This window comes from Larus michahellis, chromosome 5, assembly GCF_964199755.1.
Source record: "Larus michahellis chromosome 5, bLarMic1.1, whole genome shotgun sequence".
In the NCBI taxonomy this organism is placed as follows: Eukaryota; Metazoa; Chordata; class Aves; order Charadriiformes; family Laridae; genus Larus; species Larus michahellis.
Window position 1 is genome coordinate 30,127,094 of NC_133900.1, and position 72,089 is coordinate 30,199,182.

At 38.8% G+C, this 72,089-nt stretch overlaps 2 protein-coding genes across 4 annotated transcripts in view; both read right to left on the reverse strand.

Moving 5' to 3' along the window:
* CYP2U1 (cytochrome P450 family 2 subfamily U member 1) overlaps positions 1–1,354 on the reverse strand; it is a 16,241-nt gene extending 14,887 nt beyond the window's left edge. Inside the window, exon 1 of the mRNA XM_074589397.1 lies at positions 664–1,354. Coding sequence (XP_074445498.1) covers positions 664–1,105 — 442 coding nt within the window. The 5' untranslated portion in view covers positions 1,106–1,354. The remainder of the gene's footprint in view (positions 1–663) is intronic.
* A 10,109-nt stretch (positions 1,355–11,463) lies between these two features.
* SGMS2 (sphingomyelin synthase 2) lies at positions 11,464–47,804 on the reverse strand. Of its 3 annotated transcripts, none has more exons than XM_074589401.1 (6): positions 47,709–47,804; positions 19,997–20,654; positions 19,096–19,213; positions 17,053–17,206; positions 14,341–14,507; positions 11,464–13,503 (listed from the first exon to the last, which is right to left on the reverse strand). In XM_074589401.1, the coding sequence occupies exons 2-6, from the start codon at positions 20,449–20,451 to the stop codon at positions 13,300–13,302; spliced, it is 1,098 nt and encodes a 365-aa protein (XP_074445502.1). In that variant the 5' UTR covers positions 20,452–20,654; positions 47,709–47,804; the 3' UTR covers positions 11,464–13,299. The 3 variants fall into 3 exon arrangements, with proteins under 3 accessions (XP_074445502.1, XP_074445500.1, XP_074445499.1); XM_074589399.1 differs by lacking the exon at positions 47,709–47,804 and adding an exon at positions 43,868–44,005; XM_074589398.1 differs by lacking the exon at positions 47,709–47,804 and adding an exon at positions 43,369–44,005.
* Positions 47,805–72,089: the final 24,285 nt, after the last annotated feature.

Here is a 72,089-nt window from a genome sequence, read left to right on the forward strand (position 1 = left end):
CCTAAAGACTAAACGTGAAGAAATTCTAACTGTGGTACAGCCATCACGCGTCTGAACTCCCAAAGCCCTTTTGTTTTTTGTTGAAAGCTAGTAAACTCTCCTCTGACCTATTAAAAACAAACAAACAAAAAAAAACCAAACCAAACTAAAAAAAACCAAAACAAACAGATGTGCTCAGTAAGTTCTGACAAGCAGAATAAGGCACGGGGCAGCGCACAGGTACTTCGTACCGCTGCCGAAGCACTCGAAATTTCTTCTGATACAGCTAAAATCAGAAAGCCCCTCGGTGACAGACCGGCTGTTGCTAAAAATCCCTGCACAAACGCCATTCGCTTTACCGCAAGCGGAGGGAAAGGGACGCGGCATCTCGGCGCCGGCGATGTGGCCCGTGGCACACGCGGCGGGGATGCTGCGAGTCACCCTTTTCTGCCACCAGCAGGGCAAGGGACACGCACCGCTGGCGGAGAAACAAGCAGACGGCCCAGCCCGCCATCCACGGCACTGAACTCATCCATTTCGGCGCGGCGGCCACCAACCCCCCAGTAGCTCCCGCTCGACATCCTCGCCGAGCGCCGCCCGCCCCGGCAGCCCAGGCAGGCCCAGCAGCCCGCCAGCCCCCCGGCAGCCGGGGCGGGCCCGGGCCCGTGGGGAGCCCCCCCTTACCCTTCTTGCGGGTGATCATGAGGACGATGGGGACGGAGGGCCGGTCGCTGAACACCTCCGCCTTCTGCACCAGCGCCTCCCGCACCGCCCCGAAGGTGTTGAGGACGATGAAGGGGCGGCTGCCCACGAAGAGGCGGAAGACGCTGCCGTACATCTTGGTGAGGCCGGTGAGGAAGACGTGAGGGGAGAAGGCGGGGGAGCCCCGGCCGCCGCCCCGCACCTCCACCGCCCACCGCCTCAGCAGCGGCGGCGGCAGCAGGGCGAAGGCGAAGTTGCCCACCAGCGGCCAGGGCGCCGGGCCCGGCGGCAGCCCCGGCAGCGCCCGCCGCCGCCCCCGCAGCAGCCAGTAGCAGCCCAGCCAGCACAGGGCCGCCAGCAGCAGCTCGGTGGCGGTGGGTGCCCGCAGCAGCCACGTCCACCCGCCCGCGTCGGCCGCCGCCATCCCCTCAGGTGGCGCGGCGGCCCCCACCCTCGCCCCCCGCCCGGCGCGTAGCGGCTTAAGATGGCGGGGGCGGGCGGGAGGCGAGGCCTGCCCGAGCCCTGACCCCGCCGGCGGCGGGGCTGTGGGCGGGCGGCGGGTCCGCCCCGGGGCCGGGCTCCGCTCACGGCGGGGAGAAGCGGCCCGGAGCCTGCGGGGAATGGGAAAGACAGGCACTGATGTGCGGAGTGCGGGGGACGGGAGGTTCGCAAAACGCGGTAGAATGCGAAATTACTTCTTGGAGGGGTTGGGTTTGGGGGCTTGTTTTGGTTTTTTTTTTAGTTTGTGGGGTTGTTTTGGTGTTGTGGGGTTTTTTTTATTATTATTTTTATTTTTCTAGGTGGGGGTATCAAAAGCTGACTCTGCACTTTGGCTAAGTTCAAGTTTAAAAGGTTTCATCAAACATAAGCACATATATGTCCATCTAGTCGTATAAAAAAAAAAAAAAGAAGAGGGAGTACTCCTCATAACCTCCTAGGACTTAACTTTTTAATGCCCCTTATGCAAAAATTTATGGGGGCTCATAAGGAAAGGAAATAAGTGATGGATCCTTCTTCCCCTTCTCCAATGCAGAAGCTGGCACTTGCAGGTAACACACCAACAGTTTGTTTCCATCACCAAGGACTAAGCTGGAACAAAGGTTAAATAGCTGCTTGGCAAGTGCAGAACAGCTCGGAGGGGCCTCTCAGAGCTGGACCTACATTTTAGGGGAATGATGGTTTTAGTTCTTATCCTTCCCCATTAAAAAATAAAATAAATAAACCCCCCACCAAAAAAAAAAAACCCAAACAACTAACACCACACCAAAAAACAAACTGGTTTTAAGGGTAAGTTCCCTGTCCCTGTGAAATACACCTTCGTGCACTTTGTCTAGCTGATTTAATTTAATCCCTAGAAAGGTAATTAGATGTTGAAAAATGCCACTGCATGGTCTCCCAAACCCTTTGCTGCAGCATCAGCTGTTTTAGTAAGCGCGCTTGATATGTCCTCACTAAGAGAGGAAAGTCCTGTGGGCAAAACACAACTACACCACCTTTAGATTGACCCTCCAAAAAACTAAAATGCACAGAACAAATGGTGCTTACCCATTAAAAAGGGTGTTGGGTTTTTTTAAGTAGTTGAACATTCAGTAAAGATAGCTCATTCAGTAAAGTGGCTCTTAAAACAGTGGCTGGACTATATTAAAAAGGTTTTATTGCAATTATACATAAGTTACAGGAATTCTAGAAATACATAAAGCTTCAAGGACCATTTTCCTCCAAGCAATTAAGGCAACTGGATGCAATCTCTCTTTAATATAAACAGCAAATGGATATTTTACTAGCCATGGATGAAACAAAGTAGAAAAACCTAAGATCACAGATTTAAGTTGGCAGAACAGAATGCAGCTTTTTTTTGTGTCTATATTTGGCAGAAATTCAGTGGCTAATTACAGTGTACACCAATAAAAATGCATCTATTAGAAAAATACAGAAAAATAACAGGCAAAAATTTATCTGAACCAAAGACATTATAAAATCTGAGCCTCAAGGAAATTTTAAGTTGTGCAGTCTGAAAAGGAGCAGCTAAGCTATTCACTACAGCTGAAACACATTACTGTTTTTGCCCATATTTAAGAGTAATCTAGCCTCACTTCCTTCTCTGTCTAGTTGAGAAGCAGCACTAGATAAAGAAATTCTCTCCTTGCCACCATATGCAGTTGAAAGATTGGCTTCAGCAGCATATGGCCAATTCTAGGTTACCCAGAGAATAACTTTCACATTAATTCTGATAAAAAATGAAGCTATTTTCATAGTTTTAAGTGAATTTACTGATCAAATGTAAACTTTGCTCTGAAATATCATTTCTACTTAAAAATAAGAGAAGCTGTTGCAACATTAAAGTCAGATTTTCCAATTAAAATCATAACCAATAGCCTCTTTTTAAAGCATATAATTAACAGCAAAATATAAACAAGTACTTTACTAATATTCTGCATACCCCAAATAACTCCACATGCAAGTTTTATCACTACAATGCTTTCGTTGGTAATCATTTCTCCTCAGTACTAATACAGTCCCAGTATCAGTGTAATAAAAACCACTGCCATTTAATTCTGCACTTCAGGAAAATCAGTTCCTCAAACTGTTTTGCCCTACATTGAGAAATCAAAGCATTTCGTGACTCTAATTTTAACAGGTAAAAAAATCTCCATGCAATAAGCAAACAAAAAACCCCATCATATTCAAGTCTGTCATTAAAACAAGTGTTTAAAAAAAATAAACAGTCAAATTATTTTTCTTTAAAGATAACCAAGTTACAGAGTTAAGGCCCAAGCAGAAACATTGGGAGTTTAATTAACACAGTAAACTCTCAAAAGCAATATAGTGTTCCTTTCTCAAACTTTATCTTAGCCTTTGAATCTTACTAAGTCCTTACAACTGTTGACCTGTTATCCTCTACAGTTGTTGCGTTAGCACCCATTCTCTTCAAGTATGGGCCGGGTTTTTTTGTTGTATTTAAGCTTGCAGGCAACTTTTAGATTTTTTTTTTTTTTAAATTTCCACTTTATTTACAAAAAAACCCCACTCTCCTTATCAAAAGAATATTGAAAATATTTGAAAGTTCTGAGTTTGACTAGTGTACTGACAAAAACGTTTCTGTAACTCAGAGCAGCTAATGCAAAAAAGCCTGCTCAGTCAAGTGCATGTTGCATGCTTGCAAAATTTTCATTTTTGCAAGGCATTTAAACATGCACCCATTTGTCTCTTAATATTTCTGTAAATATTGCACTTTTTTGGTAAATTAAAAAAGACAACCAGTTTTCTTCAAAGCATCTAGTAATTAAGAGATAGGAAAGTTACATTTCAATGTGGCTTAGAACTGTTACGGATGACTTTGTTCTATCTTTGTCTCTTCCAAGTCTCCTACTGCTAAAGCAAGCGCTGAGAAGTAGGAAGACACAATACAGACTATCATTACTGGACTATCCATCTTCAGTCAACAAAAACACCTAACTTTTACCCTAGATGGTGGGTTTGTTTCCTCTTTAAGTGACATTACTCTAGACCTGGAATATTCTTTGCATCGACACAGAAGTCCTATAAAACAGATCTTAGAGAAGCCTGTTTATTTCTTGAAGTACTAGGTGCAAGTGATTCAAGAGCCATCTTCCAGTATATGAAAGGTGGCGGTTTAGTGACCAAAACCTCAGGGTGCCACGACTTTAGAGCACAGGAAGGGTACTGCAGTGTTGCAGACAGTACACGCACCGGCTCATTTGCCAGTGTGTACTTGGACATGGCACCCATTCCACGTGTTCATGTCTCCCTATCAATTAAGAGCATCATACTTACTTCAGACTTGACTATAGTAGGATTTCCAAATGTGTTATAGGCAGACACCTTTACAACTGCAAGTTTAGAAGCAAGGGGCCTTTAACAAGAACTAAAGGCTTTGGATTCTCCATAGGGAGAAAACGTAGGTACTGCTGCCCAAAGACGCCTCTTGAAGATTTAGAAGTGCATTGTCCTTCATTATATGCAATGTAAAATCATAACCAAAGAGGGGGGGGAAAAAAGCACAACAATATCTTCTGCAACAGAAGGCACAAGATAGTTTTTCATCTTAAGAGAAGGTTGCTAGTGAGGCTCTAAAGCAAAGTTAGAAAATTGCTTTGCTGTTCCACAATCTAAACAATCCTAGTTTAAGGCTCTCCCATGTGTTTTTACAGTGTTCTACAATTAATTGCCTTGATAATTATGTCAAGTTTCACTTCTGTTCTTTAGATATGGTTATGGGGTTGTGTTCCTTCACAAATTTGTTTTTCAGAAGTTTAAGGAAGAGATAGATCTACACTGCATAATGAGTGTTGTCCTCATGCAGTTTTGTCCATTTCACATCCTCTCTTTCTGTCTCCAAGGCTTCAACAATTATGACATCAGAGAATTTTTATTTTATTTTTTTTTTAACTATTAGTCTATGCCTTAATCCTAACCAATACAATTCTTATATTTTAGACCAAGTTTCAGAAGATTAGCTATCCTAAGCACGTATGAAAATTTAATTTTGGACATGTATTCTAGACCCATATACACTCCTAACATTTTTCTGCATTAAAAATACTTACTGTAATATTTTGCTGTTTTTATATAAACAGAAATAGAAAAGGGTCATAGTTATATAAAAAGAATTTGGAACATGCTTAAAATGTAGAGAAATTTTGCTTTATTGAAAAGGTGTCACAACAGCTTTCCTTAATGTTCATGGGTAAGAAGAGAATACCAGCTCTTGCTATTTTTTTAAGAGATCATTAGCACCATAAATGGACATAGGTTTTTGATTTTTAAAGATGTGTATGGTCATATAAGTAGTCCAACAAAGTACTGCATTTGTTAGTACAGAGGCTGACCATAAAAAGTTTCGATTTGTATGTGCTGAGTAAACCACATAGGACAATTTCTTTAACATGTTTTTACCAAATTCATGGTCAACAGTGCAATTGATCACGACAGATAGCACCTTTGGAGATAAAAGCTACAAGATGCTCACATTATTGCTTTTTTTAAAGAAAAAAAAAGTACAGCTAGTGCAATAGGTTTGTTTTTTTTTTTTTTTTTTTTTTTTTTTTACACAGTGAACATAGATTGCAACATCTAAGTAACAACTCTAGTATCTCATGGTATACACCAAACCACAACACTGAGTTGTCATCCACTTAACCAAAATAGCTGACATGCTAGAAAGTGTTATCCCGAAAGTTTCACATCATAAAAGCCAACTTTCGCTAATTATGAACAATTTATGTAAAAATTAGGCCCAGTTTGCAAACATTAGTAGAAACTACAGCACAAAAGGTCTCTAAGTAGTATAATTTGTTATTGTAGCATTATGCTGTACATTGTTTGTAGAACTGGACCCTAAAGCTATATATATATAAAAAAAGGCCACATATTAGCTCCTTATCATGCAAGCACTACAGCATCCCTGTATTAGCATCTACGGTTCCTCAGCAGCCAACGGCTTTTCTTGCCTAGTTTTTCCCAGGTTGGATACATAGCTCCAATTAACGTACAGAGCTACAGATTCAACCTAGGAGAAGTCCTGGAAGAAAAGCTGTCAGCCAGTGAGAATGAAACCATGTTGCAGTTAAAAAAAAAGTGACATCCTGTACTGTTTTTACAGAAGTCTTTGGGAGCTCTCCTCAAAGTCACATGGAAAGCACAAGAACCACAGCCATCAAACCATTATTTCCTCTTTTACTTTCAGGTTCCTTGGCGTGTCCCTGACCTCACAAAACAACCAGAATTTATCTTTTTCACATCTCACACATGCTATCCTGAATCAGGAAGATAAACACAAATTAACATACTAAACATTTAAAGAGCAAGAATTGATTCCTGAGATAAAAAGTATTCCCAAAGATGTTAGGTTTTGTACTTGAAAATAATTTCAAGTTTCAAATTGGGCAAAGATGTGTCTCATGAGAATCCCATTTGGCTTTAGTGTTAATTTTGGAGCCTTCTCAAACGTAAATCCTACTCTTCTGTACTGAGCCATTTAGAAAAGGCAGTTAATAGAAGCAAATAAAGTTAAGACAGGAGCCCAAAACAGCCTAGGCTAAAGCATAAGCAGTATTTTGAGTGGCAACAAACTATGAAAAAAGTGGAATGTAAAAGCAGTTTTTATAGGAGTAGCAAAGTACAGATGACAAGTAACTCAAAATGGAAGAGGGGCTGGAGTTTAGCAGTATTGTATAAGGTCCATATACAAACACTTCACTGGTAGAAGCAGGGAGATAAGTTTCCTCTTGATATGCACAGCACTCCTGCCATCTCTAATTTAAAAAACAAAACAAACACCACAAACCAATAATAATAGCAATAACAATAATTTAAAAAGAAAACAGACCCACTAATTTTAAATGTAACTCACATGCTTGAAGAAACACCAGATAATATACCCCATTGAATTAGAACTCTGATGACTGGTTTTACAGTGGTCTCCCTTTTCAGCCCTTTCATAGTTTTCTAGTTTGTTAGCCATCTTCACTACACTTTTTAGCTATTACCACCTTTGGTACTGGTGCCCTCAGCCTGAAAGGAGCTTCAAAGGATGAGCAGTGATGACTCACAACCTACTATGCAAGTACAATCTAGTTTATCTTCACAGAGAAGCCTCTGTGTACTGCATCCGATACTGCATATGCTGCAGAGACCCCTCTCCACACACATGTCCCTGCACGGTGCCTAGGTCCCCATCTGCTCAAGGTGCCTTTACTTCAGTCTAGTTTCTGATCACTTTTCCTTTTATTAAAAAAATACATAAATAAAAAAAAACAGAAGACACCTTCAGACACATTTCAGCAAAGTTATTTTTGTGAAAATTAATCTTAATTGTCACAAAGGAGATTCTGCTGTAGTAAGTCTTTGCAGTTCCACAAATGCTACCCTCCTAAAGACCTTAATGCAGAGGGCAAATACAAGAGCTGAAGTTAATATTATATAGGCATAGCTTGAAAGAAGCGTATTTCTGCTAGAAGAAACCCACACGTAGAGGCTGTAAAAACACCTTAGCCACTCTATACAATGGATCTACATTTTTTCCATTGACATTTACCAGAACTAAAACCAGTTATGACTAACCATACAGCAAGTAAAGGATAAAAAACACTCACTCCTCATCTAGGGAAAGGACGGGGCCGACCAATACAGAACCATCTGAAAAAGACAGAATGCTAAATATAATGGTATAACACAGCATCTTTTTTCCACAATAGTATGGATAAGACTGCCTGTAGCACACAGGCAATAGCATTTGAATTCAAAAAGGGACAAACTACTTACAGCAAGAGCTGGTTTGCCCTCTCTTCCTCCCTGGGTTGCATCTCTAAGTTAAAGGTTAGCCCACAGCAAACAGCCACAGAAAACAAAGCTTCTCATGGTATTTGCTAAACTCCCAAGTCCTTAGGAATTAAAAATATTTTCACTGAAAACAAGTAAAATCTTCCTGAGTTTTTAAGCGCTAATTTTAACCTGGAGAGAAGATCTCCTCAGCAGCATTTTAAATACACACTAGAGACCCAATATCATTACTTCATCTTAAAATATTAGTCAGGCATTCTAAGGTGTTCTGTTAGGAAAGATTACCCAGTGAAATAAGAGACGAGTTTAGAACAAGAATTTTCTCCTACAATATTAAGGTTACCCATACCTAGCCCAAAATAATTATGTGCTACTTTTTAGGTTAGAAAGATTTAATCAAATGGTTACATCCATGGAAAGTTGAGCTAACCAGAAAAAGCTTCAGTATGTTTTAAGCACTGCAGCACTTTCTTCTTGTTATAGAAACCATTAGTGACAGCTTGGAGGAAGAGCTTTTGACAATTTGCTAATCGTATTTAAATATTTTAAAATCTCCAAGCACCTCTCACTGAGTTGGGGTTTATTTTTAGATTCTAAGTTACAGATGAGAACCAGCACAGCCCACAGCACAAGACATATGTCTGTACTGTAGAGTAAGTTCTTAATACTGCCTGTTTCCTTATAGGTTTTTTGCAGCACTACTACACATAAAAAATTTAATTCTACATTACTCAGAAGTTAGGTATAGCTGTAGCTCAATTTCATGTAAAAAGCAATATATGATCACTATCTACTTCGATGTTTTCATCTTCCTTTTTCTTGTAAATACTAGAACAAAAGCCTTTGTCTCCATTCTCAGTTTCTCGATGCAATTTATTATTTTTTTTTTAGGCACTAGAAACATCATAAAGCATATATGAAGGCCAACATATGCAAAATTACTTCAGTGGCACACTAGGATATTTTTCTCATGTGCACTTAAGCAGCATCACTCATTTGAATGATGTCCAACAGAAGTTATTTATTTTTAAGACCTTTTTTCAGTAACTGAATTTAAGACATTGATTTTACAATGCCTACTATAGACTTAAATTCGGAAGTGTTCAATCTTACAGTATCGCTCTAATTTTGTGTGCCTATAGAAGACTTCTAGGTAAGTCCAAAATACATGTATTGTAAAAACATCAAGATGACAGTGGAGTTTTACAGCTGTTAAGTCTGCCAGTAGGAAAAAATAGTTCCAGTACATCTGATAGATTGGACATGTTTTTAGAATTACCCCATGAATCTTTAAGATCATTTAAGTTAAAAAAAATAGAAGAAAAAAGCAGTGGAAAAGTTAAAGTAAACCGAAAGACTTCACCTTGCACTGAATTTAATGGATCTGGTCTCTAGAACTGTAAATCATACTTCATATCTACTGAAATGCAAAAATGAATTTGGATTAGTACCAAAGAACTAGGATAAATTGTCCAGCCAGATGTTACTGATGGGAGAAAGCCAGAGTTTGAACAGATTCCAATTTAAGATACAGATAAGTGGATTTGCAATAATCTAATTAAGACAATTCTCTCTCATCTCTTAAAATACTTCCCAGTTCTATCTCTGTTACTGAGCTTACTGAGCTTTATTTCTCTATTACATGAAGGTCACGTATCTTAACATAAATACAGTCTTGGTTTGTTTTTTTTTTTCCTTCCTTCTCTCCCCTCTTTTTTTTTTTTTTTGAAGGAGGGAAGCAAATCCAGTACCAGAGTTCATAGTAACATTTAGCACAGCTCTTTTTGCTGCTACCCCAACTGTAGCTATCTTTCCAAGAAAACAGCAGTGAATAATTAACATTTAGTACCATTTATGTCCACATGGGAGTGCTAAGCACCTACCATAAAAACGTCAGTTTACAGTGGTTTCAAGTATATGTTAATAATTTCTGGCATTGGAATAAGCATCTGTAGTACGACCACATAGCAACACATTTCTTTAAATGCTCATGTTAACCTTTTAAATCCAGGCTTAAATTTAGGTTAGGCATTTAAAAAAGCTTGTTTCATAAATGCAAAGCACCCAACAGCATCTAAGTCAAACCAACAGGCAGGTCTACAAGTATAGTGCTTCTAATTTTAAGTGTCAGGGAAGTTCAACACATAAATGCTCTTCAGTAGAGAGAAGGAGCTTTGTTTTTTTTTAAAGTCACAGTACAGGTGCAGCTCATGTGACATCTGTAAGAAAAATTATTTTTGTAACTCCAGGAAAAAAATAATTACAGTGACATACTGCAAACCACTAGGCATCTACAGCCCAAATAACCCTGCAATCAAGTGATCAGTATATTATGTGAAGTTTAAGTTTCTCCCGTTCTTTTTAGCCACTGCAATTCTTTTTCCTCTTAGGATGAAACCATGTTTTCAGCTTCACAGTATTTATATACAATGATCTCTCAGTTCTTAAAATTAATAAGTTTTATGTACCAGCTATGGTTTGTATTGGATAAACTACTATAGCAGTAAGCACTAGCATATACCATTACTTACCCCATTTCATCACCTCACATATAGGCTTATAAAATCTTCAAATACATCTATGTCATTCAAGTTTGCAAAAGCAATTTAAAGCTATTGATATAGTAGAGAAGTAGGGCTTTCTGCTAATTAAACACACACACTATTTTGAGGTCTTTAATACAATGGAGAAGACTTAAGCACTTAAGGAAGGGCCAAGCCAGAACAGGAATCAAGTATTTTGAGCTAGGGCTGCCATTTAAAAACTTTCCTTTTGTATTACAATAGAAGTTTCTATCAAATTCAGCAGTAGAATGACAGCTCACACCGCCCAACAAAAGCATAATGTTGAATTGGTTCTATTTCATCACTTCCATATTTTTTCCTTCCAGAAATAGAAATAAATGTAAAAAAAACCAAACACCTCATCCTGCATGAAGAAATTCTACTTTGCAGATATATTACAGAAATCCCACTGAGATGTGGTGGTGGTTATGCAGACAAATCAGCCACCAGATGAAAACCACTATTTAAGCTCCTTACTGGAACGCTTTTCATTACGTTATTTTCAAGGCATCGTTACCACTAATGAAATTCATCCACAATTTCTAAGAGATAGTGTAATTCTAAGTGACTTGACCTGACTGTATTTAAGATATCACAAAGCTTAGAATTCAGCTTAAAAAAAAATATTATGCTCTATGAAGTAGTATTGATATAACAAGTATCTTGGGAGATTTACAGACTGACATGGAGCAGCTTCGTTTGTATGATACAGAGAAAGGACTTTTGTATAAATGTTTTGATACTGGCTTTTTAGCAGCTCAAGGTCTGCCAGGAGCAAGCAAATGAAAACATAGGTATGCCCATACACACACAACTTCCAGGGGCATGTTATAGGTCTCTAAGAAGCCTATTTTAAATAACAAAAGCAAACATCAGCAGAGTTTCTTTCTTAGCTAAACTTTACCAAGGATGTATTGTAAGGAATGTTGTTTATTGTATTACTTTGATAACGCACAAAAATATTTGAAATGCACATTAATAATATTCTCATGTACAACTCTTAACAACTGATCCCCTTAACTGAAAAAAATTGTATTTGAATACTCTATTGCATTTTATAACTTTAACTGGACTTTTTAAAAAAAGTTGTCATTATTTAAACTGTGTTCACACTTGTCACTCAGTTCAAGACATTCTTAAAATAAGCAGCATTTCCTTTGTGTTAGTATCACTTTAACACTTAATGCAGTTTTGTCTTTGCTATCAGGTTTTACTGAAGATTTGAAAATAAAATGAGTTAACTGCAAAAATTAATACAGAACATGAAGGGTTAAACATGGTAAGCTACTTTTATACTTTACTTTCCCAACAATACAAAACAATGAAAACCAACAAGAAACAGGTAGCTGTTGATCTCTGGTTTTGTTACATGTTTGCCATGGTAATTTCCCCACATTCTCAGCCAACTTTCTTAAATACCCATTTTAATTGGACTGAAACCCTGGAAAAACACAGGAATCTGCATGTGAGTTCTACCATAGGATTGTTTAATATGAAATGGTTTCAGGTAATAGTTGAAGAAATGCTACTGTTGTAGGTATTCACCTTGGCACTTTGGGGTTTGTTTTTTTTGTTTGTTTGTTTTTTGTTTGTTTGTTTTGGTTTGTTTGGTTTTTTTTAAACTAAGTCACAGACACATGGGCCAACAGGTAAAAAAGAAATTCAGTGCAGAACTATGGCTCCCAAGCAAGCTTGCTACATAGTTTCAGCAAGAGATAGCTACTAAAATTAAAAGTTTATTTTAAATATAGCCCCATTTTGGACCTGTCCTTGCATTCCTCAAGCAGGTGAGATCTGTAGGACATTTGCCTGAATTAAGAACTTTATGATCACTCTTTCCAGTAAGTAGTTCTGTGTAGTTAAACGCATACTAAACAGCAGTGTGTGCTTTTGTGTGTATATGCATGTACATACACCGATAGGCACTGTATAGCTATATACACAAGGCCAAACTGCAATTAAAGATTTAGACTTTGAAACTGTGTCCTTTTTTAAAAATAAAATTTTAGGCTCCTTGAGCTCTGATGTTAGCAGCTATTCCTAATTTGCAAAGTCATCAGGTAGCACAACAGTTTAAATATAAAATTACTAATAAAAATGTAAAAATTGGTATATAGTAGAATATATGGGAGATAATGGTGGTAAGTAGTATTTTAGGGTCATAAGATATTAATACCCACAGAGTGTAAAAATTAGTCAAGACTCGCTTCCAGCTGTACCAGTCACACAAAGGCCTTACCTTCATTAGCAAGAATAATGAAACACACCACTTCCCACAATTGTGTTGTTTTGTTTTCTTTTTTATATACCTCAATATGCCAATATCGTGCCTTTACATTTTAGCATGTTTCTGCCCTTATGCACTCCAGAACTCTGAAGATGAGATTTTTGGGTGCTTCTGTGGATGAGTGATAGTTAGTAATGAAAGTGTTAACGTGGTCTTTGGCACCTCTATCTCATTAGTAAAGCAAAGTCCTGCTCCATTTTTTCTTTAATAAAAAAATCCCATCAGCGGTGCATTCCATTAGCACTGAAGAGTAGAATAGGTCTGTACAGCCTGACGATAGAAAAACATATGAAATGGCAATACACGCGTCTACAGTTGTCTTTCCCATCAATTGCACAGAAGCTTGGTCCACTTCTTCAGTTACAGTGTAGTCCTCAAAAACTTTGGTTACAGCATTAATGTTTTGGTAAAAAAAAAAAAAAAAACAAACACACAACCGAAAAACAGAGCAGATGCTTTCCTTCTTCAGGTAGACTTTTCATTGTCCTCTCCTGTCTTCTGAACCCGTGAATACTTTTTGCATGAAGATTTGAAGCAGCTGGGAGGCCAAGATATCGGCCAGGAAAAGCTGCAAGGAACAGAGCCTTGCACATTCTTCTCAAAGAAATAAAATATTGGATACCACCATGCTCGAGAGAGAAAATTTGTCTGCGAAGAAACCTTTAAAGTCTGTATTTGGCACAAGTAGGTAAAGAGAAAAAGGAAACAGACAATCAGTTTAAAGCATTATAATAGATTACACTGAGTCAAGACAACTACAAAAATGAAATATATTTGCACGCATTTCTGCAAAGATGAGGTGCATTTAGCCTAGAAAAAAAAGGAGCATTAAGATAGCGTATACATAACAGTCCAAATGTATACTACAAACTGAGCATCTAACACAAAGGGATGCTTTATTGCTGTATAAAATTTAGGGAGATGAAGCACTGACTTTGAACACGAGTCCTTTCAGGCATGTAATGTTTCCATTGATGACTAGTAGTTGAAAACTAGATTAAAATGGCTTGAGAGCTATGCTCCTACTTGAAAGTGCTCCTGAAACAACTGCACCAGATTCCTTTGAACAATGTACTTTTAGCAACACTTACAAAACTGTCACTAGACTTTTATCATGGTCTAGGTAATTAGGTTGATCGGAAGTTTTATTACTAAGCTACTGTTTAGACATAAGCTTAGACAACCAAGGGCTATTCTATACAGTCACTACAGCAATAAAACTTTGAAGTTCAAAAAAAGGTTTTTAAGTCAAAATATCAGGAATTTCAAAAATAACTTTATAAAAAATAGATTTTGAAATAACTTAGTAACAGGCACAGATCAAAAAATCCATTAATCTATTAAATATTTACTTAAACCACAGTGAAGTGAAACTCCTTGCACAGTTTGTTTAAACTTCAGTATGGAACCTCTATTTTTATTCTGAAATTAAGAACTAATTTTGACCTTTGAGCATTATTAACAAATGCAGGCTATACATTGGTTCTAAAGGTATTTGTCACTCACCTTTTCATTAGCCATTGAGTGGTACCACCAGAAAAGCCGCGTGGTGATATAGTAAGCAATGATGACATCTACGGTATAGTGTTCATGAGCAACAAGGATACAAATTATGCCAGCAGCGCTCATTAGCCAGCAGATTAAGTGATACCACCAGAAATGACGTGGTGAATCTGTAAAATAGGGAGGTGATGGGAAAACACACACAAATGAGACATGTGTTAATACAGCAATCCACAAAAAGAAGGGAGAAAGATAAAAAACATGATTTAATTAAGGCTACTAAATTTTAAAACAACTCATTTATACCACACTAGTATAAAAACCCTGTTTTGACACAGAAAACCCTAAAGAATTACACAAACTTATTGAGGTGTTCTTACTTTGCAAAATGAACCCAAGAAGAGCTTGCAGTTAGACAGCACTGTCACCCATTTTCTAGCCAAATTAATAAGTTTCCCAGTTAAATCACTTCTAGGGTATGGGGTGATGGGGAAGAGACAGAATTGAAACAAGACATACACTTTGATTATTTTACTGGAGTGCATTAATCTCTGTTCTTTTTACAGTCTATGCTCAAGTAAACTTATACTCAAGTAAAATGTCTAGAATTAATATAAACTGAGCAGAGATCACAGATTAAACAGGAAAATAAATGCTTATTTTCATGCCTAGGTTTTAACTACTTTGCATGAAACCTCTGTTCTGTGAAACAGAAAACATTGTACAGGGAAGTACAGTATGTAAATTTATACCCTTTCATTAAAGATTAACAAATGGGAGCAAAGCTATTCTTCAAAACGCATTTAAGCCACTTCAGTGGAAAAGTTCCCCTGCCCTTCTTTCCCCATTGAAAAATGCCTTGGGTGTCACAATGGCCATTCATAACTTGTGACAGGCTAACGGGCTTCATTTCACTCGCGGTGGGAGGTTTTGGCGCCCGTTGCCTTGTGGGGCAATGGTCAGCCAGTACTTTCAACACAATACCAGCAAAAAAGCTACTGATCAATAGGCCTACCCAGTAGTAGTTTGAGAGGCCTGTGCTAAATAGTTACTGTAGGAGGACTTAAGTTGTCAGAACAGTAAACTCTCCCCAAAACATTGCAGACAAATCTGTATCTACTAATTAAAAAAAGGAAGAAAACCCAAGCCTGTAAGGAGCCAACTCATCTCCAGAAGTTGATGAAAACAGCCCCAAGCAAGAACGACACACCAAGGCTAAAAGTGTAAATAACTATTCTGGGCAAAAAAGGCTGGAGTGCAGGGGAATAGGTGAAGCAGCAGCAAAGGATGAAAGGAAGAGAAGAGCAGAGCAAAAAATCCACTAAACCAGAAATAATAACAACCTCAGAATGCATCTTTTGCTGAAAACGTGTCGTCAAAAGAGCAGAAAAGAATGCCATAAGCAACCTCTAATTCAGAGCAATTACAGAGCTTAAGTCCTTGCTCAGATAACATTTTGTAATTATATGGGAGGCAGAAAAAGGAAAGGTATGCATTTCTCATTTATAGAGCACAACTTCACTGAAAAATATGCCTAACAATTAGGCAGCAAAGGGCTTATTACAAGAGTTCGTATGATACAATTCTTCCAACCCCTTATTAAAAGTACATGACTTATACTAGCCTTGAAAATACTGGGTTATCTGCATCTTTCGTGATACTGAAGATATTAAAAAGTATGTGACCAGCATTAAGCTGCAATAACATACACAAAACAAGGCCAAAAAATTATCTATCATTAGGCTATTTTACTAATACCATTCCAGTAATTTTTTATGAGTTACACACGCCATTCCCCCAGTAACATACACTTTACACAAAGGACCTAGGCCTAACAATCAGCAGACTATAAATCAGCGTCTTAAATCACTGTTTGGAGAAGACTGTCTCACATCCACAGATCTGAAGTTTTTCATATTAAACAGGCATTTTTATATTGTGTCTTTTGCTTAAGGCGGATCGTAGCACTGCAGCACTTCCTTCCCTCAACGTTTTAATAAGACGAAGGCATTCAACTGATGCTGACTAGTCTTATTTTTGTTTCAGTGAGAATCACACATTCCCAGGAGCCAAGCTAACATTTGCATAGTTCGGGACACAACAGTAGGAGAGAAGATTCCAATTCCAAACGTGTGAAGTAGAAAGGGAACTCCCCACTATGCATTCATGAGCGGCCAAGTTCCCAGGGTAGAAACATTGCTTACCATGTATCAGATTTAGACGTTGGTGCTCAGTTCTCCAAGGTTTCAATCAATGCTCTGTGGGTGCAGCACAGATAGATTTTGTCCCCATGCCCCATAGCAATGTAATGCAAAGGGGGAAACCATAACCCCAACTATATCTTCTGTGTGCTTGCTAAATTCTTACCAACTTCAACAGGCATAAGGAGGAGACTAGCAGAAGACATCCCAGGAGCATGATTCAATTTCCCATTGTTTGGAGTAACTGATGTACAGCACACTTAAAAGAAATGACATCGCTTCTTGATGTAGTACAAGTGTGCAATGGCACTGTGTTCAAGCCACAAAATATCCTTAACATCTAAGGCATATCAACATACCAACCTGCACAGAGCTAATCTGCATAATTAACTACAGAATGTTTTGCCCAAAATTTGAATAACCTGTCAATGAATAATGAAAAGCTAGCTTGCTTCAATCAACCAGTAAACTCTCTATTTGAACAAGAAAACTGCATTGAAATACCATTACTTACACTCTTTAATGAACAGGTAGATCAGCGTTAATACCACGGTGTGACCACTGAACAGGAAGTCTCCGCATAAGATGTGTGATCCAGTTATGGATAGACCACCACCAGAAATAAGTCGCAGGATCCTCTGAACCTTTGCCTGAGAATCTCCATTCAGCTAGAATATCAGAGAAAATAAAAAACCAACCAAACAAAAAAACCTTTAAGATACACTATAAGTGACTTGAGTAAACTTCTTGCCCAAACATATGCGGATTCAGGGAGACAGGGAGAAAAGGACACAAATTATCTTCATTTTCTTTGGCTTTCTTTCAGATATTCTTAAGCAAATCAGCATGCATATCAAAGTTGACCGGTTCTAAAGATCAGCTTGGTAACACTAGCATTCTGTCCATGCTTTCCCAGGCTATTTTAAAATATGCATTGTATGAGAATGAGGCGTGGAACATACTGGAAAGGTAAACATTAAAAATTTGTAAGGTCAGGTATCTCACAATAGCCCTTGACAAAATGGACAAGATACATTCAAAACCAGTTTAAATACAGGACAACCCTGCATATTGCTTTTGTCATTCTGTTCAGAGCTGAGAAATGTTTCCACAGGACAAAAACCTCAGACTTGCTTCATTTTGAATTTGGTTACAAACTCAGTCAGGACTTACTCAGGTTTAAAGGTTTGTTGTTTTTTGGGTTTTTTTTTTTTTTTTGTTTTTTTTGTTTTTTTTTTTTTTAAAAATCAGCTTTTGATTTCTCATCGATACTAGGCAAACACTCAAGTTTCACCTAGCTGTTTAAAGATTAACTCCGGGGGGAAAAAAAAAAAGCAAACAAGATAAAGGGATAACTGAGTTTTTCATAATCAGAAAAAATACTCACATGGGACAAGAAAAGAAATCTAGAAGAGCTATCAAGTTTATCCAAAGTCCAAGTAATTAATCCTGTTTTAATGCTAATAAAATACACTTTCAGCAGATACATTTAATTTTTCCTTTGCTTACCCCTTCCTACCCCTCAATACACAGTCTACCACACACAAAGTCATTCCTCAAGCTACTAGAACAAAACAGTTGAATCTTTACAATAGTGGTATGTACATAAATAAAACTTACTCAAATAGATACTGATTCATAAGAAAGTAGTTCATCTACTACATTCCTAAGTTGTCCCAATGTGAAAGAATAAAACTGAACAGACATAATACTGTACCTCAAGATCAATGAGATCCGACCCAGGAAGTGAGAAATTTAACCCCCAAGAAAATTGGCAATATTTTCAGGTTTCAAAATGCTTATCTTCTCAGTGCACAACAAAGTGTTTCTTACTCTCTCAAGTGCACAGTTCTTTCTGTGCAGCCAACACAATACAGTTTGTTCCAAGGCAATTATACATCTACAACTTATTAGCAGCCTAAAATGGCAGTCACAGAACTCCTTGGTGTCACCACCTAACTACACTGCTACAAGATTTTTTAAATATTCTTGTAGAAATATTAGCATGTACATGTTTCTATATGTATCTGATCATTTAAATAGCTGAACTTCTTTTAGTCACATTTATAAATATTTTGCAGGCTGGAAGCAGGGACAGGCAGCTGACTTCAGGTATTGCAACAGCTCTTACCAAAATAGCGTGAGAAACAGGACAAAGCGTATAACACTGGTTTTTTGAAAGGATACTGCAACACAAGCTTGTGTATGAGCCTATGAATTACAATATTGACTTTAGGTATCCTACCATGTAAGAAAAAAAATATTGCTGCAGTCTTAAAGTGATGAGCTTGAGCCTCAGAAGCAAGTTTACTGATTTGGTAGCAGCAGTATGTCAACACAGGTACTCTCCTTGAAAGCATCTTACCTGGAGCAATGACCTGAGGCTCTTTCTGTATCACACAACTTTTGATTTATCATTAGCTATGTTTCTGAAGACATCAATTGAAAGTAATTTGTGTTATTAAATAACACCTGGAACATTAACTTCTGTTTACTCTAATGGCTGTAAGGACTCAGGCAGAGACTAAGGCAAGAATTAGGGAGCAAAGCCTCTTACCTTTGGTGCACACTGAAAATGCATTCCAGGCACAGGTAAGGTGGTAACGTACATAGTAATACAGCGGTACAGATATAAAGTTCCTATTATAAAAAAGAACCTCCGTCCCACTATTGATCTGAAAATAAGGGAAGGGGGGAAAAGAGACTGAGTACAAAGTTCACATGAAGGATATACATATAACAGTTATGGAGCTCTAGCTTTACTAAATCCCTAGAATAAAGGGCATCTCCGCCTCCTGCCCTTCACCACACACTTCTCTAAATCAAGTACTAAAAAGTCTTTCTTCAGGTTTTAGTCTTGCTATCTCATAATAGTCCATAACTACCACAAAGCTCCCACCAGAGCTATCTAACCAATTCAATATGGCCTCAGTCTAACTTAGATGTGCAGTCTCACATAGCGTTCCTCTACTCAGTGACCTTCTCTTTTTAATCCTGTATTACAACAGCATACTTGACTTAAATATGTTGAGTTTAAGCAAATGAAGACGAAGGAAAAAGCTTTAGTCTAGCTGTAGAGGAGAGCGGATTCCTCCTCAAATTTGGATGAGATTTTTTTTTACATCATCATTATTTCCTCTGTTTAAACATCGCCATGTCAGCAAAAGACACTTTGAAAAGCCCAATCACAGAATAAATTTGACTAGTACAACGTAGGTGTCAGAAATTCAGATTTAAAAAGCATTATTCAATAATCAGGAGAAACCTGCGTTCTCATATCCAGCATGGACACCAGAATATTTTGTAAAGAAGTCACCTCTCTGTCATTTTCCTGCCAGCCCGATTTTACAATATTGCTACAGACACTACCATAAGATTTCTTCTACCCAAAGTGAACGAGGGAAACCAATATTGTGAAAACATACAGCAGGGAAAAAAAATAAAGTATAGGTACTTACTTGTATCTAAGAAACAACCACTGGAATATCCATAATCCAACTAATATCATTCCATTTATTTCTGATACAGAAAAAGCCCATGTCACACGATCAATGTAATCAAAAAATTTGTCAGGCAAGGGAGGGCTTAGCTCCTTTGGAGGTACTCTCTCATGGACCACAGTGATCATGACAGTTGTTAGAATCAAGTTGAAGAGAGCATAGACAAAGGCAATGCCTGTTTTCCACCATTCCAGAGGAAATTTGTTCCTAGACTCAGCAGGCATAGCAATCTGGATGTAATCAGGATATTTCTTTGTTGTCTTTCGCAAGCCATTAGACAAGCCCTTTGGTTTGCTAGTGCCATTTTTGTTCTCTTCACTGACTGAAAGAGTAGGTCGTGAGTAGCCATTAGAAGTGTCATTGTTTTGACCCTCCATATGCTCTTCAAGCTTTGCTGTCTCAATGGTATTCATTCTCAAGCTGTATGGCCAAAGCAGCTTTATTAGTGACCAATTTCTGGGCTTTCTAAAGTCTGTTATTCCTTGAAGTCCAACGTTCTTGTTCCTAGATGATTTTTTTATTTCTGTAAAACTCTATAAGTGTCCATTGTGCTTTCACTATTCAGATACTGTAAAGCAAGTCGTGAAAACAAATCTTTCTTCTAGAGCTGTATCATCTGCAAAAAAACACACAACAAAAACAGATACTGAGAACCTTCAAAAACAGTAATGAACACTGAACAATACCTTAAAAATGCTTACTCTAAGTTCCATCCAAGTCTACTTACAAATACAGTCAAAAGGCAAACTAGAGAGAGGTGGTTACTGTGAAATAATTCAAGCCAGTTCTTACTCAGTAACTTGATAAATATCTGATCAGTTTTGGAACTAGTAGCAATTTAGGCTTTTTTTTTTTTTTTTAAAGGACAAGATCCACAGACTTCAATGATCGTGACAACACTTGCTTTGTCAATTATCAGAATTAAGCCTAATCCATGTTTGCAGCAATAGTGAACTTTATATATTGAATTTTATTGTTTAGGGGCATGCCATACAAATTATCTCCTTTTTGACCCTTGGGTTGCTACAGATATTAACATGGTTTGTCCATATAGATCAGGTAATCTTGTTAGTCCAAGGTGATAAGACAGAAAACATAAGGGCACTATAGGATCTCTATAGGATTTGGTTTTGTAAGGCATAAAGTAATTTAGATTCATCAAGAGAATCTACTCAGTGGATAGTTCCATTACTTTTTCATGGATCTAAATGAGTATTTCAACCAAAACAGTAAAAAAAAGAAAAAGAGAGAGAAATGTGTCTACATATGTAATGTAGTACCCACTAAACAATGGCTGAAATTTCAGAAAACTGAGAAATATACCTCTGGATTAGATTCTTAGTTATAGTAACCTATGTGTAGAACAAACTACAAATGGATCCGTGTTTAGCCTTTAGTTACTTAAAAATATTTCTAAATAATACCCACAAATCTAGCACACCTTACTGGGCATATTCACCCATTATTTATACACAAAATATTCTCATAATTCTGCCTACCTAATACATAACTCCACCTAGGCTTACATATTCATTAGGATGACCAAATAATCTTTTTGCACATACGTATCAAATTTTGCTGCGTCGACAAAACACTTCTGCGCAAGCGTGAGTGTCTCAGTGGTCGTTTGGATAAGGAGACCCTTCCTCACATTATCCTTTTAAGGTATTGAGTCATCTCAGGACAGTAAAAGTTTGCTGTAAGTTTGCCAACTTCTTGGAGATAATAAGGATGTTCTCTGAAGCAGCCATAACTCTATCCTAATTAGTATAGGAGTACATACTTGATGTATAGAAGAACCTTGAAGTGATTAACTACTTCTGGTTGTCTCCTCATTATCACTATCTGTAACAGCAGTTCAGTGACTAACTATTTTTACACAGTAAGAAAGTCAGTAATTAGCTATTTTCTCACACAGTAACAAGATTAGTAAGAAACAATAATTTAGAAACAAAACAGAGACCTGTCTTCGGTAACAAGGGCATACGTTTTGTAACAACATTTTCTACAAAGAGAAAAGAAGGCAGTTCACCTGTACAGCACTGACATTGCACTAATCAAAACTAAGGCCATTTCCCCTGTCTTTAAAGTTCTGTGAAACCACCTACTTATAGTTGTGATGTACTTATTTTTATTATTCTGTTCAACTCCTACGGCTAAAGTAGTATTATCATATACAAAGTGTTCAATATCTACCAGCAGATCATAATTATCTCTTCTTAATTGTTCTTCTAAGTAAGAGAAGTTCAACTCGATTACCACCTCAAGTCTCTGCATGCCAACACGGGCTGCCAGAGTTTGCTATGCTGTATGTACAATTAAGTCATAGTGATGGGAACTAGAGCTCCGTAACCATACATCACACAACTTGGCTTAAGAGAAAATAACCTGCTTAGGAAAAATCTGTCCAGTAAGTGATCTCCTGATGGAAAGGACAATCTAAAAATCAAAACAGCCTGGAAGGTCAGGTGATTGTATTTTGGTCCCTCCCCAAATAGAGAAGACATTAACATAGCCAACATATAAATCCCACTGATTTCCTGGCTGCTGCTCTTACTGCTGAAAGAGAGAAGGGGTAAAGGTTCAGATCGCAAACACGCAAGATTGATACAACTAATACCGAAAGAGTGAAGAAGCATTTCGAAATTAACCTCTCAGCAGCGTTTCTGAAATCCACTGTCATTAGTTGACCCTCTCTAAATCCCTAATCAACAAGCCTAAGGAAACTGAAACACACATAAGACACCCAAACAACAACTCTCCACCCCCACAAAAAAAACCCCAACACCCAGGAAAACAAGTGGTCATTCCAGATGCTTTTTCTCCCTCTTACTGATCAGATAGCAAACTCTGCTTCTCCAAGAGAACGGGATGTTTAACCCTGCAGCCAGGAAACCACCTCTCTGATGCTTTCTACAACTAAGAATATTCTTTTAGAGCTGCTACAAAAGCAATAGCCTTACTTAAACCTGTAGAACAACGTTCCCATTTTCATAAGCCCTTTTCTTAACACACGCATTCTTCTATTCCCTCCGTCTGATAAAGACAAACATATGACAGAATGCTTAAGTGACAGCTTAAAAATACATCTGAACCCATCTAGTTGCTTAAGTTTTGGAACGTAAGTCCACCTTGCACTCACCTACTAAGTCAAGACCCGTCTTCTTAACACAATGTTACACTTAGCAGTCACTGATGTAGAGATCAGCAATCAAAACCCAATAGATTTTATATCATGCACAGTTGAAACATTTTCAGAATTATGCATTTACTGAAGAACAGAGATGACCACAATAATTAGCAACCTTAGTTACTTCCTTCTCTTCCCCACAAATAACTAATACCACTAGCAGCATACGTAAAAGGAAGATTTTTTTTTCCCCCAGATATTTAATGACATCCAAGTAAACCTTAAAGATCAAAGAGCATCTGAACTACAAGTGAACAATAATCTAACACTCTAAAAGTAGAGTAGCACTAAGGTTTTTATATTAACTTATTAAGCAAAACAATTACACCTACAGCTTTGCAGGAAAAAGTTGTGTTCCTTCCTGGTACTTTTTAAAATGGATTAAAGGCATATTGATCTACCAGTTCTGATGGCTCATCAAGATTATTTCAAGCAGAGTGCTTACTGTGGTCAAACCTTTGTTTACATTGATAGTTCAAGGTGCAGTACATCATCTCATCAGTGATTTGTAAGAACATAAAGCCTTTCCTTTACAGCACCTTTTCAATCTGTTTCTCCCATATTCTAAAAGAAAGCAGAAACTCTGTTGATGAAAAAGACAAAAAACACCCTGCTTGAAGCTTTCAGTCCCTTGCTGCCAATCTCACTGGCCAGAGAAGCGACAGATATAGAGCACCAATAGCCTAATCACACTCTGCTACAGGCTGCAAAAGGAACTCCCTAGAAGTACATAGGTTTTTCTGCCAACTCCCTGTCACCAATTCACATATCCAAGTCCCCATGAGGGGTGTGTTCCTTTTAGCTTCCATGTTGTCCTTATGTTAATTTAGGTAAAATAGCCTACTGCTTCTTTTGTCTAACCTGGAGTGTCCCGCATATCAAAAAGGAGATGCCCATAAACTGCCTAGTAGTAGGCCTTAGACTTCTTCAGTAATCAGGCAGCAATGCTCAGACCTGGCCATCTTGTCAACATCTAGGGTCTGAAAAAATCAAACCCAATTGCTCTAAGCTATGGCACATCCACTGGGGGAGTCTCAAAGACTCACACAAAATTGGCTAAGCAACCCAAAAAGACAAACAAAATTCCTGTAAGGGATATGCACAGGTTTTAGGAACAAGTTTTCTTTTTGGAACTACTTAAATACGCTGTAAAAATAGATACATACCCTCATCAGGGAGCAGAGCTTCTTAACCAGCAATATTAAAGCAGAAGTCGTAATTGTCACAAGGAGTACCATATTTCAAGGAAAATTATAAGAGTGAAAAAGATGCAAAAAGAGCAGGGGTCCTACCTGTTTATCCCGAGCTTCTACTTGCTCCCATGCAAATAGCTCCTTTAGTTTTCTGCACCCCCATTTGACTATCATTCAAAAGAAAATAGTTGACTGGGGCTACAGCTTTGAGACAAGTGTAAGAAAGCACGTCTACATTTGGCTCTTTATGCTGGAACTTAAGAGTAATAAGCAGTTTTATTTAGCTGGTTAGTCATCCGATTTTCACATAAAGGTCATTTTCACATAAAGTTAGCTCACAATCGGTGTTTCTCATCTAGTACATAGAACTTCTGTAACATTTCTTAAAATATTTTAATTTCTAGAATTTATCAAGGACTGAATAGTCACAATTTGCACAGGCCTTCCAAATAAGTAGTTCTTAACCTGTTGTTTCAAACATGAACAATACTATTAGAACAAGAGCATCCAAAACAGCAAGACCGATCTATACTGACATTAAGGAAAGCAACACACTCATATACAAGATGGGAAAGGTTTCTGGGCAGTAGTATTTTTAAACCTCATTCACTTTTGTTAAGGTTGGCTCAAACATTTGATACAGCTGCAACATATTCTTGTACTAGTAGATGCAGAAAAAGGGTCTGTTAATAAAAGTACTGCAGAAAAAGAGTTACACTATCAGAGACAACATGAGAAAGAAAGTCATAGTATCATATTATTATCTATATCACAATTAGCAAGAAACAACTGTTAGGTGGTTTGTATTTTCTTCAGTCAAATTTTTAGGACTACCTATGGGACCAGAACTAAAAAAGAAGCTAGGTAGCTGCTGCTACCTTGACAGCAATGAGTAAAAACCGGCTTTTGGGGGTTTTTCTTTTTATCTTTTATTTTCAAAATCATTCCAGGTCTCAGTTTGTTTTTATAGTATTCCTTCTTCCATGCCATATGTATGCCTCACAGCATGTAAACCACTGGGGGGGGGAAAAAAAAAATAAATCACAAACCAAAACAACAAAAAAACCTGCTAAACCAAATCAGAGTAAAAGTATGTTTAGGTATGCAGAAACAGGACTGAGTTTAATAGGTTTGCTTATCATTTCTGTTTCCCTACAGTAAAAATATTTTCAGTGCTGTGTTTATGCTCACAATATATAAGTATATGCACGAAGTGAACTGCATTTTTCTAAAAGTTACAAGTTTATCTACATTCTCTAATCGGTTGCAAACACATTTCTTGCTCATGTGATGCTAAAGTGCAAGTATGCTAAAGCTGTATTACAGAAGTACTGTTCATTCGAATGCTCTCAGATCAGAACAGAGATTACCATCATATTGTCACTTGCAGTAAGTTTCAACTTCTGTAAAAAGCATTAACTACTTACCATGTACAAAATTCTTTTCAGTAGTAGAAATAGAGCAGATATTCCCTCTACCTCTTGAGAGAGGGATTTTGCAATTCTCTCATTTAGAATTACTAATGTACCAACAGAAGCTGTCTTTTAAGGGCTAAATCCCTGCACTTATCCAGATAGAAGGGAAAAGTTTCAAGGTTACTTGTTATCTATTTGTACAATACAAATTTTACCTGTTCTGTGGAATTCTGCTTCTTCACGCCTCTTAATAGTAAGAAGGATATTAGTTTCCATTATACTGGCACTTAGTATTCAGTGTGTTCCACAGCAGTGCAGGCTTCCGAAACAGTACGCCCCAAAAACCACAAAAAATATTCCTACCCACATATGTGTAAATATGTAGATTATAAATAAAATATATGTAATTTTTTCCTTAAGAGCACCCACTAGGACTACCTAAGCAAGATCAAAAAAAAAAAGTAAGTATCTTGGATCTCTTATCATTCTGAACACTACTGAGTAGGTTTGCCTTAATCGTGTAAAGGCATCTTCAAACTCTTCAGCTGTTTGGTCCTCACACTCCAGATGCATTCGGTAATTAAGAGTCTGAAGTCCTTTAAAGGTACTTTGCATCCTGACACCATGACAGGCTTAGATTTTCCTCCTGGTTATTTACCCTTACCTTTTAAGGTCCAAGGTCACAGTATCTGTTAAATGGCAATTATTTGTTATCTTTTAGTGCTAGAGTAACTCATTCTGGCAGTAATCCACAGGTATATAGTATAAACAAAGAGTTTCATTTACAGGTTAACAGTCTTTCCTAAAACAAAAGTTTTGAGAATGGCCAGAGTAGTATCTGTAGAATCAGAAGCGTTAACAGAATAATTCGGGTTAGGAGAAACCTCAGCCTCTGAGGATCAGCTATGACATCAGATTAGGTCACTCAGTGCTTCATCAAGCTGTACCTTTAACACTACCAAAGATGCACAACCTTTCCAGGCAGCCTGGTCCACTGCATGGTTGTTTTCACAGTGAAAGTTTTTCGTTGTGTTTTTCTTTTTAATCTACTTTTTTTTGTACCTACTTCTTATTACAACGCATCCTCCCACCACCGTGAAGAGCCAGGCCCTGGTGTTCCTGATGACCTCCTTGTAGGTATGAAGGGACTGCTGTTAGGTGCCTGTGACTCTTCTTTTTTCAGGCTGAAGCAACCCAGCTCCCCCAGCCTCCTGACCACCCTGATGGCCCCTCCACTGGGCTTGCTTCCAGTTCATGTTTTTTCTGAATCAGAGATCCACAGTCAGGCATATTATTCTAGATACAGCTAAGTAGTACTGAGCAGAGAGGAATAATCACTTCCCCATAAATACTGGCTATGATCCTATTAAATACAGCTCAGTATAGCGTTGGCTGCCTTCACTGCCAATGCACATTGCTAAATCCCTTTTCAACAGAGTCAAAAGAAATATTGACCTTTTTCCAACAGGCTCCTTCACAACATCTTCACTCCAGAAAAATGAGATTAAGTCTTCTTCCTACTTAATCCATCCTCTCTAAAATGAGCCTGTTTCAGTATTTCAGATCTGGACAGAAGAGTCCGCTAATCTGAACTGATACTTAAGCTCTGAATCAACTCCTTTTTTTGTTACACTGCAAAGAAATGTTGGGCTTACATCCTTTTTTCCATTAATTAAAGATTACTATTATAAACACTCTACAAACAGTGGAAGTTACTGTACCACCTCAGCCTTATCAGGCAAAATAACTCCAAAAGAGTGCCAAAAGAAACCTCTGGATCATCAACCTTTTATGCAGTTCGTTGTCTGAGCATATCAGGCTTCTCACTGATAATTGCTTTCAATCTGCTACAGCTTTGCAGACACTGTTGAAGAACCATTCAAGATTCTTCTCAAAAAGACAGCAAGGTTTAAACGTTTAAGAGCCGAGCAGCACATCTGATGCCCCACATCCTTTCTAGCTCACACAAGAGCTGCTGATTACTGACTGCGGGGGGGCGGGGGGGTGGTGCTGCGGCAGGCACAGAAGGCAGGAATGTTTTAAACTGTTTTGTGAAATTCTCCACCTAGTTACCGAGGGTAAAGGTTGCGCTTCATAATGGAAAGTCAGACCCAGAGATTAGTCACCACTTTCGGTACAGGGCGGTGAGGAATCACAGTGACTAATGTGTGCTTTAAAGTGACGCTGCAACAGCTTATCAGCCATCAGGCAGCTAGAAGAGGAAGTCACATGCTTAGAGTAAATTTATCAGTGATACACCCTAAAAATATTCGGGCAATTATTAAGAGGATCGTGCTTGTCAAATTTTTCCCCTGTGCTACTCCCAAAACCCAGCAGCATCTACTCCAAAATAAGAGGTCACATTTATGAGAACATTCTCAAATATTTCCTGCACCAATAAGAACCCCCTTCCTAAAAGTTTTAAGTGAGAGGACAATAATTGCTTAGATCTGCAGAACCTTTTACAACATTAGCAGGTAATAAGTAAGGAATACATGCACAAGTTATACAACCCAGACAAAAGCTATTTTAGCACTGAAGTATATGCAGAGGTTCATACCTCATAATTCACATTTAACAAAAGTCTAATACAGACATTAGTCCTTGCAAGGCATATGACATTAAAAAGACAACCATTAACTGTAAACCTCATCCAGTGAAAGCAGACACCACATGAATACTTAGGACAGGACGTATTTAAAACTGATTAGTATCACACTATAACCTAGTTTCACATATCCCTCAGTTTGATTGGCACATTACAAATGATGGATCTCTATGGAACGGCAACACTTGCTGTGTGAAGAGGCTCAAGCAACTAAACATCCCTTTTCATAAACACTACTATCTCCTCCCCCCCGCTCCCCCATCTTAGGGTATCCTGCATATGTATCCTGATCAATGTTTTACATCAATGTTTTACCCTCTGTGCCAACACTAAAAATCTAACATGCTACACAGTCAAACAAGTCAGGAAAGAGTCACCAAATACCTTCTCCCCTCTCCCCCCTAAAAACTTTCAGATAGTTTTCAGCTTGCTCAACTCTGAGATAGGTGCCTGGGAATACTAGTTAAGAGGGATGACAGAGACACAACACATCCTCTATGACTGACTGTAAACACACAGATTGGCTGAAACTGATCATGAAACATGATCTGCTCCACTATTTTGGTCTCCCCCGCTACCTCCTTGCCACAACTACCAGTTCCTTCCTAACCTCACACACCACCAACCAACAGCAGCATAAGGCCCTCACATCACAACCAACACCCCCAGTAAAATGGAGATGGGAATGCTCAGTCCTCTTTTCAAGCTGTTTGTTCACAAGCTCAGATACCCAAATCTACATACAGCTCACACACTGAATATTTATTTCCCTCTCACTTCCTCTCCCCCCCCCCCACCTTCCCCCAGCTTTTCATGCCACAGTTTCAGAACTAAAACCAGGGAAGTTTAATTCTAACACCAAGTTAAGACTACCAAGTAACTGCAGTGAGTACTATGATCAACCCACACAGATGTTTATGTAGGGAATTAGAACAGAACAGGATTCTTTCATAATACATTATTTGAGTTTCCAGTTTGCAATAACCAAAAATCAAGTCTGTAGAAAACTAGATCTTTAAGGTTCCTTCCAACCCAAACCATTCTATGATTCTACGTAACTGGGTTTTTCACTGAAATTCTACCCATCAAGTTTAAGCACTACACAGTTAAACCTGTTAAAAAAAGTCATCACACCCCAAGCTTCCAATGAAGTCCCATGGTCTTCCTTAAGCTTGTTCAAGTGTTCCATTAGCTCAAGATTTTCTATTAATAGAAGAAAATACTTTCCACATTATGCTGACAAGTAAAAACATTTACTTTTTATATTATTTAATTAGTCAGGGGAGAAGACACTGTTTAGCTTTAAATACTAAACACTTAAGTACTATGCACTTCAACACTTCCTTCTTCATTTTTGTTTCTGCCAGACTGACGAACAGAACACACATTTCCTTAGAATTCTCTCTTCTGCCTGGCACACTATCTCCCCACAACACTGGGTATCATTGTTAAATAAAGTTTCAAAAGGATGGTAACAGTGGGACAGCAGTAGAAAATAATTACAAATATCACCCAAATTCTTTCTGTAGCACTCTTCAGACATTTTGCTATCACCACTTAAGCCTCACCCTACAGATCAGAATAGAAGTCCAAGAATATTATTAATGTGTTTTTACTGCCCCTCACATAGCTACTATTTACCTCAGTATCTAAACATCTCCAAAATAATTCAAACTGCTCTTCATTATTCCCCACTAAATCGCACCCTTTGGCAAGAAATATTTTCTATCCTCTAGCATTTAACAACCCTGCATTGAACATCACCACAATAACAGAATCTGTTTATGCCAAGCCTCTCATGAGGCTCAGCATAGAGGCTTTTACCATTCACCACAATCCTTTCATTTATTTTCCTTCACCTTCTCACCTAATAGTCCAAGAATTTTATTGCTTTTTTAAGCTTTTAAAAGGGATTTAAAGAACTAAGTTAGTGATGCTCATCCCAAATTCCTATTTACCAAAACTGCAAGATTAAAACTATTCCTGCAAGAAAACAGACAAGTAACGTCTTCATCACTGCTCCTAGAAAAGCCATCATTAGATTTTCTCCTTGTACAGAATCATAGAATAGTTTGGATTGGAGGGACCTTTAAAGGTCATCTAATCCACCCCCCCTGCAATAAGCAGGGACATCTTCAACTAGGTCAGGTTGCTCAGTGCCCCGTCCAACCTGACCTGGAATGTTTCCAGGGATGGGGCATCTACCACCTCTCTGGGCAACCTGTGTCTGTGTTTCACCACCCTCACAGTAAAAAAATTCTTCCTTAAACTAAGAAAGTCAAAGTCTTTCCTTTCTTAGTTTAAAGCCATTACCCCTTGTCTTATCACAGCAGGCCCTGATGAACAGTCCCTCCCCATCTTCCCTGTAGGCCCCCTTTAAGTACTGGAAGGCTTCAATAAGGTCTCCCCAGAGCCTTCTCTTCTCCAGGCTGAACAACCCCAACCCTCAGCCTGTCCTTGTAGGGGAGGTGCTCCAGCCCTCTGATTATCTTTGTGGCCCTCCTCTGGACCCGCTTAAACAGGTCCATGTCCTTCCTGTGCTGAGGATTCCAGAGCTGGATACAGTACTCCAGGGTGGGGTCTCACCAGAGCAGAGTAGAGGGGCAGAATCACCTCCCTTGACCTGCTGGCCACCCTTCTTTTGATGCAGCCCAGGATGCAGTTGCCCTTCTGGGCTGCGAGTGCACATTGCCAGCTCATGTCCAGCTTTTCATCCACCAGTACACCAAATTCCTTCTCAGCAGGGCTGCTCTCAATCCCTTCATCGCCTAGCCTGTATTGATACCAGGGGTTGTGCTGACCCAGGTGCAGGACCCTGCACTTGGCCTCACTGAACCTCATGAGGCTCACACAGGCCCACCTCTCAAGCCTGTTCAGGTCCCTCTGGATGGCAACCTGTCCCTCGGGCACGTCAACTGCACCATTCAACTTGGTGTCACCTGCAAATCTGCTGAGGATGCACTCGATCCCACTGTCTATGTCATTGATTAACTGATTCCCTGAGCAGCACCACTTGCCACCGATCTCCACCTGGACACAGACAACTGCTTTGTAGCATGTATATCTTTTCCATGCACATACAGCATGACTGAAAAGGTACAAAGGAAATTAATAATCAACTCACTGGAGTTACACTGATCTTATCCTACCAATTGGTAAAATTGGTGTGAAAGTACTGAGGTTACTCTGAATCTACATAGAATGCTTTTATAATACACTGTACCATGTACCTCAGGTAGCAACTTCTCCTCCATAAGCTACCTGTTATGCCCAAGGGAGGCTTCTAGTCATCATTGAACCTGTTATCTTTAGAAATATAGCAAAGTAAATGATCACTCAAACTAATCAAGCATGAATGTGAGGTGAAGTACAAGCTGGACAATCAAACTGTCTAAATGCCATTTCTATCAGTTGCACAGTGTGCTGCAGCTGAGTATTGTTTATTTTCCATTTCTTTGTTTAAAGACTTGAACAGTAACACTACTGTCACTTTGTATTTTGCGTCAAGATCCTATTTCCACAGTAAAAGAAATAAGCTGGAACCCAAGTCCAGTTCTGACATTTGTCTTAATGTCCATGAGAAATCAGAGGCAGGGGGGGAAGACAGACATGGACATGGGATGGGGAACAGGAAAACACAGAAAAGATATTTCAGAAAGGACATTTGGAAAAAATTATTTCCAAATACATTTAATAGCTCTTGGTCACATTTCTACTTGAGGTCCTAGAGCTCTAACGCTTCTTTTTAAACAGAAAGCATTTTAAGACGTTCTTATCCCATGTCCAGCCAGACATCTCTATATGCACCGATTTGGGAGAGGAAAGGGAGGACACAGAGGCATCAGATAGAATAGCTGAAGTGTTGAAAGACTGTAACTACAAGGTGACAAACAGATTCTATAATCTGTTCCCCCAAAACACACTACAGCAGCCAGAACTGCAGCTGACAAAACTGTTTAAGAGAATAAAGTCTCATGTCTAGACCCCCCAAGACCAGTGATATTCTGGATGTGTGCTAAGTAACCACACCACACAGTAAACAAGTGGTGAATCAACTAATTACACATGATCAGTTACAGAAGTCTACAGAAAGAACTAAGTGTTCAACTGGAAACAGTGTAATCAGTTTTAAAAGAAGAGAATACAGAACTCAGCAAAATCAGGGCACAGTAAAAACAATTATTCTGGTCTACCAGAATAATTCTCATGAAGGACATCTGATTACATATTGCTATTACTGCTGTGCTCCTGCATGAATCTTCCTCCAAAATATCAATTATGCCAAAAGAGACGTGCATATATCAGCAAGAACAGTTCACGTACTGGCTTTAGAAGTAACCTTCTGACTTTAAGGCAAATTGACATAATATGAGAGAATTACTGTCTAGAGCAGAACTTGAAAGCGAGACACTATAGTAGCTTGGATTTCAAGAGCTTTCATCTACATAGTACTACAGCAATCCAGGCCGCTTGTTAAGGTACCTACCTAGCTAAACACAGGCCAGCACAAGGGCTTGCAGAATCTAGCCTCTGCTAAAATCAGCTGTTCCAGGAACTACTGCTGCATGGCCATTTCACAGCAAGAGCCATTGCACATGCCTCTGCTCTTAACTACTCTCCTCAGGGAGAGTATCATCTTGCCAGGAGTAGGACAGTGCATCCAAGTATCAGTGGCACCAGTACTACCCTAAGAACTCACATCTATTCTAGAGACAGCAGAGGGCATGAAGGGAAGTCTCACAGGGATTTAATCTAGAAGGTCAACCATGCCAATTTCACTTGATAGTCAGTACTTTAAAATTAGGTAACTTCACAATTTCATAGCTACATAACTGAAGCACAGAAGATAACACTTTACCTCACAACATGACAAGGACAATATTAAACATGTGGATACCACGCCTTGCATGACAGACATTGTATAATAACAAACGCCTCCACAGTAGCGATTACAGGACTGCAAAGAAGAGAGGCAAAAGCCCTCTTGACTAATGCAGACCAATTAGGAAGAAAACAAACGACACATGTACATTAGGCTACAACCCTAACATTTGAGTCTTGCTAAGATGTTAATGACAGCTGTGGCAGCCCAAGAAGATGGCCTGAAACATTCTACACTAATCCCAGCCCATGCAATCTCTTAAAACTGCTTTATCAAGACAAGATACAAAGACGGGGCTAGTTCAGGGCTTGCCATATAAGCTGCCACACAGAAGGTCGTCTTTTATTTAGCTGTAAGCAGAAATCAAGCTGGGATACTAGTAAATTCCACCCCCTGTTAAGCTGTTCCACTCCCCTCCATGCAGCAGCAATAATTAGAGTTAGTTCATGCAAACCGACTAGGCCATGCAATTTTATTTAATTCATATTACAGGTCAATGTTAATTTTATTTAACTGCATGAAGTACAGTTATCTCTATTGTATTTCTGTATAAACAAAGCTAGTGGATCACAAATTACCTGTGTGGTTTTGTTGTTTTGTTTTTTTTTTTTAAAAAAGAATGGAAGAAATTTATCTAAAGTCCCAGAACCAATCTATTCCCCCCCCCAATACTTTGACTTTTAAGAAGTCTTTCTGTTGGATTTTTTTTTTTAATAACCAGAAGCTCTTTTAATAGTATGCATGTATGAAAAATGTTGAGAGAAACTGTTGAAAAAGTCTTTACACGACAAGGAATGCAAAATGCTGCTCAGGCATAAGACACAAACTGAGTTAGAATTTTGTAGTGTAAGTCCTTCAGAAAGCAAGATCTATGCCCTAAAGCACATATATTGTCCCTTCCTAAAACTTCACAGACGAGTTCCCATCATTCAGTGTCTCACTCAAGACAACGAACACACAAGAAATAGGTTTTCTACATAGAAGTGTCAGTATTCCAGCAAAGACTGGGAAACACATCAGCCTGAAAGTCATGTCCAGCCTTTGAGCAAATGCGATTTCCCTTTATTTAAGATAATGCACATTGTGATCTGCCTTAAGCGTTGAATATTCAGATGTGCGGGTCGTAAGCAGAAAAGGAGTGTCACATCTTTTGAGTAAAGACATGTATTGTCCAAAGCCAAAAATGTTTCTTCCTATGTTCTAGGATCACTATGCTAAAGCACACACTCAAAAAAAGTTGTATCATCTTCAACTCTGAAATAGTTACATTTCAACAGAGTAACTAACTATCTTAGTCTAAAAAGGTCTATTCAGAGAAAGCTCTCAGCTTCCCAAAGTTTCCTTATGTCTGACAGAAAGATTTATGAAACAGATTTGGAGAGAACTGAGACCTATTAAACTCTGCTTCTGTGGGGCAACAGCACAAGCCCTGCGATGGCATAAGCTGTGATCTCTTATTCCACAAGGAATCAGTCAGAGCAGTCACCTGAAGCGTCCAGGATGAGAATTCACAGTACAATTTCTTAAGCACATTCAGGCCCCAGAACACTGAACACTCAGACATACATACTGACATACTTTCCAGCAAGAACTCCAGTTTCCACTAACCCTCAACGTTTGATCTGGAGTGGAGACTTGACAGCAGACAATTCAAAACAAACAAAGAGTAGAGAACAAGTTACTATTCAGTTTAACTACACAAACCATTTCCATCACACATACAGGAGGCAGAATAACACAAGACAAGAGTGTTCACACACCTACATACTTTCTCTAAAGTAGAAACTACATTCTAAACTGTTAGGTAAGAACCTACATGTGTTTGAGATGTACCAACATGAAGGTCTATTTGAAATATAGCTTGATCATCCGCAAACGTACTTCATGGGCAATCACTCTGTAGGTGCTGCCTGCCTAAGAGGTAAACAAAGATAAAAAGGTCCTCTCCAGCAAGGCTAGACTTAAGTTACATCAGGCTGTACATTAAACCTTAGGCCAAAACTGATTAACCATTTTTGATGCCTTGATCTCCTCAGGAAGAAGGTCCTGTTGAGCTAAGGTACAGGACAATTCATCAGTACATCTGGTCTACATGCCTTCAACTCCCCGAACAGACTTCTTCAGGTGAAGCATTTCAGTCTGTTCCCTCAGACTAAGTCTGACATTTTGATCATAATGAGTTTGTGTCAAAGACGGCAAGATTTCGCAGAGAAGCAACCAGCAGCCACTTCAAACAATGACCAAGAAATTCTAAACTAAGAAAGTGCAGAGGTTTTCTAGATGCATGCGTACTTCCAATTCACATATTTGGAATTATGAAGTGACGCAGCACTTAACAAAAAAAAAAAAGCAAAGGCAGCCTCTGCTTCCCTTTGCTCTTTAACTTGATCTACAAACTGTCCCAGGCTTATAGGACTCATAAAAAGAGGAGACGAGATGTGGAAAAAGAGTGTTTTAAGACAGCCATAATAGAGGCAAGACAAAAAAAAATCCTAAATAACAATAAATTTTCTGTCCTCTAAGACTGTCTTTTATTCCACTGAATCACGCTATTACAAATATACAACAACAAAAATACTGTGTCCTGCAGCTTACAAGCCTTTTGATGAAAGGCAAAAGGCTTCTAACCTTATTCTAATTGAAAACACTATAGAATATTGCTATAAATGCAAGTGTAAGTAGATTTCACATGTTCCATTTTCAGCAATGTGTAACCAAATCATAAACTACGTAATATCAGTCTAATGTTGGCCGAGTAATACAAATGATTAAAACCAAAGTAAGCATTTTCATAATACTAAGCATTACAGAGGATTAATCAAGATAGTAGTTCTGTGACCAAATTATGTGAGGCCTAAGAACAACACTCCTCTTGTAGCCCTCCTTATAATTAAAATACAGACTTTGATAACCAAAAACCTTTTCTGCGTATACATGCATCACAGTCAAATTTTGACTCAACTGTGTTGCCTTAAACAGGGTTGTTCTAGAAAGGCTGGCAGTGCTAAAAAGCTTTGTCTCTGATTTCACTACAACAGGCTGCAGGGGGAGAACAGGAAGAAAGCGCACATGCATGCACGCTCAAAAAAAGCTGTGGAACATAGTTCTAGTGTTTGCCCCTGATGTAGCAAAACAGAAGAGAGAGCTCCTGCTTTTCTGCAACTCTGCACTCCAGGCCTTTGAGGGGGAATAGTGTCCCATTTTAACTTCAGTCATTCAGTACTGAGCTCCTCAAATGTAAGAGTGCTAAAGAGTTTAGTCCAAACCCTATGATGTTTAAGAGTTTAAAATAAACTTTCTCAAAGCCGAAATTAAGAAAAAAACCCAGGAACTATTTATGGGAACACTCATACTGCAGAGTAAAACAAAGCCAGGCGGCTACTTACCTTCTTCAGATTGTCCAATAACTAGAAAGCAGTGTATGCAGGAAAGCATACACTGCCTGCAATCTGCAGAATTACATTTTTAAGAAAAGAAACACTACATATCAGTGAAAAACACTTTTAGAGCAAGTGATCTTTTGACAGGCATTGTGCATTGTCCCATGGCTGGTCAGATGAGATGTATTCCATCCATCTTTCTAACTTTTAAAGCCAGTGCAAGTTACTGATTTTTACCATAGACATAGACGAGTTGTTCTACACAGAAGAAATGACTACTTATCATAATACTTACACCTGCTCGTGTGTATGAAAATAGCTTAGCCAATATATAATTTTTTTTTTTTTTAAAAGAACTACATAGAGGAAGCTAACAACCATGGTTACCAGAAAAAAAAAGCTAGTCTCAGTGAAGAGAGCTTGCCATTCAACTATATAGCACATGCAGTATTCAGTTTCATGGTGGTAAATACTGCTAAGATGATGAATCTGCAAATTCAGGATACAATCACTGCAGCAGACAGAAGTTTAAACCCCTAAAACTCAAATCTTCAGTAAGTTGTCTTCATATTAACTTTCAAGTTCACTATGGCATCTTAGAAGGGGCAATGCCTTTAATACTCTTGCTTCAGAGCCAAGCAGGATGCCACAGCCCTTCGTCTCAAGACTGAAGTCCATCATGAAAGTTAACTTATTTATAGGAAAACAACTGAAAAGATTGTTTTTCTATTTTAGTGCATGAACACTTTTAATAGTCAATAGAGGATTCAAACCATTTCAGTCAACCCTCCTTCCCACAGGATGGAAAGAAACACAACTTCACTTTGGAGGACCACCTTTAGCTTTCTGGCACATTTTCCACGTCAAGTAGAGTTCTTAATTTGTTGGGTTTTTTTGTTTGGTTTTGGGGTTTTTTATGTTGCTGTTGTTTTGGGGTTTTTTTCCAAAATCATTCCCTATAGCTGCATGCAAAGTGTACATATGCAGTGAAACAGAACAATCCTGTCAAAACACAGCAGACTGAGCATCTGCACTTCTTCAATAACTGCAGATGAAGAAGTGTCTTACATTGGCCTTGTTATTTAAGTAGAATGAAATTTTGTGCTCATAATGAGCCTCTACAAGAGGAAGATGGTAGGCCAGAAGACAGGAATGAACTCTTGTCAAGCAACACACTGAAAATGGTATACAAAATCAGAGTGAAATTAAATGAAGACAAAGGTCAGGCTTCTGAGAATGGCACTGTGAAGAACTCTTACATAGCATCCTTACAGATTAGTACAGTACTATGAAAATAGGAAAAAACATAAAGCTTTGGTAGGAATTTTGTCAGGCTCCTAATACACAGCAACTAAACATAACATGAGTTAACTTCAAGTTACAACATATTGATAGTTTCTACACACTCATGAAATAGGTATGTTACGAGAAAAGCTAGTAAGTATGAACTAATACAAAGTAGATCCATAGCAATTGATTTCTCTCAGCTTTAAACAACAACAAAAATTACTTTCAGAATTTCAATTTAAATGCTTTTGGTTTTATATTGAAATTGTAATACCTAAATTCCAACCAACTGTCCAGCACTAGAGTGAACACAAGCAGGAACTTGGGTGTGTGCAAAAGTAAACATTTTGTCAGTGTTATGTACATTTAACACAACTGAAACTAATTATGAGAAGTCATTCAGCACTCACCACACAATAATGTAAGATCTTAGGAGGCTAAGCAGAATAAAAGCTCTAAAAAGAGAAAAATTAAGAAATGCAAACATATTTCAACAGGAAAAAAATAAAACAGTGAGAGCCAGGTGACTTCTTAAAGGACTTTTATAAGAACAAGATGCAAATGTTCTATTAAATATATATTGGGGGGGGGGGGTAACATGTGCCAAAACACTTGTAATAACACTTCAGTAAAGGAAAACCATTACCTTTTGCTTAGGGCTTTAAGGGTCTTACAAGACCCTTGCTTTTAGGGCCTTAAAAGATCCAGGTTCTAGACAGGCTCTGCCAGAGGCTGCTTCTTTGAGGCTGAACAGATTCCTGCACTCTGATAGGGTTACAAACTCCCACTTATTTTACAGTTAACCAAGATTTTAAAGAGAAAAACAAACAAATCAAACAAATTTAAGTTTACTATCAGAGGCCTGAACACTAGAGATCTGCAATCAAACAAAACAAGAAAACCCTCTCATAAGTTACACTCCACAAATGCAGACTCCCGTAAGTTTTGCTAGTTCACAGTGACACTTTGCTATCAGAACTTGCATAAAAACTAAAACTGAAGTAGTGTACTAGTATGATTTAACCCATATCAGTACTTAAAACTTCATTCTTGGAACATTTGAGCTTACAATATAGTAGCAAGATGGACCTAGGCCTAAGATGTCAATAGAGACCCTGGGCAAAAAGATCTTCTCTCCCAAATGAGTAAAGGTTACTACATGGGACATACTGGTTTATAACAAGTAACACACCCTGCCTCTGAAACATCCTATTTCACAAAGAACATTACCTGGGGAGTTTCCGAAAACTGGTGATTAAAAGCTGCTGTAGGCAGTTTCTAAATTATCAGATGGGGATTAGAATGAACAGCTTAAATATGTTTAGCTTCCTGATTTTGTTTTGCTCACTTTGTTTGATTTCTTTCTTGATGTCCATCCCTTTCACCATCAAAGTATCATTACTGTAATTGAAGATACATACTTAGGCATTATTTGTACTCCAAAATTCTCTATTGTGTTTCAGCCATGATATGCTTATGTCTTGAATTCAACTCTACACACTCCATATTTAAGATTCTAGATTACTGATAAATCAAAAGTAATCCTGAATGAATTTAAATTTAGCCATTCTTAAGCAAAAGTGTCCATAAGTGCTTTGCATCAGTTCATTTTAAATCACCCAAGTTAGCTGATGCAACTTTCCAAAACATTCAGTGTGCTGCACCCAAGAGGCTCACCATCTTTTCCTCAAGGAAGAACAGGTGTACAACCCCAGTCCACTTTGCATCAGTAACTGCAGACACATAAAAACACTGTAAAGCTTAGTGTGAAGTTTACTGCATTGCACAGGATTCTACTAAGATTCAGCCTAAAGAAATCTGAATATACAGAGAAAAGGAAACAGAAGACTACAGAATGGAGTAGCAAGAAAATAAATCTAAAAGCCAGGAACAGTAAGACATTGCTTTGTGTGGCAGCAAAGCTCACCCTTTGGAAGCCTCACAGTCCACTGATAGCTGCAACTTAGTTTTTCTTTATGAAGTTTATAAAGAGTAAGTAGGATGCTGCTGAAACTTAAACATGGCAGTTGCAAGTCAGCCTACGTAAACTAGGGAAGGTAAGTGAAAGAAAGACACCTGCTTTTTGTTCAGGTACCTTCAAGTGAACAGGATGTTTTGTAGTTAAACATCTGAGAAGAGGTATTTTATTTAGAAAAGTAAGCAGTTAAATATTGAATACATGCTTCTTTTGCAATAAAACTGTCTTGTCAGAGTGAATGCAATGAAGTTTTCCTGAGTAATCATGCTCAAGAATTGTTTTCTTTGAGGATTTAGACCTGAATGCTGTTTTACTGAGAATCATTCTATTTGCAATGATTAACTCAACAGCTTCAGATACTCTGAGAAACTATTTTAATTTCTTCATCCATACAACAGACTAGACTTTGGTATTTTTAATGCCATCAGACTGCAAACAAGAAGAGGACTCACACTTGACGCTGAATATTTTGAAAGGGACTTAACACACAGTAAGGCGGGAAGTTTCACTCAGCCACCACAAGCACGACCTCAAGGCACAGTAGTCCCCTTGTATTACAGATACTACATACATGCTACCTAGAGGGTAAGTAACAGGTTTTCCTGAAGCCGATTTAGTTTTATTATATAGTTTAGTCCTATTAAAACTCATATCAACAGCTGTAAGTGAGGCTTGCAAAACCAACTATATTGGCAAGAAGTACTTTATTCTTTGTATTACACACATGTCCATGCAAAAGCTATTCTGGGGAAGAGAAATAGTGATAACATAAGCAAGCGTCCTCATATAGGAGACACTTGTGGTTATTAAAGTTCTGGAGCCTCACTAAAACAGTCAGGTTCAGTATAGTTAAGAAACATCTTCCAAACAGGTGCAGAATAGACAAGACAGAGCTAGTTGTGTTACATAAAACTGTCCCATCAGCAGCTCTTAAGGTCTTCAGCATCTGCTGGGACACTGGTGCCTGGATGCCTGACATTCTTAGTGTCCGCAGCATCTTCGGAGACAGTGGTGTCCATGGTACAAACAATTCTCCCAGCAAACACAGATCTCTGAAGACAGTGGACTTAGTGTTACATTAATCTTCCCAGCATCTGTTCAGACTACTGCAATACCATATCCATACTAAATAAAATGTCACAGCATCTGTATTGTCCACTCCCCACCAATAGTATCAAAGAACGTTGTAGGCCAACAGCCCGTCAAAATTAAAAGAAAATCCGAACAGAAGATGCATGCAGTTTTGTTACAAATACCTGCATCATCAAAATCCATTTCCACACTAGGAGACGTAACTGTAATGAGCCATTTCTTGAGAAAACTTCTTTTATGTCCCCTGGTCCTTAAGAAAAACTACTCAATTTTTAAATCTATCACTTGTTTCAATTTTTTTTTTATTTATTTTGCTAACCCTTAAAAAAAAAAATCAGTACAGTACCTTCTAGTCTTCATGCTTCTATTTTGCATACTAATACACTGTAAGTAAAGACTTCTCTGTTTTTCAGAATGAAAAATACTTGAGATGAAGTCTCTTATTAAGCTGTCCCAGAGACAGGGAGGTATGGGGTGGTGGGGAGTGTTTCTTTGTTGTTTGAGTTTTATTTGTTTGTTGTTTTGGGTTGTTTTTTTTAAATCAGTAAGGAAATACAATTATTATTTTTTTTAACAATGCAGCATCTATGATATAATACTTCTGATGTCTACTTGGAACATTAAGTTTTGAATTCAAAAGAAAACTAATTTATGAAAACAGGATTGTTAAGCCCTATCATTTTTGTGTTTTACAACAGTAAAATTGCCAGACATTTTTTATGATCTAAAAAAATAGATGCTCATCAACATGCCAACCATGGCTCAATATTTAAAATTTAGGGGTGCATGAAGTCATTCTAGATTCAGATTACCAATCTAAGAGTAGGGAAAAAAAAAATCTACCCTTGCTCTCTTCAAGTTCTCATTTCTCCATTGTATAAGTTCATTTCAAGGACAGTACAGAAATCAATCTCATTACGAGCCTTTATTTACATACTATTGTCATCACCTTACAATTTCACCTCAGGTTTCCCCCCATCACCACTTAGATTCGTCCAAATACCCCTTGTGGCTGCACATACTACAAAAGGTATACTTGAAGAATATTTTTGTGAAGAACAGAGACACAGGTATATGTTTCTCTAAAATCAGACATGGATTATAAATTTTTACTGAAAAGCAATGTAAATCATATCCAAAAGGAAAAAAAAATATGGAAGCAAGCACATTGACCTTTCTAGTAAATTAAACTCTAGATCATTTAAGTTAGGTTAAAATAAAGAATAAGTTCCTGGTTTATAGAGAGGAAGTATCTAAGTCTATACAGTCTCCAAAAACCTGTCCTGTCAAATAATAGTAGACCTAAGTAACTACACTAAATATAATTTTAAAAGTAGTTTGTTTTTTTAGGCAAATCATTTAATAAATGCAACTTAAAGTGAAGCTTGCCAAAACTCCTGTAAGGCCTACTGCCTCAAAAAATATCATGGACCTGCTCAGTTTATGCTAATATCTTTACGGAACCATTCACCTATATAATTACCCGAGTATGAATTAATAGCTGTTATTAGTAATAGTTTGAGGCTAGATAGATATTTGATTTTCTAAGGTCTTAAAAAAAAATAATCAATTTATTAGAAGTGGATCAAACTGAACAACAGCTAGTCTATGTTGTATTCTAGGAGTTTTATTATATTCCCAGAAGGTCATGCATTAACTACTTTTCACAAGGATTTTGAGCTAAATTTAAGCCAGAAACCATGCAGTGTTAATAGAAATATAGTCTGCCACTACATCGAGAAGTTTAGTTTAGCTGCACTTCAGGAAGTTTAAGAGTGGCTTCAGCAGAGCAGACACACCGCAACAAAACACTAATCAAAACCTACAGCAATGCACTTTCACAACACCATTATGATCCTTACAATAATCCTTTATCTTCCTGAGCTGAAACCAAGCATTTTGCAGTCCCCTCCTGTTCAACCAGGTACACGGTACTGCTCTAAGTGGTATGCACACATTGCCCACATCAAGAACATACAATTTTACTAGCAGATACTTAGTTTGCTCCATGTTATACCCCATGTTGCCAGCAAATACTTAGCTTGTTCCATGCATTACATATTTTCAAGAGAAACCAAAACACCAAGCGCCTTCCCTAATTAGAGGGGCGTCTTCAAGAGACAAATTAAGACTATCCGACAGGTAAAACATACATACTCTAGAAATGGAAGAGCCCACAAGTACAGGACTGCTCTTCTCAGTCTCTGTCCAGTTCACACGGAGAGGTCTTCTGCGAAAGAGGTTCCTTAAGTGCCTATCTGTGGTACGCCACCCTTTTAATCCACCTGTGCCGTTCCCAACTTACCTACTCAGCTGTATATGCAAAAGCTCGCACTGCTGGCAGTTCCTCCTCTAAAGGCAGCTGGAAGTCTTTTTTGAAGCCTCAGGGCTCCCAGGCGTGGGCTGTGCAGTTCCTAATGGCCAGACACTCCCACCGCTGAGGTGGCCACACGCAGAAGCAGCTAGAAAGTTTGCCACAATCTCTACCTTCCCCTGCAATTTGCTCCTCTGGCGGCCTCAGACTCTTCTCCTTCCTGGCGAAAGGGACTGACTGGCTTTAAGGGCGTCAGCGGAGGCGACACTTCTCGCAGAGGTTTCCTGCCCTCAGCGGCGGGGCGGCGCAGAGCGCTCCCCCGCTGGAGGGCGGCTGCGGGGCGGGAGGCGCCGGGGGCAGCGCTGGCTGGGGGCTGCCGCCGTGTTTACCGCCAGCCTCATGCCGGCCGCCGGAGCCGCCGGCCGCCCTGACATCATTCATTCTCTTACACACACACACCCGCCCACTCCATCGCCAAACAGTGACTCACCCCGCCGCCGCCACCGCTGCTGCTATTCGGAGGCAGGGCTAGAAAAACCGGCAGGACCTTCTCTGCGTAGCCCCCGCCCGCCGATGAAGGTGCCGCCGCCGCCGCCCTGCCCGCTCCTCCTGTCACCCCCCCCGCCCCAACCCGCGCCTCTGCGCGCGCGCGCTGCCCGCCGCACACCGCTCCCCCCCCCCCAGCTCCTGCCGGCGCTGCCTGAACCGTGGCGGGGACGGCACCCCCCGCGGGTCTTGGCAGATGCAGAGATGCCGGTGCCCTTCCACGGCTCACACACCTCTCCGGGCCCGGCCTCCCCGCCCGGATCCCATCTCGCCATGCCCGCAGCTGCCTTCTGCTCAAACCACCACCTACGCCTCGCCCCCCCCCGCCACGGGGAAAGGTTAATCAGCTCGCAGAGCGGGGCGCCGACACCTACACTGCGCCCGCAAAACCCTAGCTAAGAGACAAGCGCTGCCCTCCCCCGGGGGCAGCCCCGGCCAGAGCCGAGCGGGGAAGGGCTTCCGGGTTTTGCCGGGGGATTTAATTCCCAAACTCTGTTATCAAATGAAGGATGGCTGTCGCTGAAACCCCCTGCCTCTCCTGTGTTTCACCCTGGTCTTCGGACTTGGCTTTACTGGGTGGTTTGGTGGGGGTTTTTTGGGTTTTGGTTTTTGGTTTTTTTTTTTTTGGGGGGGGGGGGGGGGGGGGGCGGGGGTAGGGATTTTCCCCTCCCTATTTTGTTTTCAAAAGAGTTCCCCATCATTATGTAGCAACCAGATTTTGTTGGCAGTCTTCCAGCGCAACAACCATGTGATCGGCGGGGGGGGAGCGGAGCGGGGAGCGGGGGGAAGGTGCCAGCTCATCCGCACCGAAACCGGCCGTGCTGCAGATACACCTGTCCTGCCTTGAAGGCGGGCGGCTTCGGCCACCAGTGCAGTCACATGAAGGAAAGGAGACCTGCTTCCCAACCCGGGATCCAAGGAAGGCACCTGACCTGTATTTGTTACGCCCCCGGAATGCCCCTTCACCCGGCTGTTGGCTATTCTGCTTGGGTTGCTCACACTTTGTTTTTTTCCACAAAAGCTTGGGGGAAGGGAAGGGGGAATCTGCTTTATTCCAGCACAGGGTGGAAACATTTTCTGCACTCTCAGAGTTTGTGGGACAGGGAAACTCTACCCCGATCTAACAGCGACAGCCAGGCTGCTGGTATAGACGGGATGCCAGGATTGTAAGTTTTCCCTCCTGCGGGCTTAACACGAATGGTGCATTTTAACCAGATAAACAATTTTGCTACACCAGTGCTGTTCCTGTTGCTGTGTGAATGAACACACGCACCTGCAGCGCGGAATCAAAGAACTCTGAACCTCACAGCATTCTTCACTGCCAGCTGATTTCCTCCCCCTTCCTATAACCAGGTAACAAAACAAGTCTGAAAAAATTACAGAGGTACCACAGGCGAGGCAGGGCATTTGCTTTAACTAGTTACAAAGACTTATATATATATATATATATGCCTAATTGCATGCAAGCCTTTGCAGAATTGGGGTTTACCTGAAGGTGTCATACAAAGACAATAATCACTGATGGGGTAACGGTTCAAGACTAGAGGTAATGAGAATTTAAAAAAAAAAGTATCTACAGGCAAATATACATATAGATACAGCAAATGCTAGACAGAGGTCTCCCTCTTTTTTTTTTTTCCAAATTAAAAAAAGCCATTTAAGGAAGGAAGGTTAAAAGGAAAGAAGGGAAAGAGTACGAAATTTTTCTAAATTATTTAGATACAATAGTAATCCAAAACACTATCTTTACTTTTAAATATTATTCTTTGAAGCACTGCATTTGAAAAAGCAAAAAGTACGTTAACTCACTCTGTTCAAGGCTACACTTCACATCCAACCCTACAAGCCCATCCTCACAAGTGACCTGCTGAAGAAGCATAGAACTTGGTCACAGAGCTCCTGTTGAGCTCAGAGGTACATCTATGAAGAGCAGTTTGCAGGAGATGGTCCGTAACTAATTTGGGAACTACTGTTGGCAAGTCCTGCATATCAACAAACTTTTGAGAGCAAGTGGCATATTTGTGAAGTCACAGAATTTGGCAGAGGAATTAGCAGCACATCTCTTGATCATTACTTTAAACTAGATAAACTTCGCAAGGTCCTTTTCAGACAGGAGTTATGAGGGAGAGAATTTAAGACTTGCAGAATGATGACTTATTTTATAAGGAAAAAGAAACCTCTCACACATAAAAAACTCCATGGGGAGACCAAGATACAAGTCACATTCCCTCTCACCTCCCAGGGAGGTGGATAGAAGGGAGGGAGGAGAGAAGAAGAGTTTTGAAGAAAAAAAAATTACTGTTCTTTTCAGCTGGAACGAACCCAGCATCTTTTTCATTACTGTTTATTTTTTTCCCCTTTCATGAGACCAGCAGGGATATTATTGGAAACAGTAATTCTATAAATGAACACAGACAGCCTGTGCATTAAAATTCTGACTATTTCCAAAGAGACACCCAGGCAGTTTTCAACAGCAGCTACCACCAGAATCAGCTTAGTTCTGCCATGGGACAGAACTAAAGCTGCAAGATGGAGTTTGTGTGGAGAGAAGCAAGAACCATATAGGAATTTCTAGTTCAAGCTGACTTCACAGTTTATAGACAGAGTAAACAGCAGTACAAAAAAATAGCCTACTTGCGTGGCCAAGCCATAGCAGACAACAATGCAGGAATTCGATAGGGAAGAACTATGTATCTGTGCTCAGCCTAAGTAGGTTCAGAACTAGTGAACTGTGTAAGAACATGTGCTCTAAGGAGCTCATACGTATTTGTAGCCTTTGTTACAGCTGTGTTAAGGGCAGATGAAAAATACATAGAAATTTTACACTGAAGTATCCCGTACCCCCCCATAAGTATAGTCTCTCATAATTCTTCCTTGTTTTTTTTCTTCAAGTAGCATATAAATCAGGGTAATCCTGCAAACTACTTCTATACAGGCCTAACATTATGTTCTGTACCCTGGTTCTCACAGCAGCTCTATTATATCTATCAAGGTGCTAGCTGATACTCCTACTTCAAAACAGATGAAGTAACTCCAGAATGATTTACTATTTCCATCCAATTATGGAAGAATAAAATACACTACAGCCACACATATGCAGAATATCAATTCATCAAGAGATTCTTCATCAGCATACACTTGCTAAATACTTAACGACACCTAACAAAAAATAAGCTTCACAATCCGAGAACTAGATTCATTTCAGCAATGACATGAATTTTATGTCTCCAGCTAATTATTTTAATCAATTTGCTAGCTCTTTTTCATCAAGGGCTTTAGAACAAGAAAAGCTTACCTTATAGGTTCACCATTAATGTCACTATTTTTTGGTAACTGAACAAGCAGATGAAAAGATAATCCACAAAAGAAATTGCAAAACAAGTTTTTCCATTCCTACTTCATAAGCATCATAGTTCAAAAGTACACAGTACTGCCCTACTGTTGTAAGAGCTAGAGCCTTAAGAAACACATTTATAAATTAGCACAACCACAAGTGCAGCTGCTTAGATAGCAAGCCCACCTTAGCAAGTCAGTAGAAGCTGAACCCAAATAAATACGCAAAGAAAAAGAATACAACCTATTATAAAGCACTAAGCTGTCAAGACAAGCACTGCTACGCTAAGCGTAGAAACTTAGAAGGCTCCGACGAACGCTACCACTTCGCAAGAAGACCCGTCAGCAAAGAAACCCCGGTGAAGTTCACTCAAGTCAATAGAACGTGCCTTCACTCCTCATGAGCAAGAGCTCTGCCTGAAGAAAGCCGCCCCTGAGTGCCCGCGGATTACCTGCGGCCTCCTGCTCCGGCCCGGCGCTCCGTCCCGTCCCGGCCGTCCCGTCCCGTCCCCGCTGCCGAGGCGCCGCTGCCGCCGCCCGCCCTTCTCAAGCGTTCAAAGGAGGCGGGCAGCAGCGGCAGGCCAATGGCGGACGGCGGCAGGGAGGGTTCCCGGCTGCGGCGGGGGTGGCGGGGGCTGCCCGTAGCCCGGAGGGCTACGGGCAGCCCCCGCCACCCCCGCCGCAGCCGGGCTGGTGTGCGGGATCAGCCTGTCAAGCCTGGGGCTGCCCGAAGCATCCCTGAAGGGCAGCGCCTTCCTTGCAGCTACGCTCTTCCGATGTCCGAGGCTTACAAAACCTGTGGATGTTGTATCCTGTTTGTCTAACCTTAGTACCTTATACAGTTTACGTTCCTCAAAAATCGCTATACTAGCTGTTTTCATAACCAGAAGCTGAGTTGAGATACTACGTTTTCCAAACTATTTTTTTCCAAAGGCTTACATGTCATTGAGAACATCCTTGGATAATTTCAAGAAAAAAATGCTGAAGCTTTGTGGAATTTATACTCCTTGCTAAAGCTCATGGGAAAGAGAAAAACTGATTTAGACTACAGTGATTTTTTTTTTTTTTTAAACAAAGCAATAACTGAAAACAAACTTTGCACTTTCTCCTCAGTATTTCTATTACATAAGCAGAAAAAGCTGTGTCGCCAAGTCACCCTATTTTTTCCTTTGGGTACTACTGTGGGGTGGGGTGGGGCTGTTTGCTTGGGGTTTTTTGGTAATTCTTTTAGCATTCAAACTACCTGAAATCAGACATGCTTTAGAAGCTGTGAAATAAGAGAACTGGTTCAGTTTCTTTAAACCAGTTTCCCTTACAACTGAAGCCAAAAATTGATTTTTCTGTCTAAAAATATACGCCTCCAAAATCACTGATTCCTGCTTCAGAGCTTTTTCTATACACAACAGCAGCATTTGAGGAAATGCTTTTCTTGTATGAAACAAGGCTTTGGAATAAATAGTAGGAGTGCAGGTACTTACCTGATAGAGGCTGTAGGGGGGAAACAGGAGATCAGGGAACAATAAAAATAAATTCTAGTTTGTCATCTCTATCTGCGAGTTTGAAGGTGATTCTAGGAAACCGCATCAAGCAGAGCATGGGAAATATTTTCAACCTCTTTAGGAAAAGAGGTAACATTTTTGGAAACAACTAGTAGATCAGAAGAATGATGCCAGGCAGCTGAAAAGGCTTATTAAGACTGTTCTGTAACATCACAAGAATTTCTGGATATGACATTAAATGCATGAAAATTATGAGAAGACTGCTTAGCTGTAACAATTATCACAAAGTCAACTGACAGTTGAATTGGCCCATTTTCTTTGCTACTCAGCCTCATCTACCTATTCTTCCCTTCATGCTCCTCAACAGTTTTCCTCTCTAACTTCTCTGATCCCATCTTTCCCATGTAGCTTCCTTTTCATTGCTCAGCCTCAGGATTTTTTGCAGCAGGCCCATCTGAAGCAGAAGAGTTGTGCCAAAGCTGTGACTACTAGCAACCATCCTCTTCATCAAGAAGTTTATAGGGCTTTTCCCCAGTAATGCAAAACAAAAAGCCCCTAAATTGTAATACAAACTAACGGTAGCCAAACAGGAGTTGCTAGGTGATCTCTTTTGGTCTCTGTGTGTTTGTGCTTTTTTTATGAAGGAGAATTTTATGTTATTCAGCTGTGAAAGGAGAAAAAAACAGAGGAAAAGGGAAGTAAGACTGGAATGTGAGTGAGCAATCTAAAACTGCTAAGATTTACCCCTCCCCATTGAAGTTTATGAGCAATATAATTTTTATCTCATTATCTTACATTTAAGGATTCTATTAGTATGAAGACTTTTTTTTTAGCAAAAATTATTTTTAAACCTAAGCAGCTGACACAGTTGCATGAGGGACAGGTGGCCTACTTAAAAAAAAAAAGTGACTGCTGTTATCATCTGAATGTAAATTCAGTATGAAACATATGGAGAAATCTATCATACGAGGGTAACCTCCTGTCTATCCTGCTGTCCTGGCTTTGGTAGCAGGCAATGCAAGAAGCCCCAGAAGAGGCACAACGGCAGCACTGAAAAAAGCTGGGAAAAGGACAGAAAGGAGTAAACAATCTTTCTATTCTACATGCTTATCTACTTACCTTTCCAAAGTACTCGCTTTTTGTTTTCTTTCTGGCTAGCATAACAGGAGATGCTTTTTCTCCTTTTAAAGAAAAGGACCAGCAACCAACAAGTAGGGGTTAATGAAGATATGCCCTGAACACCAACCAACAGATTGCTTCTTTTAGTGCATTTTTTTTTGGTGTTGGGTGTGATGCTCCTCAAATATGTAAGATCTTAATACAATCCCATGCCTGTTTCTCCAAGAGTTTAAAAAGGTTCGAGGAAAAATCTGGAAGGTACACAAAATACTCTCAAATGAAATTACGCTATTACTTTGTGCCAGACTGTAGAATAAAGTCTGACTGTGAAATAACGACTAAAGACATTCTGACAGATACCCTTCAAGTAAGTGAATGAGTCACGAACCTCAGAGATATGAAGAAGAAAAAGACAGAGCTGACTCATATATCAGTTCTGAATTTCAAATATGACATGCTTCTTTTGATATTCTGTGTATTAGCGGGGCTTTAACATGTCTTCTTTTTCAGAGGACTCAAAAGATAAATGAGTTTGGTGAATAGACCAAATAGATCTTTTGGCATATAGACCTTTGTTCCACTGTATTTGAAATGTATGCAGAAGTAATTCTGGGTTTATTCTTACATGGAAGCAAAATTCCCTGGTTCTACTTATGGAAAGTCATGGCCAAGAAATTTGGCATAAAGGCCCCAGTTGAGAAAATGTTGATTAATGGATGATTTTTTAGACTGAAAAGCACTTTCTGTGAGTCTTTATGCCAGTTTGTATGTATCATCACACAGATGTGACTAGATGGCTTCTACTAGATGGCTTCTGATGGCATGAAGCCAAAGTAAAGGCATCCAGGTAGTGTTATGTCCTGCCAAAGGTACATTTACTGTCATAAAACCGTGTTCTAAGGTGTCTTTTCCTTTTATTAATATTTTTTAATTGATTCGGAGGAGCATGCAGAAAGGATAAGTCATAATAGAGGGAGAAGGGTTCTTCCTATAATCTGATGAGAAAAAAGATGAAGAATCATCTCAAGTCTATCTTGAGAAGAAGGGCAAATCTCAGAAGAGATGAGGAGACCGACAGTTTTCCATGAAATGTCTCAATGGAAAACACCATAGCATAATCTTGACTTTAGGTACTACAATTTTATGTGTAGGCAGAACTTCGAGATGTCTTCATTGTTAGGAGTGAAGATTCTTGTTCTGCTCTTATAAATAAATCACGAGGAGTTGTAAATATAGATGTCTCCAAGGTTGCACACACTAGAAAAGGCAATAGAAAGATGGCAATGGAAGAGTATCCTGCAATCTGAAGCTGATGGGAATCTTATATGTACTATGAATATAATCGATACTGATTAATTATGCGCTGAGCTGAATTGGCATTGTGCCAGTTCAGGGATAGGCATAAAAAGCATGAAAGTATGAAAGATCTACAGGGTGATGGGCTTTGAAGAAGGAACTATACTGGAACCAGAAATATGAGGATCCTTATCTTCCTTTCAGTGTATGAAGAAAGGCAAAGCATATTATGCTCTAACTGGAAAGCAGTCCTCCTTTCCGACTCAGGTATAACTGAATGACTTGTGGAAACACTGCTCATCATGTAACTGCTATGAGAAAGTTAGTAACTCCCTAGTGAGTTACTGATCAAATGTAATTAATGAAAAGAAGCTTTTTAACATGTTTCCCTGAACCAAAAGCAGCCTTTGTCAATCACCTCATAGAAATAACTCCATGCAAGCATTTTTATGGTCCATCTGAAAAACTTGCAGTGCCCGTGGTCTTTTCTAAGGCAAAAAAGACCTCCACCGTAAATATCCAGTATGCACTCCCACTCAAATCTCTTATTTCCACTCTGCTCAATAATTGTATTTTCTAAACGTTATAACTTTGTTAATTTCTTCACAAAAATGTTGAGGAAAAGGCTAATGAGAATAACAGAAAAAATATTGCAACAACAAACTATGCCATAGTAGGCAGTCATGCTAAACTGGATATTGTGGCACCTGGGAGTTAGTTAATTAGGACCTCCTTTTTGCTGGGGCCTGGGACAGATGCAGGCTGGGGATGGCACAATCCACAATACAGTGGAAAACTATTTTCATGTCACCTAAGAGCCATTAAGTGGAGGCTACATAATGATCCCTAGACTTCATGCTGCAGTGATTATACAAGTTAGTGAAACATTGTATTTAGAGGTACTGTGACTTTTTTAAATCTCTTTTTAAAACATATTGTTACTTAATTCAAAATGCCTTTCTTTACTTCTTAAGGAATTGTTATTTTGGTGGCATATGGAGACAAGAGAAGGACAAAGCAGAGACAGTCCCTAGTACACATGTCCTTGTTTGTGCTTCTGACTCCTATTACAGACAGAAAGAGGGGTAAAACAGATTTTTAGAGTAGGCACCAGGACACCTCCTACAGCAAAAAATATCTGAAATACAAAATCTAGGACATAAGGTGGAATACATGGCTGGAATCATTTGGGGATTAACTGCCTTTGAACCAGAGAGCCTAAAGAGTTCATGATCTAGCTTACTCTGGGCATCCCGAGAACAGAAGAAGAACTAGAACCCACTAGTGGCCAGTATTAATCACTTCCATTCCATTCTTCTCCTATACATCACTACAGATCACTACAGTTCACATGCTGATGCTAACAAGTTTATGATCCATTTATGCAGACATCAACTCCTGGGATAATTTTTTCTTCCTGTATATTTCTCTTAAACAGTTGCAATACTTAAAGGTCACTAGTACAATTACATTTTAGTCCTTATAAGGGATTTGTGGAAATGACTTTCTCACATGGTGAAGATTTTATGCCACTATCTTTTCAAAAATGCCAGGCACACTAGGGCATAAATGGGATGCACGCAAATACTGCTGACTCTGATTGCCCAAAGAGGCTTAGAAGAAAACTGTAGCGTGTTCATTGATTTTCACTTCAGTTACTGGGAGCAAAGTGGGCTGCAGTTTGCCTGCATTTGTTCTACTTAGCTAAATTTTCCTTGAGAGTATCAGAGTTACATTTTGCTTTCTGTCCTAAACTCTTAAGCAGTGCTGCATGCTGCCCATTAAAGACTTGTCACATTCAGTGCCAGGGTTAGCTACAAATCAAATCAGAGACTTAATCAGGCAGGAACAGACCTCTGGGCGTCACCTAGTGCAACCGTCTCCTTGAAGCCAGGTCAACACTGAATTCAGGCCAGACTGCCCAGAGCTTTGTTCAGTTGGATCTTGAAAACCTTGGTGACCTCACAGTCTCTCTGGGAAACCCGCTCCAATGCTTAAATATTATCATACTGAAATATGTTTTCGTTATATCTAGCTGGAACTGGCTTTCTCAGTTTCTGATTGCTGTCTCTCATTCTGTTTTCCTGTCCTCTGTAGTGAGCCTGGCATCAGACTCTTGGTTGGTAACTTTCTCTTAAGTGGCACTGGAAGGCTACTGCTAGGTCCTCACTAAGGGTTCTCTTCTGAAAAATTTATTCTCTGCTCTAACTGACCATCTGCTAGATCTGTAAAGTGTTTAGGGAGGTACTGGATTAAAAGTTTTGGTATTAATGTAAATCCATGAAGTTCTGCAGGTCACCAATAAAACCCTAGAAATTCCACTAAATTTCTGAATGATAAAATATTCAGAAATATTTTTGTGGACTTCAGATTTTTATGAGAAATCCAGAAACAATTTTATTTCAGTCCTTAGCACCCAAGTAGGTGATGGGTCATAATCACCAGCTCTTTCTTTACATTGATCTAGGGGGGAGTTTCCAAAATAAAATGGAAGAAAGCCCTATATCCATTTTTTCTGTAATTTGGGGTAACATGAAAAAGGTTGAGAACAACAATTTCTGTTCTGTAAGATTTAAAATTGCTACTTAAATTTTCTTTACCAAGAATAGAAGCTGTAGTATGAGAATAATATATTTGTCAAGATTAGGTATAGTTATAAATATTTCATTTTCACAGTGACTATTCAGTTGTAAAAAATTTTAATTCTTACTGATGGTAGAATCCTAGCCAGTCATGAATTACCAAACTCAAAGTCTTGAGGCATATACACTATGACTGCTTCTCTTCTGCCTACGTTTACTGTAACTTTCCCTGTTCATTATTATTTTCTTCATCTTCCCCTGCCACTCCTTCCCTGTGTCCTGCAAATTTTCTGATGGCTGCAGTGCTTTCTGTATATTCTCACTTTCATTCAAGGCTTTTATGACCTGCCTTCTTTTCTTTATATGATTCTCATGGTGACGAAAAGTTAAGACTTTGTTGAAGAATAGTAAGTTAAACACTTAAGTCAATAAGAAAACAAAGATATGGTTATTTTTTACACACTGTAAGGGTGTTTTCTTTAAGTGTTAACTTTAGTTTTACCTAATTTCAATGTTTTCAGTCCTCCTTGAAAGATTAATATGAAATGGATATTCAGTTGATTTTTCTAAGTATTTATTATTAGTAATGTAATATTCAGTATTTTTTATCCATTTAGGAGGATTTTTTAGAAAGGAACGTGTGTACAATTTTCCCAATTATCAGATAAAAATAAGATTGTACCGTACTGGCTTCTCCAATGTTCAGCTGCACATTAGAAACAGTATGAACATTCCTGACTTCATCTCACTGATCTATATACCGTAAGACAACATCACACTATTTTCTATTGGTGGGAAATCTAGTGTGTCTAGAATAAATAAATCCTGTAAATTTGAAATAAGCCCAGAATTCAAACATATTAGTAATAGGGGAGGTGGCTGTGTGTGTGCTTGCACAGACGTGAGTTTCTGGTACACAAAATATGAGAATGAACTTCAGAATCAGAAAGTGCTGGAAAAATCCTTTTAACATGACTGTATTGTAGCATTGTTCCAAGAATGCTACAGAGGGAAAGAAGGCCACATAAAGCCACAGTGTTATGCTAAACTTTGTTAGCCTGCCAAAAAAATAATCCCAAACTGTATAGAACATAAGGAACACTGTAAATCCAGTGTTTATCTTATGATTTTTAAATAGAAGACTGGAATTCTATTTCCAGCTCTGCATTGTGATGTTGGGCAAGTTGTTTCTAATTATATTTTATGAATGTTCACTGTTTTTTGACAGCCCAGTTACAAGGGACCTATGAACAGCCTCCTCTACCAAAGATTTTGATGGGTTGGGACTGTATTTTGAAACCCTCAAATAAGTTTATACATACATTTTTGGGGAAAAAGCCCCTAATTTTTCTCCCCATTTATCAGTCCATTTTTAAAAATACTTCTGAGATCCTCACCTAAAAGTGAAAACCTGGAAAACTGACTCTATGTCTGCACTTGTATTACCAAGTATGGGTGAAAAGTTAAGTTTGTCTGTATTATATATTTATTGACTTCCCAGGGTTTTACATGATTATATACTAAATAGGTTGCCTTTTTTTTTTTTTAATACAAGTATATTGCTTGTATTGTTTAAGTACTGCTAATGTTAGCTCAGCTAAGATGTGGGCCACAGCATCCTAAGCCCTAATGGATGTACACTGGTATTAGCTACAACCATTTCAGCTTTTAGAAAACCCTTTCTTAATCTACAGAAATTAGCTGTGTAAGAGAAACTGCAGGGACCTCTCTATCTTTCAATAATATATCCCATAGAGTTTCTGAAAAAAGAAATAAAAATCTTGACATCCCTCATACCAAATACAAATAACATCAATAACAGTAATGGGAAAAATGTGGAACTAGAATATTGTTTTTTTAACTATTTGAAAATGTCATATGTTTCCATCTGAAAGCTTGTATTGTACAGCAGTTGTATGTATTTCCTAAAATTATATTGACAGAAGCACTGAAAAAACAGAGATTCACCTTGCTAATGACCTCTGGTTTTGGCAAGATAGTAAGTATGATGAAAAGAGAAGATCTGTTCTTACCATAAACAGGAAAAGAGGCTTTATAACGGCAGCATTTGCTAGCACCTCTAAAATTAACTCTGGGTCAAGCTTTCCATGATAAATGCCTTTTTTAGAGTTAATACAGAGCAGCTCAGCCTATAAACACATTAAAAAATATATTTCAAACAAGTCAGTCTGGAAACTAAGTTTTAAAATAGTACAAGTGGAAACAAAAACATAATTTTATACTGAGTATCCATTTTCTATTATAAATTGTCTGGTCTACAGTATTTCCATCTTTTCCTGTGATTGAAACATGAAGTAATTGAGGGCACAGACAGTTGACTGTAAATTATAGCAGAGGCCAGGTTAGAAGGCACATCTGGAGGTCAGGCAGTCCAACGCTTTTTCAAAAAGGGCTAAATGTAAAGCTCTATCAGGTTGCTTAGACTGTCCAGTCAAGTTTTGAATATCTCCAAGGATGTAGATTCCACAGGGTTTTGGTCAAAAAATTCCAGTGCGTAACCTCTTTATGAGGTCATTTTTCTCCTATCTTTTTGGTGTTCCCCTCTTCTACTTCTAACAGTCCCCATTTGTAATCATCACCAGACAATTACAGTGTGAAGGAAAAATTATTTTACATCGGCTTCCATAGTATTTTATGCAAACACGTTTTACTAAACATTGCAGCAAGCCAGGAATGCATGTTTGCTGAGTAAGCAGTAGCCCCACAGACCACACTAACCATCTGATAGTAACTGTCTGATCAAAATGTTAATCACTTTTGATTACAAATTTATTTGTGTTAGACGATATATAAATATTGTCAGGTAGTTAAAGCTGAGAAAAGAGTTTGATAGACAATTTTGACATGTAATAAATTATATACTTTCTATTAAAATTGAAAATACTTGTTTGGATTCTAAGTTTTCCTGAAGTGGCATACACCAAACAGCAGGAGAAAATGTTAATGCACGGAAAAAAAAGAAACGGAAATCACAGCGAACTGTGTGCACTTTGTGTATACTTTGCGTAACAGATCGAGTGCACATAACAGATAGTACAGGTAGAGAAAGGTGATTTAACTTTTTAAATTGTTCAGTTTTAACAGTAATTGTTACCTTACATATGTGACCAATAAGGAAGTTTGCTGTGCTTTGTCAATCGCTGAAAACATTCTCACCTCTAAAAACTGGATGCAAGGTTTTTCCCCTTAAAAATGCTTTTAGTCTGAAGAACTAGCATGTTATACCATTAGCTAAATTTGATGTTACAATTTCCTTGAATGGCAAAGCCAATTGAAGAGGTTCTTGCTACCCTCCACCCCCAAACCCCTCCTCCCCTGGTACTCATTCCTACCCAAGTGCTACAATTTAATGCTTCCTTTGGTATGAGAGACAAAAAAACTATTTGTGTCTGTGCTTTAAATCAGCTCAGTGAAATGGGCCAAGTTAAAAAACCCTTTTAAACTGGATTAAAGTCTTAGGAAAAACCCTAACAGTAGGGTGTGTGAACATTATATTCATGTTGTGTTCTCTTTGTGTGAGAGTGATTGATAACAATGGGTAAAAATCAGGCAAGGAAGAAGACTCCTTTCTTTAATAAATTGAGACTACTTTTTGTGCTGTCCAAGCTAAATTCACAGAAAGAACATTCTTATTTTCAGAGAACAAGCAACACTACTAATGCCGATGTCTGTTTGCCCCAGGACCAATTTGCCCCAGGACTGTGGAAACCCTCCTTGAACGCATTGATTTTGGCCAGCATATGGCAAATGACATGTTGACCTCTTCTGTCCACCTGATCCTCACAAGTAGTGATCAGGTGCTTTTGTGCTGGCAGAAACACTGCCACAAATGTACATCCATTACGGTTTAGGGTGCTATAGCCCACTTCTGAAGCTGAGCTACCACTAGCATTGCATTTTGAAGTACATGAAAGTAAGCTAAGTATTAGAGACTTGTTGTGCCACAGTGCCTAAAAAGGGGGGTTCCTGATGCAAATCTGCATACATTGATATAGAAACGGAAAGCATAGTATGTTAGAACAAAATGAGGCAATAATTTTTAAATAAGGACAAGCATGGAAAGGAAATCAACTATGAAGATTAAAATACCTAAATATTTTACCTAAATACCTAATTTTTTACCTAAAAATAACAACAGAACAGACACAGCAGAATCCAACTTCAAGACAACTAGAAGACGTATTAGCAGGCTGTGCAAGAATTGTCCATTTGCCTAATAATGATTAAAACATCTTCCTATATTTCTTTCATGTACCAGTGCAGTTAAAAAATGTAGGAAATTGTTTATCCCTGATATTCAAGAAACAATACTCAACAAACTTACATGCATTGAATTTAACAAACCTAGTAGAAGGTGGTTTAGCACACTGCAGCAATAGAGATATTGAATACATTTTATCATAGCTTAAGTAAAATGTAAGGAACTTTTTGAAGGTCTACCAGACTATCACAGTGTAAATTCAAGACTTTTCTAGTCTTATCATATGTAGTATTTAAAAATATTTATAGTCTTTTTTGTAGAAAAAAGATGTAGCTTGCTTTATTTTGGTGTGGCACACCAAAAGTCATGCTTTCTGCTCTGTCCTTAGAACAGGAGTTTCCAGTGGGAATCTGTGTGGTATGTGCATTGCTCTTCGGCAGTGAGTGATTTCAAAATGACGCGGAATCTAACACAGGGACACAAGAGCTGCCACTGCTAGTAGTGGCCTGCTATCACTGCAGCTGTTGCTATAGCTGCTGGTGTCTCTGAACACCTAACACTGAAAAGGAAGTTAAATAATACTATCCAAAGCGATGCAATTGTCTGCTGACATTGCAAATGAAACTAAACTATTCCAAGCAAAGAGAAGTGAGGTTGTGCTTTTTAAAATTTTCCCTCCACTATAGGAATGGGGAGAGGTAAAATTGACAAATGATTCTGAGGGATATTTTTAAGTTTTAAAGGAAAGTACAAGTTAGACACATCACTAGATCCTAACAGTAGCTGCCTAGGTTGTAAGACCCTGCACGGGGAGTGCTGAGTCATTCCAGTATTATACAGAAGAACATCCCCCATAAGGGCGGCTGGGTAACATTAGTTTTAATCCAGAATACAAAATGCACTAGAGAATCTCTCATGAGCAGAGGCAGTAGAGCAATATGGTTTAAAACACTAACAGCAGCCAAGGTCAAATGAAAGTGTAGGTGCATATTACTTTGTTATTTAAATTTAAACAATAATGGCCAGACCTGGGGAAGGGTAAGTTTGTATTATACACCACATAGTCACATATTCAACATTATACAAACTGTTCCCCCAAGGGTAAATCCTGTGTTCGTTCATCACTGAAACCTGAAGGCAAGAACTAGTAAAACCTGTCAGGCTTGGGAGTTCGGCAAAATTTATGTTTTGATTATAAACTAGAGTGTAACTTATAAATATTTATTTTCTCCAAATTTAAAGAAGTTTAAAAAAATATAAATTTTATGCTATTTTTGGAACCAGGCAAACCTTGATTATGATGTTATCTTGTATTGGTGGGTGTTAAACTCTGCATAAATGTATTCTAGAAAAAAATGTTGAGGTTTCACAGTAAAAAACATGAATTCTGGATGTGTAGTAAATGTAATCTATCTTAAGATGTTGCTGTTTACAGCAGCTAACCACTTACACTGGTTTCTGTCCACTTTTTAAGAATAACCAACTAGATTCCAGTTTGGTATTAATGTCAATTAAATTTTCATGTTATATGCTACGGCACCACTGTATTCTAGGTTCTCCTGAATTCTGTTTATGTGAATTGCTTCAGTTACAAAACCGGCATCTCAAATGTAGAACTTTCAAAACAGATCCAAATCATTCTAGTCGGAGCCAGCTATCATTCACATCCATGTTAATTTTCAAAGCCTAATTATAACAGTATAAATAGTGATCTGTGTACTTTGCAGAACTTAGATGTTCATGGACAAAGGCATTTCTATGCATTTTTCTGCCTATTTTAACCATAGAGTCAAATAAATATAGGCCACCTAAATAACTGCATTTCCTGATGTCCAATTTTCTTTTGTGCCTAAGTACATAAAAGCATAAATATGACAAAATATGTATCAAACACCTTGCTACCCCCATTGTGGAACCACAGGTTCTGGCTGTTAGCATATGTACACAGATTTGAAATAGAAATAAACCCTGAGAAACGAAGAGCCATTATTTTTCCCTAAGCTGAGCACTGAAAAGCAACCTTTTTTCGATTGGTATCTGATTTTGTAATTAGAAGGAAGAGAAAAGATCTAAAAATCACTATTAGTTACTGAAATAACGGATAGCTTGTATGATTTAAAGAAAATAATCTGTATTGAATTGGTGCATATGTTTGCAGTTTGTTTTGCGAAAAGAACAGCGTAGCATTTTGCAATAGCTGGCATATACAGTAGTGGGTATGTTTTATATCCGTATTGATCCTTTGTGCTGTCTCGTAAAAGAAGCCTGTAAATTATTCATGTCTAAACCAAATTAGATTCTAGAAAAAAACCTTTACTGAAATCCATTTTAAGGGCAGCAGAATGGTAAAGTCAGCTGGCTTAGCTATAGTGATTTCTAACAATCATTCGGTTGCTAATAATACCTCAATCACCATGTAAAAACCACCTTCAGACACTGAAAATAAAAGCAGTGGCGCAAAGTTTAGATAACAGACCTCAGAAGGCACCTTAATGGGATATCTCTTTGCCCCAGAAGTGCTAGCCTGCTTATGTTGTTTCAGGGCAGGAAACAAACCCATGTGGATATTAAATGATCAGTCCTAGAGGCTTGAGGCTGGCTAACTTCAACATATTGAATAGCGTCTTACTACATGTATATTCCCCTGTGTAGGGGCTGCACTATAAAACAACTTAGTGAGATGATCCACGTTTGCAATTTTCAAGAAGAATAGAATCAGGCCTTCAGTGGGCACCCTGAAACAGTACTGGACAAAGTCACCAGTCTCCTTGGACTCTTCAGTTTAACAGTGCAGAAACAAAAATAAGTTTGTAAAGCGATCATCTGAATAATGTAAACACATTGTTTATAGAAAACATATACATACAAGAACTGGTGGTATTCATTGGATACACTGATAATTATTATCACTTCCTCTGTAATGTGGGATACTTGAGTACTGGGGAGGGAAAAGATACTGACAGCTCAAGACTAGGAATAAGCATCTGTTACACTCTAACATTTTTGACTAAGAGATTAATACACAGATACTCATAAAGAACTGGTATAGTTTTTCATTTCTTTTTCTTTTTCATTTCATGAGTGCTTCCAAGCCTGTTGTGCAAGGCATTGAGCAGCCAACAGGTACAGCTAAACTGTCGTCTTAGGCTGAGGTCATCCTGAGCAGCATATAAAATAGCTAAGTAGTGTAACTGTTGTAGCACAAGAACTCTGTGCCAGCAAGTTGTCCAAATATTTACTTACCTTTACAGGCAGATTTTACAGCTGACACTGAACTGCTTGCTGCCATGGCTACGCTGTTTCCAGTAGCTGAGCTAGTTCGTTTGAATCTAGCTTGAGTTTCTCTTCAAAAACACTGCAGACATAACTCTAAAGCTCTACAATGTATATTACTTCAGTTACTAATGTATAAATTTTTCTGTTCACTTTCTATAGCATTTAAGACATTGGAGGATTAGGTCAAGTATATCAATGAGAAAAAAATCTTACATAAAAAGCACAATTACTCCATGACGACTGTAAAGGGATTACGTGCTAAAGCACGTAAAACCAGCTAGGTTTAAAGGTGTTTCTCAAGCTACCTTAACACCATTAACTTCTCAGGAAACAATCAAGGCATTCCAGGATTTTAATTTGTGCTATGGGAAGTCTTTTGGAGTTTAGAGTCTGCAAGTAAAACCTGTATTATTCTTTTTTCCCCCTCTACTTTCTTGTTATGTATTGCTCCAGATCTAGCATAGCCTTTCCTACTGCTTTAATGTATTACAAATCATGTTACTATAATTAATGCTGTACTGCTGAATTGGTAAATGGACTAGATGCTGAAAAATGGAGTTCAGCTTAGACTGTTTGATTTCAGTTTAATATTCTGTACCAAATCGAGATGTTTTTACTCACCTTCCATTGTAATGAAGCATGTCTGGAAAGACCTGTAAAGAGGGAGGGGACCAATAAAATATATGTTAATAATTACAATATAAAGCCCACTATTTTTCAGTTGCCCCATAAACTCCCATGTAACTTGCCTTTAGATAGATCACATTTATAAAGATAAAAATAGATCAACCTTATCCAAATGGTTGCGGTTTATCATTTGACTTAAATGTCCTGTTGTGACCTTCCCTGTGATTGTCTGATTCCACCTATTCTTCACTATAACCTGCTAAATATTTACATATTAAATATTTATTAATAGATATTTATTTATATACACACACACACACATTTGTGCAGCTAACTCTTGAAGGATTAAAGCTGTACTCCAAAATTGTTAATCTTTATATGAAAGAGATGCAGCTGAGTTGCAGACTTTGAAATTAATCTTGTCTGGTTTGGCATTCTAAAACTTTGGTATTTGCTCAAAGTCATGTAGGCTTTCTTTAGCCAATGTAAAAAGACAGAAATTAACACACCCCATTCAAAACCAGCTTGGATAAATAATTTCTCTTCCCTTTCTTATAACTATGGAAACAGAGCAGGCAACTAGCTCAATTCTGATACATACCCAGCTAAGATGAATCTTACCCTATCAGACAGACCTGCGTTCTCCGAAGAACATGTTAAAGGTAGTTTATTTTCTGTGTCCTGAACGAGGCAATGAGGTACAGCTTCAAATTAAAGTAATCTGACATTGAACTTAGTGAACAGTAATGAAGAATCTCTCATTTAAAATTTAGTCTTATTTTTTTTCCCTCACAGTCTGTAGTACCCACTCAGTTTTTGGTATTGGGAGGGGAATCTTATGATCTGGATTGCTGTCAGTGGTGTTTTTCAAAGAACCAACACAAACCATTTCTCTTGACTGTTCTAAAAGTGGTGCAGCCTGCACATATACACCACATAATGTTTTGGCTGCACTGATGATTGAGTCAAAAAGCTTTTAGGCAGGATTGGTGTTTGGGGGAGTATTACATCTCAAAAAACTACCTTCTTCAGCTATCTTAACAAGGAACATTAAAAGATATAAGGACAATATTGTTCCTGAAGTCTTTCTTTCCACTTCATGGAAGGTCATCTTAGTTTCACCTTCATTGCTACAGTTATAAAAGTTCAAATATTCCTCAATAATTTTAGGCAGTGAACTGACATGTAGTATTAGTAGCATGCCATAATTCCATTAAGCCAGGGTTAATGTAATACATGGTATACAGAAACCAATACTATTGGAAAATTCTACTCTGTTCCTTGGAAGAAACTGAGACCTCAGGTGAGAACTCCTTGTGGGTATGATAAATCCCATGGCACATTCACAAGTATCTGCATTTATGATCTTGAGTAATCTCAGTAAATTACTTGAGTAATTTCAGTTGGCTTAGTGGTTTTAACTGGTTTACTCCCTTCTTGTCTAAAATTACAGGAGAGAGAAATTGTATGCCCTTTGCTAGCTGCAACTTTCCACTGCAGAAACACTAAATTTCAGGTTAGCTTGCCTATAAGTAGCTCCTTTTAAAAAAAGGTTGTAGCATGTTCACAAAACTTACACTTTACAACTTCAGCTATCTCATGGTGTATGGGGATGCCTGGAGCACATATCTGTCAACGGTACGCACATAGCACTAGGATTTGAATAATTTTTAGATGCATAATACGAATTTTAGATGCACAGGCAATTGTCAGAACTGTTTAAAATGAGGCAACGTAGCTTCTATTAATATTAGGAAGAACTTATTATATAGTACTGTACAGTTATTTGCACTGAGAATCCTATCCAATGCATAGTACCCATCTGATGGATACAGTTGGAATTTACTGTTAATGCATTTCTGTAGACACAATGGTTCAAACAGGCATCACAGACTCAGTATGGTTTCTCCTGTAATTAAAAATATTTTCATTTAATAGAAAAATATTTTTGTTCTTGTTCCAAGAACACACCACTGCAATCCAGTGTTTAAACCAAATATTTCCTTTTAGCTTTCCTCAAATCCTTTGCAGCCAAACTACACATGACTTCAGTGGATTCTACTCAAGCTTTCCCATGTAAACCAAATGGCTTCCTTATAAATGTAGCAAAGAAGAGAAGCTACATTACATGGTTAATATCAAGTCCACTCCTACTGGAAAAGTTTACCATTTGTTCCTGAGAAATAAGCATCCTGATCCTTCAGCCAGCACCTGGCGGAGATAATTCAGATCCATTTAGGTGTTACCATAAACTAAACTATGTTACCAGTAGACCAAACTATACAAGAAGAGATCTGAGATTTAATTCATACTAAATATGCTGATACTGCTTTAAGCTGAAATCACAATGTAAGATGTCTATCTGAAGGAAGAGTGCAATTTTGCTTAGGTTGGGAACATCACAGAGAACTGCAAAGGAGATACACCTTGGAAAAAACAGATTAAACCACAAAGCAGGCAGTGCAACCTGACAAATTCCTAACACAAAAAAATAAAAATAAAAATCTGGTCTTCAAATATGATTCTATCAACTGCAATAATAGAATATGGTTTTGGAAGGCATGAGGCACTATAATCCAGATGACAGAGAATTTAAATAGGGAAAGGAAATCTTCCTAATCCTCAGTATTGCCTTAATACATCACTTGGTTAAATTAGATCATCTGTACCAACTGCTGCCTTCAACGTGCTCCCAAATGAGCACAAATACTACTACTAATCTGTCTTTTTGTGGTTTGTTTTGTTTATTTAATGGGATCCAAGGTAAGAATTATTTTTTAAGAAGTTTCTTGCTAGAATCATAGGAAAAACATTTAGTTGGAGGAAAATAACTAAGAAGCAAATAGATGTATCAGATCAAAGGCTTCCTATGCCCACCCAACAAAAGAGACTAAAAGCAGATCTTGATTTTATCATGCAAGTACAAGTCAAAGATACATTGTTAGCATAAATTTGCTTTCATTTAATGTTTTTGTAGAACAAATAACTTGAAAATACAACTCCCCTTAATATTATGTTTTTCTATATAGCAAACAAATGGGTTTAAAAACTTGGTGAGGGAGTGGTAGGTGGCTAAATAAATACATAGAAACCCTAGTGTTTTGTCATACAACAAACTATAATAGCACTTCAAAGTTTTGGAAAGACTTCCATATATTATTGGTTTAGGGTGTAGCTGTGTGGAAAATTGTAAATGTTGTCTTTCGGTATTTACTTTACAACCCTTTGTAATCTTCAGCTATATTTATAGCTTAAAGTGGGAAGAAATTAAAGAGGCCTGTTTGAACATCCTTTGTAATCAAACGCTTTTCCCATTTCTCCTTAAAATAAAAGCACAGCCTGAATGTTTGGCTGCCAGAGGAGGCCACCCGAAGCGTTTACAAGTCACGACCTTAGAGTGAAATGTCTTTGTGGAAAAGCATAAGTTGCAGCAATGCACAGAGAGGAGTCATGGATAAACTTGCTGAATTTTGTGGGGAGAAGGGGGCTGCTTTGTTTTAAAGAATTTTTTGTTTTGTTTTCAGGAAGAAATTTTTCACTCTGAGGGTGGTGAGGCGGTGGAACAGGTTGCCCAGGGAAGCTGTGGATGCCCCATCCCTGGAAGTGTTCAAGGCCAGGCTGGATGGGGCTTTGAGCAACCTGGTCTAGTGGGAGGTGTCCCTGCCCATGGCAGGGAGGTTGGAACTAGATGATCTTTAAGGTCCCTTCCAACCCGAACCATTCTATCATTCTATGATTCTATGAATTAGAGGGGTTCATTAGAAATAAGAGGGAAAGGGTGAGGTTTTCCTGTCTGGGGGCAACACAGGAGTTCTTCCCGAGGTGCCGGGATTGCCACTCACTAGTTGACTAGCGTTCCGGAGCCGTCCATCCCTGCGGCCCACTCCCGGCCAGACTCAGGCGGAGGTCGCAGGCCCCTGGACAGGCCGTGGCGGCCCCAGGGCCCTCAGCCCCGGCCGCTGCGCTCCGCCCGGGCTGACACACAACGGCCAAGGCCAACGGCCACAGCAGTGCCCTCTGCTGTCCCCCGCGCGCCGCACAACGGCCGCCAGAGCCTGCGATTGGGGGGTCCCACGGTGTCCACTCGCCGCAGGGCGACGTTGCCCCCGTTAGCCGTGCCTCAGGACTACCTCTGAGGCCTCCCGCACTTGCCCGGGCGCAGGGGCCAGCGACAAGCGGCGTTTGGCCTGGAGCGGGGGCGAGGCCTGGCTGACAGGAAGGACACGGCGGGAGGCCCCAGGAACCCCCAGGGGAGAGCTGCCCCCTCAGGGCCGCCTGAGGCAGGTACCGGTCCAAATTGATGAAAGCAAAGCCAATAAGGTGTCGCTAAGGAAGAAAAGACCGTGGGCAACCAAAAGGAACCAATGTGTTGTATCAGCCGGTAGATAGCAAAAAGACACAAGGAACCCAACTCAGGAAAACTGGGGCATTCCCTTAGAACTGGAGGTCAGTGGTTGTTACAAAGTGTTGAAAATAAAAAGTATGTGACCTTTAGGTGAACTTAGCTCATTATGATGTGAAAACCACGCTTACAAATCTTAAGCGATATGCCTCCTAGATAAGACCCCTAATCACTGACTGAGCACGTGTAGTAATTTACTAATGTACTATGCCTTTAATTTGAAGGGAGAATACAAGTAGCTGATAGGAGCTTACTATGAAATCATGAGACACCAATGATAAGTATGGTATGCCAATTAGTCCATTTTTGTAAAATACAAAAACTTACAAAGTAAAAGCCAAGTTGTGCTAGCTTTGTGGAGTTTCCACTCAGCATCCATCTCTGTGCTTGCACACTGGGTTAAAAGAACACAGATTTGGGACAAAAAATGAGTCCCAAATGTGTACCCTGGGATCACCTGTGCTGGAGAGACTGGAGAAAAGACTGTCCAAGGGGAGATTGCTCCGATGAGGGCATGCTATTGCAAGGGAATGAATCCAGTTACCAGCAGTGATGGAGGCAGTGCAACTGTGTCAGTCGGTTATAACCAGAGACGAGCACCCAGCCAAACAAGGGCACCAAAATGCAGAACCCAAGATGAGGGCGTGTGTGAAAAATTTGCTATCAGTTATTTTATTTAGACTTTTGAAAATTCTTTCCATCGTAAATAAGGTGGTCCAAGAACTGCCTTTAGGTTTTGACTTTCCCCTGTTGTTTATAAGATGCTCAAGGCAAGGTTTATAAAAAGCATTGTTTTTTATTGGATTAACTGCTCTTTTTGGCAAAAGCAGATAAGCTTTAGGTCAAACAAAATATTCAGGCTTGTGCAGCTGTAGAAAGGTGTCATAGGTACATAAATTACAGGAACTCCTTTCCATTCTGCCAAACACTCTCAGGCTAAGACTTGAATGCTATTGCTGCATAGGGAATATCCCTGGGGATTTTAGGGGGTGTAAATGGGTTTTTGGGGGGTGTACAGGATCCTTACCAAAAGACGTTCTGGCTCTAGACTATCAGTATAGAGAAAACAAGCCCTCATTTGCTATAACTGAAACAAAAGTAGAACTGCTCAGAGAGGACACAAATCTATCTTCCGCAGCAGCCTTGGAAACATCCCCGAACTGTAGTTGTAAGAGTAGTTGGGTATCCTGTAAAAGAAACAGAATAGTAATGTTTTCCAAAATTTGAAGTAAGAGAGTCTGCCTTATTGCCAGCTAACCTAGGTCCAGGTGATCAGATCACAGCTGCATTTCATTTAAATTTTGTTCCTTTATATTTAGACTGAAATCTTCTTGTTGCCTTTTGCTTCCTTTACTGCTTAAGCCTTCTCATCTGTTTTTTTTTTCTAAATAGAACACAGGATCAGAAAAGATTTCATGGAATATGGAGTCTAGTTCCTTCCTGGAGCAGTTAAACAGGTCATATAATCCCATTTGTAAATTTATTAAGCTTTCATCTTAAAACAGGTTTGGGGGTTTTGCCTCCATAATCCTATTGGGAAGCTGTTGCAGTACTTTATGTCCCTGACAGTTGGAAACTTTTCTAATCTCCATGATAAATTTTCATGGCAATTACTTAAGTGATCTTATGCTGGTACTGAGTTCCACTTTAAGTATCTTTCCGCTTGGTGTTTCTCTTATCCTCCCAGTATACCTGAAGAGCAATAATAAACCTCTTCTCAGATTTTCTTTAAATAACGAAATAAGGTAATAAGCTGAATAAGGTAAATCCTTTCAATCTTCTTTATCAAGATTGTCACCCATTTTACATTATTTCAGAAAATAATATTTCAACAAATTCTTACATAATATGTTGTACACTTGCGTATCTATAGGCAAACTGTGGGAAGAGTTCATAGCTTCATCTCCCTGGTTTGTACATAGTGCTGCTGCAACAGACGAATCTACTAGGTTTTTTACCTAAGTGTCTTTTCTAAACTATGAACTATTAGCTGGTAATAGAAAATTCCTGTTATTAATTCCAAAGTATATAACCTTGCACTTTGTACATTTTAACCTCATCCCCTTTCAGTAACTGAAGTTCAATGACCTTTATGATATTCCAAGCCTTTTCTAGTTTGACACTGCCTCCAGACTTTGTCATCAGAAAATGTCATAAGCACACCCTTATGCTGTGCCAAAATTAGCTATGATACTATCCACTATTTTTAGTCTCCAGACTAATCCTAGAGAATTCTGCTGGCAACTTTCCTGCAAACATACACTTCCCCTTTCAATGCAACAGGTTGAATCTTTGTATTTTTGCCCTGGTAGTGAAGATAGTACAACCTGTCCAACACCAAGGAATTTGTGTTTTTCTCTGTAATATTGATCTGATTCCAATTAATTTCCTACTTCTAAATTCTTATTTTCTCTCACAGTGAAGCCTTTTTCCCATTCTGGGCTAACTTTTGATAGGCTAATGTATGAATGGTTTAATAAGACACATCAAAATTAGGCTTATTTGGCTTATTTTAACTAGAAAAAGAAGTTGTTTTATCTGAAAAAAGGCAGCTAGGTAGATCTCACATAGTCTGCTTCACATAAAATGATTTTTTACTCTTCACTGTTTCAAATTTCCATTTACCTTGATGGTTAATTGTTGTTCCTATGCTGTGTGTTTTAAAACCTTGCATACTATTGAAGGCAGGTTAATATAATTTTAGTTTACTTGCTTACTTCCTCTTCTCTCCCCATACTCCATTTGCTAATCTTTATAACATGATACAATACTTGCCTCATTCACTTAATTAAGTAACCCTCTGCTTTTCAATTCACCATTTCAGGCAAAGTAACAGATTTTTTAAAAATTTTGTTGTTCTAAAAACAAGCTTGCTAAGGAGTACTGTGCTATTAGGAGCAGAACTGAGGTGCCTAAAGCAACAACTACACAGGACTCATTTGGCTGTCTGCCTAATGGTCATCAAATCCACAGGGGTTGTATCCAAACTAGGGAATAAAAGGAGGAGCCTCGCTGTAACTGTATCTCATTTAAGTTAATTGCTGAAACGCCTGTTTTTCCTTGTCTTTGTTAATAGAAGTCACTGTGATTTGCCATAACAATTACTAATCAGTTTGGTCTGATTCATTCTTCTCTGTCATATGCTATGTTCTTAAAAAGTGATACTTTTTTTCAGTTGTTTATGTTATCTTGACCTTCTCAGATGTATTTCCTAATTAACGTGATGTTTTTTCCTGATCTGCACAGTATTCGACTGACCAGCATTCTGGATAATGTTGTCAGAATTTGCAAAGGGCACAAGCAAAAACAAAGACTGGGGTATTCCCATAAGGAATGGTACAAATCCTACTGTGTAACAGATACTTGAAATTGAATTTTTCCATGTTGGCAGAGCACTGCAGAGCTGAAATCTCTAAGGCATCTGAAACTGTCATCCTTATATCCTTTATTTTAATGTGAAAAATAAAACTTGTGGTTTACATCCTTACAACATCCATCTCAAACTTACTTAAAAAATACCATTCCAGGATGAAACAATCATTTCATTGTTTGCCCTATACTGTAGAAAAGGATCATCAAGGAGAATTTCAAAAATTTCAAGAAGGAATCTGAACTCCTGCTCCTTGCGTAGGGAACTGGATTTTTCTTTGCAACATCTGCTGTAAATGAAGCCATTTAGCATACCCAGTAATGACTCCAGAGAAATCTGATTTTTGTTTAGTAAAGAAAGCACTTCAACTTAGAATTTCTGTAAAGCACGAGTTTAAAGTTTGACCGTTTATCTGGAAATATGGATGACCTTAATATTTCCCTCTAGATTCATACTCTCCCATATTTGTCTGTCTGCCTTTCTTAACACTCATAGTACAAAGCGTTGGCCACAGATACTTTGGAGCTGTTTCTCCTGAAGCCAGAGCATCTGAAAAGAAAGTTCTCCTGGTCTGATGCCTTCCTTTTTTAACAGTGGTATTCAAGGAGATGCAGTAGCTTATTCTACATCTTTGAAAACAATGTCTCCTGATTGATGGGTTTCTTCAGTTAATGCCCTCCTGAAATGTAAATAGGTGGTCAATGTGTACCATGTCTGCTATTTCAGGGACATGCTTATTAAGATGGAGGAAGGCCTCTGCATGCCTAGGCATCAAATAGATTGATCAAAAGGGCCAGAAGCCTGTGGGTTTCCTTATTGCCAAAGAGTGCATTTTGCTTCAAAGTTTTTTTAAACCACAATGAGTCAAGGGCTTCAAATATGAGTTCTGAAGTGAGAGACTACAAATTCTGAAGAGAGGACAGCCTTACCTAGATATATCACAAGGGTTGCTATAAATGTTAGGTCTGCAACAGAGCCTTTCAAGCCAGTGGCCTGAAAATTGCAGTCTTAGATGGAAAAGTTGAGGCTGAAGTGAGGAGCCAAGGAAATTATCCAAACCTGCCAAATTGTATAGATACTGACAAGCATGGAGTGTGGACAAGTGTGCTTGAGTTACTTTGCATGGGGACTGTTGATCCCATGTTTTCCTTCAGTCAGCAGATAGATATATCACTGTGTCATCTCAGATCAAGATGGTTTCTTTTCTTTTCTTTGAGCTGCAGATCTTATGCAGTGTGAAGCCATGGAAAACCACCTGCTGGATCCCAATTACATTTTCTGAGTAAACAACATGAAAAGTTTGCATTGTTTAAAGCGCAGGAGAAAGTCTGCGAGGTTTGTTTGTGTTCTACATGTCGAACAAATTGTTCTTCTGTATGAAAGATTTGGCAGGCAATGTTGTGCTTTGAGCCCTCTTAGACATAGTATCTGTAGAGAAGAAATGTCTGGTTTTATAGTTTGGTTTAATACAAAAGTTCAGGTTCTACACTTCCCTGATATACACAAACAGACAGAGAGATTGTTTAAAAGACAAGTGTGTAAGTGATTATCTTGGTTTTCTCTTTTTTCTGATTTTGACAGATTAGCCCATCCCTCCTTAGTTATACCTCTGGGAAATCTCCCAAGCAACCTATGAAATTCTCTGAGAAGAATGTGTTCTCGGAGCTAAAAAAGATACATTAAACCGTACTTCTACAATTTCAAATTACAGAGGAAGATTATGGAGGACATACTCATATGTCAGATAAGAATAAAACTTGATAGGCTGCTGTGTAAATATACACAGAGTGGTTCTTGATGTGGTTTCCCACAATAGTTGCTCTAGGCTTTCATCTGGTGCAATTTTCACTGAGTGCCATAATGACAGGTTCCACAAAGCCCCCCTCATTCATTTTTAGCTCTACCAAACCAAAACAGAAAAAGCAGAAGAGAACAGCCAGTAGCTAAAGCCAGACTCAGAAACAAGAATTTCTGCTTGGTAAATCCTGTCTCCACACACTGGGGACTGGTCACTATAACTCTACTGAAAAACTGTACGTATAGACAAATATTTAGAATGCAAGTAGATGGAGATGGTTCTGGGCACATGAGGCAAGGTGAATGTGAGTGGCAGCAACAAATGCAGTAATTTTGTGGTACAGATCAGTTTAACCAGGTCAAAGGGCCTAAGCACAAAGGCTTAGGATCCCATGGAGCTACCCCCACAACAGGCAGCTAGCTATTCATGTGCAGCTTTGAAACCATGTCCTGGCTGAAGTCAAGTAAAAACTTCACCAAGCTAAGGGACTAAAATCAATGTAAGTTGAAACAAAGTCTAATGAGTTTGCTGTGAAGATACTATCCCTAAATCAAAGACTTTTAATAAAGCAGTAAAAATGCTCTAAAGAAAAACTTTATAAGCAAAATTAAAATGATTCAGTTAGATGTAACTTCATTACCA

Excerpts from the sequence above, each read along its gene's own strand:
- SGMS2 (XM_074589401.1), bottom strand. The coding sequence starts at position 20,451 with ATGAATACCATTGAGACAGCAAAGCTTGAAGAGCATATGGAGGGTCAA. Across the intron at positions 17,207-19,095 it reads ATTTTCAGTGTGCACCAAAG|CTGAATGGAGATTCTCAGGC; the intron begins GTAAGAGGCTTT and ends CTGATATTCTAG. Across the intron at positions 14,508-17,052 it reads CTACCTGTTCATTAAAGAGT|ATTCACCACGTCATTTCTGG; the intron begins GTAAGTAATGGT and ends CCTATTTTACAG.